A 72,089-nucleotide genomic window follows, 5' to 3' on the forward strand; every position below is an offset into this window, starting at 1 on the left:
TCTTCTCGACTGGAAGGGTCTGGTCTCTGAGAAAGAGGATAATAGGGTCCATCCATAAAGGACCTAGCTCAGCGTAGAGTACTTCTGTCTGCCCAGTTTCCTCAATGCTGCGCTGCAGAAGGAATTCAATCAGGAGAGGGTTGGGAGATGTGCTATCGACCATGGAAGCAAGGCCGGCCAATTCATCTGCTCGGCCGTTTTCTTATCGGCCAATCTGTTGGACCCTTATTGCCTGGAATCGCTTGATGTGGTCTTTGACCAGAGCCTGGTACTTCATCATTCTGTCATCCTTTGCTTCATAAATCCCAGAAACTTGGTTAACCACAAGTTGGGAATCACTGTAAACCACTAGCTCGGATGAGTGCATCTGAAGCGCGCTCTTGAGCCCACCCAAAAGCGCTTCGTACTCAGCCTCGTTGTTTGAGGCGGGGAATCCGAGGGTGATAGAATGTTCGATAGTCAGCCTGTCTGACGAAATCAGAACTATACCTAGCCCGGCACCGAGACGGTTCGAGGCTCCATCAACAAAAAGTTTTCACATTTCGCCAACAAAGAGCTTCCAACAGTCTGAGGGGTCCTGAGAGACTTGAAGGTTGATGTGATCACGGTTGTTTGGCTGTTCGGCTTCAAGTTCTATGCTGAGTGGTTCCACTTCAGCCCCCCTCGGCAATTTGGCGCCGGACTCAGCAAGTTGATCCGTAATGCCTAAGTCCGTAGGCGAATCGCCGGGTTACAGTATTATGCCAGCTGCAGGTTCTGTGTTGAGTGGTTCCATTTCTTCCCCCCTCGGTGATGCGGTACCGGACGGAGCATGTTGGTCGGTGATACCCGACTCTGTCATCGCATCGCCGGGCTGTGGTACTGTACTAACCGAAGGTTCTTCGGCGGGGCGCGCAAGTTCCGCATCGCCGTCATCGTTTAGCCATGTTATTGCAGTCTGGCCTACATTCACCTCCTCATCTGCCGTGACAATATTCACTGGGCATACCGGATGAGATCCAGGTGAGAATTCAGTAACAAAGTCTGCCAATGTCTGGGCTTTTATGGCAGTGTGCGGCTGAAACTTGACGTTAAACTGTCCCAGTTCGACCACCCACTTGAGAATTCGACTGGAAAAATTCGCCCGTTCGAACAAAGCTTTGAAGGGGAATTCAGTCAAAACGATGATGGTATGAGCATGGAAATAGTGCACCAACTTCCTAGAGGCCATCATCAATGCCAGTGCAAGTTTTTCTAGCGGCAAGTATCTCGACTCTGCCAGTAGCAAGGTTTTGCTGACATAAAAGATGGGGAGGTGCTTGATTCCTTCTGATCGAACGAGCACCGCACTGACTGCGTGCTGGGAAACGGCCAAATAAAGGTAGAGTTCTTCGCCAGGTTTCGGCGTGACCAATAGGGGCGCTGAAGAAAAATACTCCTTGAGCTCGGCCAAAGCCCGATCACATTCTTCATCCCATGAGAACTTTGATTTTAGAGCTTGAAAGAAAATGCGGCAGCGATCTGATGACCGGCTTATAAATCGGTTAAGCGCGGCGGCTATTCTGGCTAGATGCTGCATGTCCTTAGCCAAGCTAGGCTGCTGTAATTCTTGTACGGCTTTGATTTGTGTGGGGTCTGCTTCGATGCCTCGGTTTGTGACTAGAAACTTGAGAATTTTCCGGATCCCACGCCAAAGGCACACTTAGAAGCATTCAGGCGTAGCTTGTGTTGTTTGAGAATGGCGAACATCTCGGCCAAGTCGGACAAGTGGTCTGCTTGATGCAGGCTCTTAACCACCATATCATCAATATAAGCCTCCATTGTCCGACCTAGCAGAGGAGCGAACATCTTGGTCACCATCCGTTGGAAAGTTGCCCCGGCGTTCTTCAAACCAAAAGGCATGACTCGGTAGTAGAAGAGTCCCCTCAGTGTAGTGAAGGAGGTGATCTCGCGGTCGGGGCCATGCATGGCGATCTGATGATAACCGTGGTAGGCATCCAAGAAACTGAGTCTGTTATGTCCAGCCGTTAAGTCCACGAGCTGGTCTATTCTGGGCAGTGGAAAGCTTTCTTTGGGGCAAGCTCGGTTGACGGTCTTATAGTCGATGCAAACTCGCCACTTTCCATTCTTCTTGGGTATAACAACTGTGTTTGGAATCCACCGAGGGTAGTGCACTTCCTGAATAGCTCACGCCTCAAGCAAGTTCTTCACTTCCTCTACAACTACGTCGGCGTGATGCAGCGCCGATCTCCTTCTTCGCTGAATGACCAGCTTGGCTCCGGGGAAGACGTTTAGGTGATGGCAAATAAAACTCGGATCGAGGCCGGGCATGTCATAAGGCGACTATGCGAAGACTTCGATATTGGCCATCAAAAACTAAACCATCTCGGTCCTTTCGTGTGTGGTAAGGCTTGCGCTGAGCAAGAAGAACCTGTTCGGACTATCGGTATCAATTCGTACTTCGACCAATTCTTCGACGGCTTTGTCCTCAGCCTTGGTGCCCACATCGTCAAGGACTTCTCGGTCTTCCGGTCCCTCTATCATTTGGACAAAGCCTTTGGCAGTTCAGCTCCCGTTAACTGCCACGAAACATTGCTTCGACATGACTTGATCGCCCCAAATCTCCTCAATTGCCCCCATAGCCGAAGGAAATCTCATCACCTGGTGGTAGGTCGACGCTACGGCCTGCATAGCGTGAAGCCATCCCTTTCCAAGGATCAGGTTGTATGTGGACGACACTTGCAATACCCAGAACTCCACTTGCTTGACCACGGATCCCGCTTTGACCGGCAGAATAATCTTTCCCAAAGGCCACTTAGGTTGTGAGTTGAAACCAACCAGTGGCGAGGTTGCCGGAGCCAAGTCTGTATCCCGGAGCTTGAGCTGTTTGAATGCGTTGTAATACATGATCTCGACCGAGCTTCCCTGATCGATCAAGATGCGTTTGACATCGAATTCTTTGACGCGGAGTGTGACCACTAAGGCATCATTGTGTGGCGTCTGAATGCCCTCTAGGTCCCTTGTAGAGAAACTGATCACGTCTTTTTCTTCGGTCTTGCCCCTTTTGATCGCGGGCTGGACTGACAAAACTTCCCTCATGTGCTTCGCTTTCTTGATTATACCTCGGAGTTCACATATACGCGCCGGTTCCACAATTCCGTGGATAACATTAACAATGCCCTGAGGGGGGGCCTCCAAGTCATCCGGTCCACGCGGATCAACCGGAGCAGGATGCGCAGCTTTAACACCCCCATCAATGTAAAGGTTCAAGTGTCCGGCTGCAACCAGCTCCTCCAAGTGTTGCTTCAGAGGCAAACAATCCTCTGTCCAGTGTCCGCGCTCCCGGTGAAATTTGCAGCAGTACCATGGATTGAAACCCTTCTGCGCATCGCCTAACTTATCAGGAAACCGGACATAATCCTCGTCACGGATTTCACTAAGTATGCGATAAATTGGAATCTTAAAGACTGTGGTGATGCCTGTCCTGGCCTTCAATCTTCTGTTCGCATCAGCTACGTCGTCGCGGTGGTATTCATCTTGGTCATTCTGTCGACCCCTACCCCGGTTTCGACGATTTGAACCTCGGTTAGATTCCTCGGCGCGATCATTTGAACGGTTGGTCTCCTGTCCGACCGCGTGCACCTTGCTAGGCGACCTCTTGTCAGTTGCTACCGGAGTTGCCTTTGCAGTAGATGCTGCCGCATCATCTTTTACTCAGATGTGCTCGTTAATGCGCTGCATTAATTGGCCCGTGGATGTCGGCTGGTGCATAGGAAGTGAGTCCCGCAGTCTATGTCCGACCGGGAGACCACACTTATACTGAGTGATTGCCAGGTTGACCAGGCAATTCAAGATGTCATTGGAAGTTTCCCAGTATCTGGAGTTGTATGCCTTAAGTGTGTCGCTCGGCTCCATCTTGACGCTGAGAAGGTGGTCAATTTCCTTTGGTGTTTTGGTGTTGGTCTTGAAACGTGTCACGAAGGCTTCCGCCAACTGTTGCCACCCTTCGATGCTTCCCTCCGGCAACCTCTCAAACCATTTCAGGCCTAGCTCGCCCAAACTTGACGGGAAGATAAGGCACAGAAGGGCGTCATTTCGCCAATGTCCGGTCATGACTTGTCGGAAGTGGCTTACATGCATATATGGGTCGGTTTTTCCGTCATAGAGCATGAACTTTGGTTGGTGGAAGCTCGTCGGAAGCAGTGTTGTTTCTATCTCCAGGGAGAAAGGTGTGGCGCTCAGCCTCGCCAAGTCTGTGTCTAAAAGGAGAGGCGCAGCGAGGTAGGGTGGAGGCATTCCGACCTCTTCAGTGGTGTGAACCCCATAGGATAGCCGCTGGAACGCCGGCACCCTCTGAGCTTCCCGCCGGCGAGCCCGTTCCTTCAAGACTGCCTGCAAATCCTCTGAATGAGCGGAATAAGAACATCTCGACATCGTCGCCGGACGTGAGGGTTGATAGGTGCTGTCTTGCACGCTGGACTTCTCTACGTGCGCGTCGGAATCTCCAACCTTGTAACTTCTGATAATTGAGATGGACGGAGTACGCCGTTGGCTCTGACTGCCTGAATGGCGAGGTTGGGTGCGCTCACTGTGGTCTCCCACTCCAGCTACACCCTTCCCCTTGACATGCCACTTAAGATCCTCCATCTCCGCCGCCATTCGCCGGATGACGGCGTCTTGGTCCCTTAGCTTGTGTTCCAGTCATCTGGCGTGCGATTCTCTCCGCCGCCGGTGACCGTCTGGACTCTGTGAATGTCCAAAGCTTCTTCCGCGCTTATACCGCGCGTCTCTTGAATGTCCTCCTGGAGAAGTCTCCAGGTCCGCCATCGGAAGAATGATGGCGGGATGTCTTTCTCTCTGTCTGCCTGACTTCGGGGTAACTCCGTCGATGGCAGACAACGGAATCTCATCGTTGTTCGCCATGGACGGCGATCAGATGAGCTTGGAAGACAAGGTTTTGTCTGTCAAGTTTTCCACAGATGGCGCCAATTGTACAGGGAGCAAATATTCAGGCAAGCCCGTACTCCTTTCTTCCAAGCTCCTGTCTGTCCGATCTACCTGCGAGCATAACGACGGTGAGCTACTCGGCGGTGTGTGGCCGGAAAACCCTCCGACGATCAAGGATTGAGTGTTTAGTGTAAATCTCACCAAAATGTTCATCCATCCCAGCATGGGGGCGCAGACTCGCTTATATACTTTCTGTTTCCCAAATCTACTCTCATTAGTCTCTCGACACGTGGTGCTGCTATCCCATCTGTCAGCACAAATCTAGCTGAACATTACCTAACCAAACTGCCAGCCCACACTACTGGGAGCTCGGCAGCCGGGCTGCAGCATCTTGGCTGCCAAAGGCCGGGCTGCAGCATCTCGGTTGCCAAAGGCCGTGCTGTGTTGCTAGCCAGAGCGCTCCGCTTGCCAAGCTCAATGACGACCGAGCTCAGCTGCATTCCAGCATAGCCGAGCTTGGGACAGCTCATGCTGGTTAGCCATCGGCCTTCCTGCCGGGCTAACCCACAAACCGTGAAACCCAGTGAGACGGCGGACATCTCGGCCGAACCATCACTCGACTAGTCTCTGCACCCTGAAGCCAAGTAACTCGGTCCTACCATGCCTTGCCTTAACCGAGCAAAACCTTTCTGGACAGGCCCATGCTACCACGGCCCAACTATGTTCGGCCCAAATCTGCCCAGCCATTACCACGGCCCAATCCAGATCATAAATCTCCCTCTCAAGTACAATAATTGAGGGAATTAAAGTTGAGGGGCAGTTTTTATGAGCATTAAGGCCGAGCTAAGCCCAGGGGTAGTAATAGGCCATTCTATGGGCCGTGGTGAAAAAGGCTTAGCGAGTGGACCTTAGTGTTAGTTCGGTCCAAGTATGGTTACAGTCACCACGGTTGGAGTGGTGGTAATTAGCTGGGTCATAGTATTCGGAGCCGAGGTATTTGGGCTTCTTATGGTGGACCTTACTCTTGTTAACTCGGTCAAAGCTTACTGTAGTTAGCTCGGTCTCAACAGACAAAATCGAGGTACAAGTGAACAAGAGCCGAGCTATGTGTTGCATGTGAAGGCGCTAGATTAAGTATGACAAAGGGGTAGTGTTAGCTCGGTCATGCTGTCATCTAACCGAGGTAAAACCATCTCACTTGGTTTAAGCAGTGAGGGGGTATTGAAGGATGAACATTATCTTTCAAGAGTGTGATTCCTAGGAGGACTCTATATGGAGGAATAAGAGTCCTACTAGGATTGTGCCAGGCAAAAACTATAAAAGCTCACAACATAACCTATGTACAGGTAACACAACTTTGATTCTCAGAATACACAGAGCTTTTGTCTATTTATCTATTTTACTAACTTAGGCATCAGAGAGGTATCCGGCACGCACTCGCCGGCTAACTCATGTTTGTATTTTTAGGGAATAAAGCGACGACGTTTGGAGGAGCGCAAATTTGATCAATAGGATTATACGAGAACATTATTTCGTGCTCATACAAAAGTATAGTTTATCCTATAAATGAAGTGACATTTATTTTTATCATGGGTATATTTACATCCATTAAATATTTATAAAATTTAAAATTTACATAGAATCCATTACATTAATAGTTGTAGAAGACGAATTAAATATTTTCACAATATCATATCATGTTATGTTGTCCAAATAGTATTTTCAATTAATAAAAAATGGTGAACTTTAATTCATATGAGAACTTATTTTTACAATATTAAAATAAAGTTGCTCAATTAATAACACATCATAGTTCCGCTAAGTACTCACAAATCGATGAATAGACTGCAAACTTGTACTGTTAGTATAATTTAATTTAATATGAAAACTATTTATAAATGTTTGTATATTTTTTATAAATATATATATAACATCTTAAAATAAAATAATGAATTTGCTGCTAAATATATTTACAAGTGACTTTGCACATTCCAATTAACATTTAATGACATGTCACCTCTCACCTATAGTTAGGTATGTAAATTGGCTAGGGATGTAAATTGGCTCGGCCCATGGTGGGCCTTGTACGCTCCTATCAAAACTCGGGCCTGACCGGGTTGGTCTACGGATAAAAAAATTATGTCCAGGCTTAAGACCACGCCCAACCCCAAGCCCAAGTCCAAACTCAGGGGTATTCGCTTGATTATTTTTTTAAATTTTTTTCTACAAAAAATTTATTATTTTTCATTAAAAAAGACACTGGACCTCGGGCAGGCAGGACTTTGGACTGGGCCTTGAAAGAGCCAATAAGCTAGGCTAGGCGGGCAGGGCCGAGCTTCAAAATGATGGCCCAAACCTAGGCCTGGGGACTCGGGCCCAAACGAACTAGGCCTATCCCGGGCTGCGAGCCATTTTTACACTCCTATCTATAGTGACTTGTACTCTTGGCGCATACAACAAATCACTTTTTAATTACTTAGATAGAAACACTACTAATTACATTTTGGCCTCATTTGAGAATAAATTATTTTAATAATTTTTTGATTTTTTATAAAAAAAAATATGTAAAAAAAGAAAGAAAGTGATATAATAATTTATAATAACTTTTTAACTTTGTAACTAAAATACTTATTCCCCAAATAAGGTCTTAGTATCATAATTAAGTATGAAAATATGTAAAAGTGTTTTTAATATTTTATTTAACTGTAAATAATTAAAATCACTATACGTTGATAACTTTAAAATATTATCTTAACTTTGTTCGTATTTCAAAACGGAGATATTTTTTAAGATTTTTAATATTAAGATTTTATAAGATAAATAATATGTAATATTTTTATATAAGTTGGGATTTCTCAATATTTTTTTAGAGAAATTTCGATCTAAAAAATTTCAAAATACAGAAAAATTTCATACAAAATTATGTGCTTTGAAGTTTCTTTGATTTGCTCAATTTCTCTAATTTTTTTTGTGTTTTTAAATTTCTCTGATTTAAAATTTTTCTATTTTGCTCGCAATTTTTTTTATTTGCTTATAGTTTTCACTGTATTTTGATCAATTTTTTGTAATTTACTTACAATTTTTTCTATATTTTGACTAAATTAAAAAAAAATTGTCTTTTCCACTAATTCTATCCATCAAACCAACTCTCATAATCCAAACTCTTAAAATAATCATTGCTTCAAATTCATCTTGAGAAAATGTAGAGTGTATATATTTTTATAATGCATATGGGAGATGCGATTGGCCTATTTTTGGAAGATGATAAAAAGTGATTTTTTAGCTTTTAACTAAATTTTTAATTTTTTTAGAAAAATGATTTAGGAAGTTGGCAAAAAGTGACTTTTGGCTTTTTTGATTAATATTTGTTTATGATGTTAAATCATAATAAAATGACTAAACTATCCCATTTAGTTTAAATATTTACAACTTCATCCATGTAACACATTTTGACCCATGAGGGGTAAAATTATAATTTTACCATTAGCTAAAAACCAACTTCCCACATGAAAAAAAAAAATCAAAAAAGCCAACTTTTACCTTTTGCTACAAACAAAAAAAAATGGCTACAAGACAACTTCCCAAAACAAGCCTTTATATGAAGTACCTTGTGGTAGCAATAGATTGAGTTGGCGCTTTAGTTGTGCGTGGTGCGGTTCAGATAGTTTGAAAGTAAAATTATAAATTGAATGGTAGATTGGCGGATTAGCGGATTGATAAATTACGTTTTGAGTGATTTTTGACGGATTAGTGGATTGACAAATTGTGATTTCGGTGGTTTTTGGCAGATTAGTGGATTGAAGAATATTTTAACTAATTATCATACATTTACATAATATATAACACTAATTTGTATAATATATTTATATATATATATATATAACATAAAGTAATTTTATATAATGTTTCATATATATAACTATTAATTTGTAATAAATTTCATATCTTAAATCTCTTTCATACTTATTTTTACTTTGATATTTCATTAGAGGTTAAAAAATATATATGTATTAACTATAGCAGAACGGGGCGATTTGGAAGGCGAATTATAAATTTTAAAGTTTAAACCGCGGTTAGCGGCTAGAGCGGTACGTATTGATGTGAATCGGTGAAGTTTTAGTGGATTGGGGATATTTTGCACAGTCCTAGTTCTTAGGGTTTTGGCCATTCTCTCTCTCTCTCTCTCTCACTCTCTCATATGTTATGGTTGCAGTGCTTGCTCCTCTGGTCGTCGTTGTTGTTGAGACTTAGTGAATCGACGGCAACATGTGGTCGAAAATGCTGGTAACCTGCAAGAGAACGCCCTAATGCGAGAGTGCCGACTCTCCACTTTCTTCAATACATGACAGATGCTATGATTGATGTCATTGCCCCTAGCGTTGATTTGGGAGAGGACCTTGGGTTACAAAAAAAATTAAAAAAAAATATTGAGAACTTATTCTATTATTAAAAGTTGGAGAAGGATGTTAGACTCATGGTTATTTTGGAAAAATGGTTAAAAGTTGATTTTTTGATTTTTTTTTTTAAAAATATGTAAAAAATGTGAGAGATGGTGTGACTCAAAATGAGTTAAAACTTGAGAAGTGGTTACTAGCCCACTTCCCAAAAGATCCCTAAATACCCCTTCTAAAACATGATACTTTTTATATGTTGGCTTCTTTTGGGAAAAACATAAAACGCTAAAAACTAACTTTTAACCTATTTTGAGTCATATCATCATTTTTCTTTTTTTACACGTTTTTAAAAAAAAATTGAAAAAGTTAAAAATTAACTTTTAACCAACTTTTCAAAACAACCTTTTACTTCGATTTGTTTTCATAAATAAAAAAAAAGTTTTAGAAACTGAAAAATTGGACCAATTAATGTATTGAATTATATTAAAAGACTACATTAATTTCCAAATATTCTATGTTATATATAGAATATTTTTGATAATATTAGGAGCATTTATATAAAAAAAAAATTAAAAAAAAAATAAAATTGATAAAATCATACATATGATCAACTAAATCTAAAAAATAAAATAATGAATTAGTTATAATACTTGCTCCAAAAAAAAAAAAAAAAATCACTTCAAAACAATATATTAACAAACTTGAATGCACAATAATTTTAATATTACATTAAAAAAATAGGAAATAAGTTTTAAATTAAAATATTAAGATGTATAAATTATAAAATAAAATAAAAAAAGCTTCATTTAAAAAAAAATTATATAATTTTTTCATTTTAACATTTGAACAGTGCTTTACATAAACTTTTTATCCACTAGTATGAGTATGTATGGAAAATTCTATGGTAGAGTAGACGATATACACTTTTAGTTATGACTTTTGCTTTCCTAGTTATGACCCAGTGTTGTTAATTACGATATATTGTGATATTAATTATGACATTAGTTTAATTATGATTCAAAAATAAATAAGTCTATGTATACAGAAACCAAACACAAAATGAGACACAATTCTTTCACAATGGGCTGGTCCTACATATGGTTTCTGTTTAAGAATTATTTAGTTATGTCTCATATGATATTAGGTTATAACCATTTTTTTTAATAAATTATAACTCCTATAATATTGAGTTATACTATTTGTAATGATCAAATTCATAAATTACATAACTTTCACACTCCTTTAAGAGTGCATACATAATATTTTCTATATATGAAAAGTCATCCGAATATTGTCTAATTAATGCAGATTTAACAAAAAGAGTAGATTTGACAATAGATTTTCAATGCATACTATTAAATAATAGGATAAATTAAAAATATATATTTTGAGATTTATATAAAATATGAATTACTCCGATAATTTTAGAAGGGTTTAGTTTTTCTCAAGTTGTTATCTCAACTTGAGAGAGTGTATGGGCTTAATAAATTCATTTTGGAACTGATTTTGGTGATCCGAATCTTTACTTTTTGGATTCGCCGAGTAGAATATTAATACAAAAAATCAAAATGATTGAATATCAGTAGCTATATGTTTGAATCATATTTGTTTTAGAAAAATAGATGATAAATATAATTTTAAAAATAACCATCTATTTTTTAATACAAATTTGTTTCAAACATATATCTACCAATATTCGATCATTTTAATTTTTTACATGAGTATTCAATTCAATGAGTCCTAAAAAATAAATGGTTCGAATCATCGAAACAGAACTTATGGTAAGCTCTACGGGCCCCTCAAGGTCTCTCATATTGAGATCCCAACATGTGAGAAACCGAACCCAATTTAAAAATTACATCATGCCTCTTCAAATTTCTAATCACATATCTATGTACTTTTTTCATCAAAAACTAATCAAGTTTATTATTAGTGTTTAATGATGTTAAAAATATATATTTCAATTAACAATTTATGTAATTTTATTGTTCTATAAAAAAAATAGTTATTCATTTTTCGTGTTAATTCTATTAAATAAAAATTTCTGACAAATGAATATGTCCAGAACCATAAGGGACAATTCATATTTTAAATAAATCTCATGAGATGTATTTATAATTTACTCTAAATAATATTATTATTGGTTAAATACTAAAAATTAATAATAAACTATACAATTCAAACAGGAGTATGTACACTGGATTGATGGATTTGGGTGGAACCATCTGAATCCAATTTAGACCAATAACTACTCATTTGGAGTAACACTTAACTTTCTCTAGGAGTATTGAATAATTTCTCCTCATTGCTTTGTGTGCAGAGGTAAGAAATGAGATTATGTATAGTATTGCTCAAAAATAAAACAAAAATCCAATTGGATTCAACTTAGATATTCAGTATATTAATGAGTTAAGGAAGGCAACAATAAAGAACATAAGCAACATAATTTTTACATTCCAAGAGATATAATATGAATAAGTCATTTCTTCCCTTGACCATCTGTTGACACTAAAAATTGTATATTCTCTGTCGATTGTATGTAACAAATGCAGAGAATTGGTCCAGCGAATGCTAGGTTTAAAGGCCACGAGTTTCCACAAGTTTAGAAGTGAAAAGCGAGTGAATATGATGCCTAGAATACAGAGTAAGTGACAGAAAGGAAATAGTCAAAGAGACAGACGTGGCAGTTGCAGTTTTCCTGTCGATTCGTCCAGTAATGAAGTGGAATGTGGCCAAACATGGCCCAGGCATTAAGCCATAAAGTTAGCCTGCAAGGCATACAGGATATGTGTCATGTTTCCTAGAAGGAGAAAAAATTGCAACAGAGAAGCAGTTATTGGCAGTTTCAGAGATCATAGTCATTGAAGTGGAAGTAGCTGGCTATATGATGGGACACGTGGCAGCAGAGCAACAGTGGAGTTTGAAGACCAGCAATATAAAAGCTGGAAATTCGAAGTTAGAGGGATCTTCAAACAAATGTACAACCCTTATAGCATTAGGAGTAACTTAACTTAGTTAGTTCTTACTTAGGAGTAGTCTATCTGTAGTTCAGTTTTTGTAACTAAGAATTCCTTGTCGATTGTCATGTACATTGAATTGGAAGTTTAATTTTACTGATTAAATTCCAAGTTTGTTTGTACAACAATTGATTTTCAGTTTATTCTTTCTTGTTTCTTCGCATTACAGCCTCCAAAGAAGTCCTTGAATCTGTCAAGGCATAGGACGTTCAGACCACAATCGCTTAATCTATTTGTTATTTGTAAAAGTTTGGTTATTCTGTTGAATCACTTCTGTCGATTTGGCCCTAACCAGATTTTTTGCTAACATATTTTGGCACGCCCAGTGGGACCTGTCTAATTTGGAGTGATGGCTAGGAAGAAACAACATGAAGTTTTGGAAGATCCCGAGAAAAGGGTCGAAGAGTTGGACGATGGAGTTGAAGGAGTACAAGACAACTTAACTGATGGCCGTTCAGTGGCCAGGCAAGAAATAGGCCAAGGAAATGGCCAAAATATGGCCAAAACTGGCCAATCCAGTTGTCTACCAGTCGATTCAAGAAGGGCTCTTTTACTGCATACCCAGCGAGCAATTGGTTCCATGTCAACATATGAGAACCAAGTGATGATTGATGACTTAATGGCTTTGTTTGAGAAAGCCAACATCAAGCCTAGTCAATCAAGAAAGATTGGAGAGGAAGCACAAGGGAAAAGAGCACAACCTAAGCCCCAAATGGCCCCTCAACAGCATGAAAAAGTAAGTGAACCCATATTTTATAGACATCCCACACTCCAAGAGAGATATGAGGAGGGAATGAACATAATCCAATGTTTGAGAGGGAACCACCCACATATCATACAAACCCAGTGTTTAATTACAATGTAAATAATATGCGAATGAGACCTGGGGGGCAACTAAGGCCACAAGTGTATGATAATCTTGCATTTGAAGGACCTGGTTGTCAGGCTATGGCAAAACAGAGAAATAGGCCATTTAATCAAGTAAGGCCTCAAGATGCAAGGGATTTTATCATGCCTCAACCATATTTTGAACCTCACATGATGCATCCAAGGCCTAGAGGGCCTGGTCCTCCTAATCCTTACTTCCGACCGGAGGTTGAAGGAGGAGGGCATCAACAACAATACTTAGAACCTCAAGTCAACAGACAACAAATAATGAACATCATACAAGAAATGCATGGTCCAGGCTTAAGAAGGCCAGATAGACCAATGTTTAAGAGTCCTTACCCTCCATGGATGGAAACAATTCCCATTCCAAGGAATTACAGAATTCCTGAGTTTACTCTATTTATAGGGGAGGAAAGACAATCAACCATAGAACATGTGGCAGATTCATACTCCAGTGTGGACAACCTGGTTATGATGATAATTTAAAGTTAAAGTTCTTTCCTCATTCTTTGTCGAAAGTAGCATGTACTTGGTTTATTAACTTGCCAGAGAACTCTGTTCACACTTGGCAAGACATGGAAAATCAATTTCATGCTTAGTTCTTTAGAACTGAACCTGAAGTGACAATCGTGGACTTGTCAAAATTTAAACAAAGACAAGGAGAAAGTGCAGAATAGTACATCGACAGGTTTAAAAAAGCAAAAAACCGCTGTCATGTATATATGCCTGAAATAGAAATAATAAGATTAGCCCAAAAATGGTTTAGATTTTGAGCTTAGGAAAAAATTTGAAGGCATGATGTTTAGGGATTTATTTGAGTTGTCTTCAAGGGCAGCTAGTTATGAGGCCATTCTCAGAGAAGAACAACATAGAAATGCAGCTTCATTAGGCACTTATTATCAAGAAGTCGAATTTGACATGGAAGTTGACATAGATGTTGCCCAAGTAATAGGTAAAAAAGCTGTGGTTTGTGAGACATTAAGAAAGACAGACCAACCTATAAGCATGCCAGCAACACAACCAGCCAAAAAGAATGTGGCTATATCACACAGACAATATTCTTTTGATTTGTCTAAAGCAGATGCATTATTTGATGAGTTATTAACAAATAAGTTTTTAACTTTAACTCCAAGCCACAACATTCCTAAAGAAAGGGACAGAGTTGGCAAGGAATATTGCAAATAGCATAATTCTTTCAAACATTCTACTAATAATTGTGTTACATTTCACAATTGTGTGTAGGATTTAATTCAGAAAGAGATGTTGAAATATGCCGAAAAAGATAAAGGAGTAATGGCAGTTGACAGTGATCCATTTCCTAGTATGGTGGAAATCAATATGGTGGCTATTGATCAGAAGAAAAAAGGAAAAAATCCTAGAGTTCTGTTGGTGGAGTTGTAAGAACTTCACAAGGAAAGGCTAGAGAAAATGGCAAAAGAAGCAAAAGGAAAAAGAGTTCAAAAGGAACCAAGTGAGAGTTTCATCTGTTTCTGATGTGGTTCTGAGAAAGAAAAAACTAAGGCCATTGTGATTAATGGGATTCAAAAAATTGGAAAAGATGTTGGCCTGAAGTTTAATACTATGAGAAGTGGAGATTTACAAATTTTTGATAACAATTATTTGTTCTATGATGGAACAGATCTTGGAATTTTTGGACCTACAGAGAACTATGGTAAGAATGATGCGTCATTCTTATTCTGGGGAGCACCTGTTCATTCATGCTTGGTTGGAGCTAGTAATGTGAGGGCTATGCTCAATCAACGTAAGGGTTCTAAGCCTTATGGAAACCCAAAGGTTCTAACTAGGCCATATGATGGCCATCAGCAGCAATTTGGTGCATCACATAGTGGCCATCAACAATTTGGAAGGCCATATGGAGGGCATCAACAATTGGCAAGACCATCTGGAGGATATCAGCAGCAGCATCATGCCCAATAGTGAGGCCAGAAATGCAACTAGTTTAGCCAAGAATGGTGAAACCTCCAATACCATCCCATTTGGGATGGCGAGGAGTGTCACATCCAAAGTTTTCCATGAGTGGTTGGAGACCAATGAGAAAAACAAGAACTCAGAAAAGGAGAGAACAAAAAAGGTTTCATGTTATGATGTCCACTGCTGCAGGGGACAAACCATATGGAAGACAAGACTTAGTATGGACTAGGGAAGGATTGGTTCCTGCTGCTAAAGGAAAAGAAGTGAGAGGTTCAACTTCTAAGACCCATCCAGTGCAACTAGTTTAGATTTTGAAAAGGAAAATGGGACTAGAAGAGACTGAAGATAGACCCGTGGGTAAGCTTTCAGAGAAGGCTTTGTTAAGGCAAAAGCTGAAACAATTAGAAAAAGCTCTGATGTTTGATGAAGAAGATAACAATAACAAAAAAGATATGGTAATGAAAGATGATCAAGATCAGGAGATGGTCATTGATAACAAGAATGTTAATGAAATGGTTGAAGAAGATGAAGTGAAATCAGACAATTCTGGTGGTGACTTTGGAGAAAAGTTGGCTGCCATTCATTTTGGTTCTTTACCCCCTTCCAAGGAGTGCAATATGATTATGGCCATCCCACAGAGGTTTCAGGCCAAACCAAACCAGCCAGATAACTTGGCAAGTGATGTTGAAGATTTGATAGAACTAGCTGTTCAGATAGCAATAGTTGAGACACTGGCCAAGCCATTGATATCAATCGAGGTCATTAAGTCTGTCGATGGAGAGAAAGTTGTACTTAAAAAACCAGAAGATAAGCTTATTAAGCATCTGAGGCCTCTGTATGTTAAATCTTTTTTGGATGGGGTACCAGTGGAAAAGTTGTTGGTAGACAATGGAGCTATTGTCAACGTTCTCCCATTTAGGACACTGAAGGCTATTGGTAAGTCTGTCAATGACTTACTTCCTACTGAGGTAAATATAAGTAATTTTTCTAGTGGATCATCTGAGGCTAGAGGAGTAGTAGCTTTACAGCTTCAAGTTGATTCCAGATTAATGGGAACAACTTTCTTTGTAATAGACTCCACTTCTAATTACAATGTGCTTCTGGGTAGGGATTGGATTCACCTTAATTGGTGTGTGCCTTCATCTCTACACCAAGCTTTAATTTTTCTAACTGGTGGTGGTCAGAATAAAAAAAGAATGGAAATCTTCTGGGCTGATGCAAATCCTTTTGTTGTTGATGTCAACAATATAGAGGCTGTGTTGTATGATGAGGATTTGGGCCCAGTTGTGATTGATAAAGAAGAAGTCAAATTACAAGGAAAAGGCTTAACAACTGAAGGGTTCAAGGCTTTCATTGAGGAAGGTTTTAAGTAGATAGGCTAGGAATTGGCCAAACAAAGCCTGATGCAGACGCAGAAGAGACTTGTGATAGAGGAAATTGCTGAAGATAAGGGGTGATGCAAGTGCAAGTAACAGAAGAAGACAAGCCGGATGAGACAACTGATGTAATTAGATCTACTTTTTCTAGGCTTTTTTTTTATTTTTTTTTAGAAAGTAAGTTTAGCCCTAAGTGTTTGCCTAATTGTTCTTAAGCAGAATGTGTAATTGACAGTAGCCCTCTGAATTATAAAGAGGTGCAATTAAAACATTTGAAGGTAGCTCCTGCCAAACTTGATGATCTCAAGGCAGATGTACAGGACCCTTTAAAGGAATATAACTTAGGAAGTAAGGCCTGTAAGAGGCCCATCTATGTAAATGCTAATCTATTTAATGAATGTAAGAGCAAACTAGTTAGTTTGCTTTTTGAGTATGTGGATTGCTTTGCATGGACTTATGAAGAAATGCCTGGATTAGGTAGAACATTGGTAGAGCATAGACTCCCAATTAAAGGAAATTTTATTCCTCATAAACAACCCCCAAGAAGGATGACTAATGAAGTCACCTTATTGGTTAAGGAAGAAATCGAAAGGTTTCTCAATGCAGGTTTTATTAGAACAGCCAGGTATGTTGAATGACTATCGAATATTGTCCCTGTAATGAAGAGAAATGGTAAGTTAAGAGTGTGTATAGATTTTAGAAATTTGAATCTAGCAACTCCTAAAGATGAATATCCTATGCTAGTGGCTGATCTGTTAGTTGATTCAGTAGCCAAGAGTAAGGTTTTGTCCTTTATGGATGGACATGCTGGGTATAATCAGATCTTTATTAACCTAGAGGATACACATAAAACATCATTTAGATGTCCTGGTGCCTTAGGGACATTTGAATGGGTAGTCATGCCTTTTGGATTAAAGAATGCAGGAGCAACTTATCAAAGGGCAATGAATTTCATATTCCATGATTGATTGGAAAATATTTAGAAGTTTATATAGATGATGTAGCCATCAAATCTGACAGTGTTGATGAGCATCTAGAACATTTGCAGCAGACATTTCAAAGAATGAGGACATACCAACTCAAAATGAATCCTTTAAAGTGTGCATTAGGGTATCTACTGGAAATGTTTTAGGCTTTTTAGTACATCACAAAGGAATAGAAGTGGGATGCTAATAAAGCGAAAGCCATTTTAGGGGCAAGACCTCCAGCCAACAAGAAAGAGTTGCAAAGTTTTCTTGGAAAAGTAAATTTTTTGAGGAGATTCATAGCTAATTTGGCCAAGAAAACTTTAGCATTCTCTCCTTTAGTAAAAATTAAGTCAGACCATGAGTTTAAATGGGTAGTGTGCCATCAAGAAGCATTTGACTTGCTCAAAAAATACTTGACAAACCCTCCAGTGCTTATGCCACCAGTGGCAGGAAGGCCTTTGAAATTATATATATCAACTTCTGACCTGTCGATTGGTTGTTTATTGGCTTAAGAAAATTATATGGGTCATGAACAAGCCATTTACTACCTAAGTAGAAGGTTAAATGATGCTGAAACTAGATATAATTCTGTTGAGAAATTGTGTTTGGCACTTTATTTTGCAGCCATTAAATTGAGGCATTATTTGCTGCCAATAGAAGTGTTTGTGATAGCACAAACAGATGTTATTAAATATATGTTCTCTAAACCAATTTTAAGGGGGATACAGGGTAAATGGATATTAGCATTAATTGAGTATTGTCTCAAATATGTGCCACAAAAAGTAGTCAAGGGGCAAGCTTTGGCTGACTTCTTGGTGGAACACCCTGGCACTTCTGTCGATTTAGACCTATATGAAATCAATTTGGTGGAAAGTGAACCATGGAAATTGATGTTTGATGGTTCAAAAACAGATGAAGGAGTTGGAGCAGGTATTGTGTTGATTGCACCAAATAAGCAAATGTATCAGTTTGCATATCAGTTTGAAGCACAACATATACAGTCTTGTAATCAAGCTGAATATGAAGCCTTGATAATTGGTTTAGAATTGGCCATAGAATTCAAGATTAGAAGCCTCCAGGTTTTTGGAGATTCCCAGTTAGTCATTAAACAAGTTTTGGGAAAGTTCAAATGTGTCAGTGGTGCTCTAGAAGAGTATTTAACTGAGGGTAAATGGTTAACTAGTTTCTTTAACCATATCACATTCACACATAGGTTTAGACTGGAGAATAAGGAGGCTAATGCGATGGCTCAAGCAGCTTCTAGACTAAAAATACCTAAAGGAGCTCAGGATATGGTGATTCGAATTTAGAAAAGAAATTTTTCTGCACTTAGAAATAGGTGTAGGAATTTCCTACCTACTCTCACTTTGGATGTGACAGAAGAAGATTGGAGATTCCCTTTAATAAAGTACTTATCGAATCCTAGTGAAAAAAACAGTAGGCAGGTGGGGTTTCAAGCCCTAAACTATGTTATCATGGGAGATGATTTGTTTAGGAAGGCTCATGATGGTTTGACTTTGCTTTGTATTGGTAAATTAGACTAAATGAAAGCTATGGTTGAAGCACATGAAGGAATTTGTGGGGCCCATCAAGCTGGTGATAAAATGAGATGGTTGATTAACAAGTATGGTTATTTTTGGCCATCCATTAGAAAAGATTGCATAATGTATGCAAAAGGATGTTAGAGTTGCCAGAGTTGCCAGAAGCATGGCAATATTCAAAGGGTACCAGCTACCAGCCTGTATTCAGTGGTTAAACCTTGGCCTTTTAGAGGATGGGCAATGGATTTAATTGGGCAAATTTTCCCAGCATGTTCTAAAGCACATTCTTACTTATTGGTAGCCACTGACTATTTTACTAAATGGGTAGAGGCAATACCTTTAAAAGTGGTGACACAGGTCAAAGTTATTGAATTCTTGAAAAAGAATTTGATACATAGGTTTGGTTTACCCCAATCTATCACTGTCGATCAAGGTACAGTGTTCAATGGGGATGAGATTAAAGAGTTTGCCAAAGAATACGACATTCAGATATTAAACACTTCACCATACTATGCCCAATCAAATGGACAACATCAAGAATAGTAGGTGACATCATACCACATTTTAGAATGAGGGAATTACATGATGAAGACCAAAAACATGTAGCAGCACTAATGGCCCATTTGTCCATATCTAGAGAGAAAGTTGATAACTTGATGACATTGTAAATACCTAAAGCTCTCCAGAGATCAATGTCGTATATCATCATTCGTTGGACCCATCGTTTCCAGTCTGGATTAGGTCTTTGCGTGGGATAATGCAGCTGTTAAAGATGTTGTGACGCAATAGCTGCTGAAAATCGATTAGAAAGCGGTGCACAGGTGGTGACTCAGTTTGTTTCTTTCCTTTGACCTGATGTCGTTTTGGTGCCATTAGAGAGTGTGAGCAGAAGGGTTTTTTTTTCGAAGTCAGAAGGTTGAAAAAGAAAATAGCAGAGAGAGATAGAGAATGGTGAAATGGTGATTTGAATTCTGGCATTCAAATTGCTTGTAATGGGCCTTTTTAAGTTTGGGCTTTATTTGATAATTTGATCAGTTGTGCTTACTCAAAGTTCTGGAAAATTATGTTGGACTAATTTTTAGCATTTGTGCCTTATTACAAATTATAGATAAACAGTCCAAATATTTAAGTGTCCAACTTTATTTCTTTTAAATAATCATTCAAGGCAAAAACTCCTTTTTGTCTTGAATGAGGGGGGCATTGTTGACACTAAAAATTGTATATTCTCTGTCAATTGTATATAACAAATGCAGAGAATTGGTCCAGCGAATGCTAGGTTTAAAGGCCACGAGTTTCCACAAGTTTAGAAGTGAAAAACGAGTGAATATGAAGCCTATAATACAGAGTAAGTGACAGAAAGGAAATAGTCAAAGAGACAGACGTGGCAGTTGCAGTTTTCCTGTCGTTTTGTCTAGTAATGAAGTGGAATGTGGCCAAACATGGCCCAGGCGTCAAGCCATAAAGTTAGCATGCAAGGCATACAGGGTACGTGTCATGTTTCCTAGAAGGAGAAAAAACTGCAATAGAGAAGTAGTTAGTGACAGTTGCAGAGATCATGGGCAATGAAGTAGAAGTAGCTGGCTATATGATGGGACACGTGGCAGCAGAGCAGTAGTGGAGTTTGAAGACCAGCAATATAAAAGCTGGGAATTTGAAGTTAGAGGGATCTTCAAACAAATTTACAACCCTTATAGCATTAGGAGTAACTTAGTTAGTTCTTACTTAGGAGTAGTCTATCTGTAGTTCAGTTTCTGTAACTAAGAATTCCCTGTCGATTGTCATGTACATTGAACTGGAAGTTTAATTTTACTGATTAAATTCCAAGTTTGTTTGTGTAACAATTGATTTCCAGTTTATTCCTTCTTGTTTCTTCGCATTACAGCCTCTAAAGAAGTCCTTAAATCTATCAAGGCATAGAACGTTCAGACCACAATTGCTTGATCTATTTGTTATTTGTAAAAGTTTGGTTATTCTGTTGAATCACTTCTGTCGATTTGACCCTAACTAGATTTTTTGCAAACACCATCCTAACATTTCACTTGCTTTGCTCAACCACCATGAGTGGGCTAAGTAATGATCTTTTCCCATCATATTGGGTTTATATCATTAACAACCTTCCGTTCAACTCTAACCCGTTGCAAGTTCGTTGTCAATCCAAAGACAATGATCTTGGATTGCGTAAACTTCAAACTAGTCAAGAATTCAACTGGTTTTTCAGACACAACTTCATAGGAACCACTCTATTCTTTTGTCATTTTTTTTGGAATACCAAAAACACAAGTTTTGGTGTTTACGATGGCAGATTAGACCCTTATTACTCCACTGCTTTACAAGATAATTACTGCTGCTGGAGTGTCAGAAGTGACGGCTTTTATCTCAGTAATGATGAGATGACATGGACAAAAATCAATAACTAGCTCCCTTAATTGTTTTATTTATTTTTGATATAAGAGCTTATATATCTGACATCACCTTGTATTTGGCTTATTATCATCATTTTGTGTTTGGCTTATCATCAATAACTTAAATGTGAAATAATATATTTACTATCTACTACAAGCCCTTTGTTTTCTACAATTTTTTTTTTTTTTGTTAAAGGAAAATCCTTCCTACCCTCCGGCAGGTCCAAGGCAACGCCCCTTGCAGAGATTACGGGGGTGTCCTGGTAGCCGTTCCGAGCGAGAAGACGATAACCTGGGAACTTGCCCCGACCTCCCAAGACAAACTCCGCTTAAGTCAGGAATCGCATAGCGGAGGAGCATTGAATCCACACCAAGTGCTGATTAGACAACTTAAGATCCAACCTCCTTGAAAAAATCTAGAAATCCCCTAGATGTTGATTTGTGATTATGTATCAATTTTAAGCAGAGTATAACAATCCCAATCAAACAATCAAACAATCAAGACAAAGAGACACAGTGATTTAACGTGGAAAAAACCACAATTGGACACCTCCAACTGTGATAAAAAAACCACGGGCAACAGCCACAAGAACAATCCACTAAGAAGAATTAAAGGAATTACACAGGTATACTCTCAATTACCTAGCGAATCCACAACGCCCAATTGAACCAACCTTTATGTGCCTCTTCCAACCCCATCTTCACCACGGAATTGTCTTTCTGATGAGCCACTCCGGATTCCACCAAAGCTTCAGGCTCGAATTCTTCAGAATCCACAACTGAAGAATAACTCTCTCTTTTGTGTATAACAAACAAACCTTTGATGTACTCTCTTTAGATCATGAGTTGAATACTCAATAAAAACATCAAAGAAAACTCCCAAAGTATCCCCAGATATAAACCCTAGAAACCAAAAAGAAGATCTGGAGAAGTTCACCTAAAATCTGACCCAACACGCGAATTTATAGAATCTGTCCCGCGATCTCCGCTCGAGCTCAACACAGCCCGCTCGAGCGGACTGACCAAAAACTGCGTGCGAACAAACTGAGATGCGCTCGAGCGTAGGAGAATCCGCTCGAGCATAAAATCACACATTCCAGTATTTTTACAGGCGACTGCAGAGATGCTGAGAGCTTCCAATCCCCGCTCGAGCGTCACTTTCCCCGCTCGAGCGGGAAGGCCAAAACTGGAAAAACTGGAAAAAAATAACATGATCGGATAGGCAACTTTTAATGCATTTTTGCATTTTGCTTCGGGGGCGCTGCCCCTCAACCCCGCCGTGGCGCTGCCCCGGACCCGCCAAGGGGCGCTGCCCCCTGGACCCCCGCGAGCTGACCGGGCAGCTCGATCCCCGTCATAATCAGTGAAGTGGCAATCTTGAATGCTTTATCATCACAAACTTCTCTGAATGGCACAATTCGGGTTGGATTCGCATCTAAACACTCATAGCCTCACTGAAATAAAAATGCGAATAAAATTACAACTCAAAGGAGTTTTGTCAAACGGGATTGCCAAGAAATAAAACCTAACACTCCTAACCAACTATGCTTTGCGTAGGAGATGCAACTACATAAACTGATGCAGCTGATGCCAACTAAAATAATATTTCCTTCAAGAGTCCTACTACCACAAAACTAAACTGATGCAGCTTTACATTAAGGGACATACTGTTACAGGTTTTCCAACTTGTAGTACAAGCTATCTTTCAAACTTAACTGCTTTAAACTTATTAAAAGACTACATAAACAAAGCCTAGAATATAAACCATGGCTTAGGACAACTATTTTCTTTTACTCTTCCAACATAAATCCAAGAAATTGTTAAAAATTGGTTCTATTTTTTTTGTTGTTGATAATGTTATACAAAAATTTACTCACTAATGCGGCATCTATAATATTGTTGAAGGGAGTCCTATTTCATATTTCATAGTTTCTGTATTTCAAAAAATTAATTAATAAGAAAATTTATAAATTTCGTTTATTTGTTTTGATATATATATATATATATATTTTTTTTTTGGTCTTTCTTTTTAGTTTCCTTTGTCACTCCTTTGTTGAATGGTTGAGATGAGATTTTTCAAATGCACTTTATTTTATCATTTTTTCCCTGATGGAGTGAAATTTGACAATAGTTGATGTGGAAATGAGGACCTTGAAGTGAATATGGGAATTAGTGTAGGAATTATACATTCCTTGATTCGATATAAATTATGAACATACTGACTAAACTCAGTGAATTAGTAGCGGGCTACCAATAGACTTGTGAATTTGTGAATGTACTGAACAGAAAGGAATTGAATTTTATATTTTGAATACTCTTGAGAACTAGTGATGGACTTATGATTTTGGGAACTTATTAAATTGAATCTGCGGTGAAATATTAGCTATGATGCTGATTATATGAGGAATAAATGGGACTGGGATTATTTCGTCATCATATTGTGTGTTTATTAAAATATGAATTTTGGATGGGTATTGTTAATGTTCGACTGATAATTGCCAATGGAAATCTGTGATAATGTGAACGTGTTTGCTATCACTTGCTTGTATGGAATGGTTGAACTGTATGAGTTACTCATTTGTGTGACACTTGTGGATTATGTCACTTCTGAATGACCTATCTCACTTATATATTCTGGACAGCATATGAAAGAACCAAATGACTTCTTTGAAATATTGTGAAGAATTAATGACGTTTACTCCAATTTTTGCTTGTGAAACCTTTGACATAAAGTGAACATATCTCTTGTCATATGCTTATATAAAATAACGAAATGGTAAGAACACTTGCTTTTAAGATATTCGATGGACTGATAAAAACTGCTTGGGATGTAGAATATGGCTAAGAATTTGTTTGCTACAATATTGAACTGATCTTGTCAAAGACTGTTAATTATAACATTAGCTTGCTGAGACATTTCCTTGTTACACCACTGAATACCTCTCAAAGTTTTGGAATTCGGATCGATATTATTACTATCGATTGATGTTCACTTAATGGAAATTATGACATTGTGAATGAAACTATTATGAACTACTTAAGCCTAATGATTGAACCGGGACTTAAATAGATCTTTGTTGAAACATACCACGTCATGTTATTAAAATTTTGGGAAAGATTAAAAAACTTCACTTGTTTGTTTGTCAAGTTATGGTGATCGTGAGTTTTGAATACGAAAAATTTGATTGACCTCGTGTACTACAGTATAAAGGAGGAATTATTTGAGCAACGGAAAAATTGAAATGATAAACCCGACCGAAATTGATTTGTAATATAATAAGAGAAAGTGCTAATCAAGAGAGAATATTTGCGCTCACCCAAGAAAAGACCCACAATACTAGTGACTATTATTTCAGGCTATTGTGACTGATTATCTATGTGTTAATTGACTTTGGACTTATAAATATTTTTGATTGGAATGATTGACATATTACTAGTTTCCATCGACTGGACTATCAAGACCATGATTTTGTGAGCATGTGATCTGCATGGATACCCCGAATAGTGAACTTAATATCATGTATAATTATGAACCTATGCGCCCACACGTGAAACATATTTGAGAATTGCTATATTGAATATAGCATGATTCCTATTGATACGACTTTGATGACTTGAGATGAAATGAACCATTATGACATGACTTCAATATAACTACAAGAATTGGTGGACTTAGGACCATTATGAAACTGTTAATTGTTCACTTAAACGAATTGATTATGACTTTTGGAATGAAACTTTGTTTGAGAATGATGGGATAAAACCTTTATCTGATTTGATCTAATAGGACCACTATTTGATTGGATGTGCTACAACCTTTACCTGATTTGGGTTAATAAGAACCTCTATCTGATTTATTTTCATTATGAGGGAATTACGAATTGTTTTTAACAAATGACCAGATTGTACAACTAAGAGAAATTATTGCCTAAACGTTTATCTTATGATAAGAAATGCATGTGGACTGAAAGATCTAATCATGAACTCTATTGAGAACCAATCATCGACTATGAAGAATATGTGTATTAAAGATTAACTGAATTGTGCAAGTCCAATAAATGATTGTTTTAGAGAATGGTTGTTTTAGTGTTACCATGATTTAAACCCTATGCTATGAGAGTTGTTAATTGTGAACTATATTGATTATGAACACTACTTGGGATTAAAACCTTTGGCCATCTGAAAGTATATGAATTCAGTACATCTGGTGATTGATTACCTCAGTATTATATTTGTTGTTAGGGGGTTAATATATAGATTTCCTTGATATTCTTAACGATTGTCAGATAATGTTAGAAGACTGTGATGGAATACAGAATTGAGTTGAACTGAATCGAAAAATGTTAAATGATTGAGAACATTCGTATTATTCTAGAGATTGACCGTTTCAGTATTTCTGAATTTTGCCATTTCTGCTATGGGGATATCTGAATTTTGCTGTTTCTACTATGGGGATATCTGAATTGTACATGTCATGTGACAAATTTCTTTGGTGTTACCTTTGCTATTGTGGGAGTAATGTCTAAACTCGCCCTGTAATCTCGATGACTTTTGAATGATTTGAATGAATGAATTGGATCACTGAATCGAATACTGAATTGAATTGTGAAATGTTGAATGACTGAACAATGAATCGAGTTTCTGTAACAGAGTTGAATGGAGAATAATATGAACCTAAGACATTTGACCTATATTCGATACAAGGAAATATAAGTTTGGAGGACCAAACTTCCTAAATGAGGGAAGAACGTGACAACCCTATTCCAGATTAAGCTATTAAGTCATGTGTTTAATGTAATTTTGGATGCTAATTATGTGTTTCATAAGAGTTTTGAATCCACATATGTTCATCATAGGAAAATCTGTTCTGAGTTATGCTAAAATCTAAAATTGAGGGTCGTAAAGACGATAAAAATTGAAATTGATTACTTTATTGTGATCAGCGTAATTTTTAGAGTCTATTGTGAAATTAATTAAAAATTAATTCAGATCAAATTAATTAGATTAAATTCAATTAAACTAAGCTCTAATTATTTAATTTAAGCTTTGATTAACTAATCACCTTAATTGAGCCTAATTCACATTAGTACAATTAAGTTTAGCTTAATCTAAATTATAGTTTGATGATCTAATTAAGTATATGAGTAGTGGAATTTAATTCAATGGAATTTATTGCTTATAATTAATTAGAGCTTAGAGGAAATTAGAGATTAATTAAGCGCCCTAAAGCTATTCAACAATTATATAGAGAAGAAAGGGGCTTAGTGGGTTTTGTTGGAGAGACATTCAACTTGAGAGAAAGTTTTAGAAAGAGAGAGGGAGAGGGAGAGGAAGAAAAGAAGAGCAAGAAGAAGAAAAGCTTTGATCTCCGTAAATTCATCAACTCAAGATAGAAATTCTCTTCTAATTTCATGAATTTGACTTGTTATACTCATGAACCCATGGAAATTAAGCTTAATTAAGAAGGAAACAAGCTTAATTGAAAGTATTATGGAATAATTGAAGTAGAAAATATATGTATGATTAAGATAAAGAAGAAATTGGTGAATTGAGTTCATAATCATGACATGGATGATATAAATTTGTAGCAAATCATGTTTATATATTTGTTTCTTTCATGGTTCATACATGGTTCATGTAATTTCATAGAATTTATCCATAAAAGATGAGTTTAGAACTCTCAAGTATATAGTTTAATCATGTAAATTAATGTTGAGAACTCATATGAGTATAAAAGAGAATAATTGTAGAAATTAGTTCAAGATTTGAACATGCATGGCATAAATTCATGAAATCATAATCACAAACTTGTTTTCTTGCATGGCTTCTAATGATTTCTATGGAATTTCTTCGTAAGAGTTTAACTTGAAGCTCTTAAACATATGTTTGATAAGCTTACAATTTAATTAAAGAGTTTGAGCTTTCACTTGGAAAATTGGGCTTTGGTTTTAAGTTTTAATTTGTATTTGATGTTAGGAATTCAAGTTAAGTTGTTTTCAAGAAGTTTTTGAAGTTGAGATTTGAGGAGGAAAACTCCATGAATTTTGAAAATTGGAACTCAAATATGCATGTTTTATGATTTTACATTTCAATTCTAGATTTTGATCTTTAAGTAGAAATTGAGTATTGTTTATGAAGTTATAAATTTTATTTGAAGTTAGAAATGTAAAATGCAAGATGTTTGAAGAGTTTTGGAGTTGAAATGCATAGAATTGAAGTTGTGTTTTCAAAAGAATGAGTTTCAACATTAAAGCAAAATTTTGGATGGAATTTGGCCCAGAACCGCATGTGCGGCTGTGAACCCGCACGTGTGGATAATAGAACACAGCAAGGCTCAAACACTGTTTTAATTGCACGTGTGGTGGTGGTTCCGCATGTGCGGCCGAGCCTTCCGCACATGCGATTTTCAAGATGATTTTGGTTTCATTTTTCTTAGTTTGTCTAATGTTACGGACCTTCATTTGCATGGTTTTAACACAAGTTTTAAACTCATATGCATATCATGAACACGAAAGAAATTAAAGAACAAATAGAAAAAACCAAATGAACAAGTACCGAATGAACTAATAGGTTTAAGAACCGACTGAATGAATGGTATGTAATTGAGTTATTGTGCTCAAATTTGTTTGTTTAGGTCGGACGCCGCATCTTAAGCACGTGTTTCAAGGGTCCCATTGTGAGTAACAATATTGCAAAGTTATGTTCAAGTGTCAATTATTTTCTGAATGATATTGCTAAGTTCTGTTTTTGAAGTGATATTTTTTATTGAATGAATGATTGTCCTATTTTATGAATTATATTCGTGACATCCATAGCATATTGCTACTATTTATTACTAGTGTTACTGCTACTGTTACAAAGATCTCTGTCAGTTCCAATTCTCAGAACTACTATTTATTGTATTGACGGCCATCAAATGACTGTTCGGTCTTTAAGACCTACTGTATTGTTCTGCTATTAGATGTACCATATATGACTGCTATGATTTCATACGGCTCTGTAATGTATAAAATACTACTTTGTGAATTGATTCACTACTGAAACTGACTATTTTGAATTGTTATAAGGACATCATTCATAAACCCCATTACACAATTGTTATTCACTGGGCTCTACCTCATTGTTTAATATATATATATATATATATATATATGTAGGTGATCAAGCACCAGACCAGACTTGACTTAGTGGCATCGACCCAAACCCTGTTTTTGTGATGCCAATTACCGTGCCTCACTGTGAGGTTTTGAATAGTTAAGCTCCAAGTCTTAATTGGGTGGTTGAGTTCACCCTTTTATTCTTGTAACTAAGTGTTTGAATAGCACGAAGGCAAGTGTTATATATGGTTATGACTATTAATAAGATTGATTTGTGTTATTGGGATTAAATCCCTAAACTATGGTTATGTTTTACAACAAAGCTTGACTTGGACTATGTGAATATCTATATAAGTTTGTTTGCTCATGTAAGTCCTCACAGCTTATTGGACGATATATTTTATTCTTTATTGGCTTTTGCCAGCCCCGTTTACTATATTACTATAAAGCAGGTCTTTGGTAATCTCGGATTATTGGCCGGTTACGACGTTAAACCTATAGGGGCGGGTTTGGATCGTGACATTACCAGAAGAGAGGACTCCTAGGATTACTAGAAAAATGACTTGCAGAGTTGGCTTGATGGACGAACGGGGGGCAATCCTAAGCCCGTTCGAAGAAATCTCTACACGGAAGAACTAGCTTCACCATTCTCTCGAGCAATAGATAGTGTCGACCCATCGAAGAAGTTCATCCCACAAAAATTCAACCTATACGATGGTAAAGGGGATCCGACTAGCCACATTCAGCATTATACTCATGCCATGACATTATGGAACAATAATGGTCCAATCATGTGCCGAATGTTCCCCTCGAGCTTAGGTGAAATGGCACTTCGATGGTACTATAAACTAGAAATCTAATTAATCAATGACTAGAAGCAGTTGCAGCAAGCGTTCATCTCACGCTTTATCACCAACAGCCAACCACCGAAAGAAGTGGATGTACTTCTCACAATGAAAAAAAGATGACATAAAGAACCTATGAGAGTATGCCAATAGGTATTAGGCGACATATAACGAGATTGATAACTACAACGAATAGTTAGCAGTTGCCTCATTCAAGTTAGGATTACAGCCTACAAGTAAGCTCCGATAATCCTTAACGAAAAAATCACCTACTGACGTGGGTAGTTTAATAAAGCGAGTGGAACATCATTGCAAGATCGAAGATGATCTACGAAGGACTGACGAGTCAAAACATGTCTGGCTCCTACCAAGGGTTCTAAGAAATAACGAGAAGAAGCCTTCCGACATCAAAAGAAAGGAATCAAATGCCATCACCGAACAACCAAAACCAAGAAAAGAGGCTTTCCGAACTATCATCACTGTCTGGTGGCGAAAATCTAGAGTGAGCCCTACTTCTCTTGGCCTCCAAAGATGATCGGGGATCCATGTCTTTGAAATCGTAGGTTACCATGTCCCTACCACAAGGATTACAGACATCTTACAGAAGATTACAAAACATTAAAGCAATTTCTGGAAGAATTGACACAAAGCGGGCATTTACGATCGTATATTGACCACTCCCCTAATCGAAAAGATAAGGGAATGGACAAAGGTGGGGACGTGCAACCGATGACAACTATCAACACGATATATTTAGTTCCCCTTAAAAGGTAGACAAGCCAAAAAAAGGAAAGAAATAAGGAGGTCAGCATATCATGGGGAAATGATGGCTTTATCAGAAGTCCCCACCAAAAGAATGCATTGTTCCATCTCAAGGATTGCATTTTTCGACGAAGATCTGACTTGGTGCATTATCCCCACAATGATGCTCTGGTAGTAACCTTGCAGATCGAGGAATTCATTGTTAAAAGGATATTGATAGGATAATGAAGTTCTTTGGAAATCATGTACTATGATCTCTTTAAAAAGTTGGGACTATCCCCTGGAGCCCTACTTGTAATTAATTCACCACTCTATGGTTTCAATTCTAGCCCAGTTTTTCCCTTGGGGAAAATCTTTTTACCAGTAAGAGCCTGAGCAACAGTTCAACAAGTTGAATTTCAAGTGGTAAATGTGTCATCCTCATATAACGCCATAATGGGAAAGACGTGGCTCCATCATGTCACGTCCCACTTTTTATGCCAACAGATACCATTACCAAATCCTTTATTATAACACAATTTCAGAGATCATGACCGGAAATTTAATACAATAACTAGTACTATTATTGAAGGTTCTCTCTTTCGAATATGAAGTGAATGCAACATAAGTTAAAAATAAATAAATTGCCCATAGGCTTACATTTTTTAAATTAAAGGAAAGGGTTTAACCCTTTGACATCAATGGCATTCTGCCTACAAATAAAAGGCCTCGTGGCCCACACATAAAGAAGATCCTAGATCTTGAAACATTCCTCGACGTTCACCTGAAAAAGAATTAGCAACATGGGATGAACATAAAGTCCAGTAGGGATCCCAAACAATAACAATATACAGATAACTATGATCATGAATGCTTTAAATCATAACATATACATAATATGACGGTTTACATAGATACACATTATACAAGAACTGTGGGAGCCGAATAATTGGTAGAATCAGAAGCGTACACTCTGGGAGACAGATATTACACGGCTTCATCCTGCACGATCAGGAGGCCGAATACAATAGGTAGGCTGAGTATCTATTGAACTATGGAGCCGAGTAAATAAGCAGATAATGAGTGAGAAATGGGCCAGGCCCTAAGGCCCAAGAAAAGTGTATAAATAAAGGAACAATAGATGAAAGAAGGCATGTGAGAACTATTAAGCTTAACTTAGAATACAAGTAATCCTGAGTGTAGAGACTGACTTGCCCGTCGGAGTGCTAATTCCGGCACCCCCGACCGGAGCGTTTATTTCTTTTCAGGTAACTAGCAGAGGATCATGAGCGTCCCCCAGGATCAGAAGAGTATTTCCAAACCACTTTCTCCACAATTGGCGCCGTCTTTGGGAATACTCAAACATATCCATGGCGAGCGTAACAGAAGACCCTCCGATAGTCACCAATGAAACCACACAGAGAGACGACCTCACTTCAACAACCATGCTTGGACCAGAGACCATCGCCGCAAGACGTGCTTTGAACTTCGCCTCACCCTTGACTTCAGAGCATGAGACAATGCACTCGATCATGGAACAGGCAAAGCAAAATGAACAGAGGTTGGAGAATATGATCGCTGAGAACGAACCTCTTCATCAAGATCTGGCCTTGGAGGTGGCGAAGTCCAAACAAGCTATATGCCTAGATCCCGAGCGACCTCCGAGGGCAGGTGGTCGACGACCCCGAGCCCGACAAGACTACACTGAAAGTGACTTCGACTCATTATCCCCTGAGCCCAAGAAGAAGGGGCGACCTGAAACTACCAGTTCTTCTGAAGAAAGTCCCCGTATAAGGTATAAGCGAAGACGAAACAGTTCAGATGAAGAAGAGCAGCATGATCCCTTTGTACGACGAATTGCAAAGGCAGTGCTTCCCAAGAAATTCAAAACACCGTCATTCACCTTGTACGACGATAAATCAAGCCCCACCGATCACATCCGCCATTATAAGCAAGCCGTGACGTTGCATGCAGACGATGAGGCTCTCATGTGTAGAATATTTCCGAGCAGCTTGGGACCAGTAGCTGTCAGGTGGTATTATAAACTGGAGTCGGCTTCGATTAAAAGCTTCTACCAACTCAAAAAATCCTTCAAGGCAAGGTTTATCACTAATGAGGTCTAGCCAAAGCAAGCCGATTCCCTCTAGGCAATGCAGATTCAACAGGGGAAAACCCTTCGCGCATATTCGGCGCGGTACTGGGAATGTTTTAATCTGGTAGATGATGCTTGCAATGACTCCATGGCCATTACCGCCTTCAAGATGGGGCTGTATCCCGACAGTGCCCTCCGCAGCTCTTTGACTAGACGGCCCCCCAAAACAGTTTGGTCATTGATGAAGAAAGTTGAAGAATACTGTAAAGTGGAAGATGATGCCTTGCGGGTTAAAGCCGGAAATTTGCCCAACAAGACGGCTTCTGCTGAAATTGCTCAGCCGTTAAACTCTGTAGCACCTCAGAGCCCTAAACCATGGCATCGGGTAAAACAAGATAAGAGACGGGATTCTCGCCGATCAACCTACCAATGCTCCCACCGAGCAAGTGAACAGCTGCAAGTCGATAGCAGGCGCACAAGGCGCGCTAACAAGAAATATACTGAGTTGTCAGAGCCAATCAACACGGTCATGTCCAAAATCTAACATCATCCATTCTTCAAATGGGCGTAAAAAATGGTAAGACCTCCCGACACGCGAAGACTGGATATGCGGTGTGAGTATCACAAAGATCATGGTCATGATACTGAGAGTTATTATGCCTTAAAGGATCACCTGGAGGAATTGGTACAGGATGGTCGGCTACAGCAGTACGTCCGAAAAGGCAGCTCAACCAAAGCAATAGCCTTAAGACAGGATTCCCCTCCACTCGACGTGATCCGCATGACATACAGCCTGCCAATTTCATCCGCGGTGCATACCATTCAGTCGAATCTCGACCCTCAAAATCAACTCACTTCGGCTAAACGGCCCCATGCAGCTGCAAGCATTACTTTTGATGATTCAGACTTGGTCGGAGTAACACTGCCCCGCACCGATCCCTTGGTAATTCAGTTACGCATAAACCGGTTCACCGTTGAGCGCGTACTCATTGACCTAGGGAGCACATCGAAAGTCATGTATTACAAGACATTCATCAAACTCGGCCTCTCTAAATCAGACCTTTCCCCGGCACCTTATCCTCTATTCGGCTTCAACGCCAACCCAGAATACCTGTTAGGGAAAATTACACTACCTGTTCGAGCGGGCTCCCGAACAGTGGCCGTGGAGTTCTTGGTCGTCAAGCTGCCGTCCCTGTATAATGTCATCGTGGGGCAATCTTGGTTGCATACTATGCAGGCCGTGCCAAGCACCTATCATTAGCTGCTTCGCTTCCCGACAGAGGGCGGCATTGAGCAGATCCGTGGCTTCCAGAAATCAGCACAAGCATGTTACCTCCTTGCTGAAAAGGGGCCAAAGGAGCTACAGGTGAATTCCATTGAGGTATCGGATCGAGAGAGCCTCGACGATGTTGGGCGGCTCCCAAATAAAAAGGCCATAGAAGGCTTAGACCGAGTTGAAATCGATGGAAGCCTAGACAAGTTCTTCATGGTCGGCACATCCCTGAATCAAGCTGAAAGACAGCAGCTAATTTCTTTCTTACTCAGCAACCTCGATGTCTTTGCGTGGACTCCATATGAGATGCCAGGTATAGATCCGTCAGTATCACAGCACCCTTTGAATGTTGATACTAAGCGCAAGCCGATCATCTAGAAAAGTCGGCGATCAGCCACAGAGCACACCGCCGCCGTTGTCGAGGAGGTTGACAGACTGCTTGACGCCGGGGCAATCAGGGAAGTGACCTACCCTAGATGGCTCTCTAATACAGTGGTGGTGAAGAAGAAAAATGGAACTTAGCAAGTGTGGGTCGATTTCACAGACCTAAACAAAGCCTGTCCCAAGGATTGTTTTCCCTTACCTAGAATTGACCAACTTGTAGATGCGACGTCACGCCATCAACGTATGAGCTTCCTCGATGCTTACAGAGGCTACCATCAAATCGCCATGTATCCAGAGGACCAGGACAAAACTGCATTCCTCACCCCAAGTGGAACCTACTGCTACAAGGTTATGCCTTTTGGGCTGAAGAATGCAGGGGCAACCTATCAAAGACTAGTCACTGCCATGTTCAAGGAGCAACTCGGCCACACTATGGAAGTGTACATTGACAATATGGTGGTCAAGTCCAAGGAAGAGCAAAATCATATAGCCGATTTGGAAGAAACATTTGGCATTCTATGCAAATACAGGATGAAGCTGAATGCTTCCAAATGTGCATTTGGGATCGGCTCTGGCAAATTCTTGGGGTACATTGTCAACCACCGAGGAATTGAAGCCAACCCAAGGCAAATCACAGCAATCATAGAACTCGACTCCTTTCGATCGGTCAAAGAAGTTCAGAAGTTAATGGGGATGGCCGCCGCACTAAACAGGTTCATCAGTCGGTCCACAGATCGCTACCGACAATTCTTTCATACACTATGGCAGGGCAAGGCTTTTGAATGGTCCCCCGAATGTGATGCCGCTTTCAACGGCCTTAAGACTTACCTCCGCACAGTACCACTCTTGACAACACTCGCTGTTGGTGACCCACTCATTTTGTATCTGGCAGTTTTTGCCAGGGCCGTCAGCGCCGTACTGATAAAGGAAGAGCTGGGGGAGCAGCGACCAGTGTACTATGTGAGCAAGGCAATGGTTGATGCTGAAACACGCTACCTTCCGCTGGAAAAACTCATCCTAGCCCTAGTCATGGCAGCAAGAAAACTGATGCATTACTTCCAGGGACATAGCATTGGGGTGCTAACAGATTATCCCCTCCGATCAGTACTATGAAGTGCAGAAGCATCAGGACGTGTTTCAAAGTGGGCTCTTGAACTCGGCCAGTACGACATTCAGTTTCTACCTAGAATCTCGATCAAAGGACAGATGCTAGCCGACTTTGTTGCCGAATTCACTGGTGGTCTTGCCGATTTCAAGTCCGATGAAATACGATCGAAGCCAAACTGGAGAATTTATGTTAGGGACATTTGTCAGTTGTATTGTGATGGATCATCCAATCAACGGGGCAGCGGAGCCGGAGTTGTAATTATGGCTCCCGACGGCGCAATAATTGAGTAGGCCGTCAAGCTCAGCTTCGAAGCGTCAAATAACGAAGCCGAATACGAAGCCCTTCTAGCCGGTTTGCGAAATGCACATCTTCTAGGTGCTCGGTGTTTACTTGTATTTTGCAATTCAAAACTAGTGATTAATTAGCTAAAGGGGGAGTACGCGGAAAGAAACGACCGTATGGCGACTTACATGAAAACGGCCAACTCCTTGCTAGCAAAATTTGACCATCATGAATTGAACCAGATAACACGTGATCAGAACACATATGCAGATGCCCTTGCTTGCCTAGCCTCTGCCATTAGCTCAGAGATTAAACGGACCATCGAAGTAGGTTTCATCCCGGAGCCGAGCATTGGCCCTTCGGAGGAAGTCCAGGTCAATGTTATAAAATCTGGACCGAGCTGGATGGATCCCATTGCCGCATTCTTGTCTTCCAAATAGCTCCCAGGGGACAAGAAAGAAGCGCACAAGCTGCGAAACAAAGCCCTGCGATATTACTTGGATCCGAAAGAAAAACTTTATAAAAAATCCCTTTCTGGCCCATATTTGGAATGTGTGCACCCGAACAAAGTCGAGGAGCTTCTGACTGAAATACATCAGGGCAGTTGTGGCACCCATTCTGGCGGGCGGTCCTTGGCTCATCGAACCGTGACACAAGGGTATTATTGGCCGACAATGAGAGCAGATGCCGAATGTTATGTGAAAAAGTGTGAACAGTGCCAGAAGTTCTCTCCTTTGACCCACCTGTCTGTTGAAGAGCTAAGCTCCATAACCAGTTCCTGGCCGTTCGCCCAATGGGGACTTGACATTGTCAGACCACTGCCTCGTGCCTCGGGTAACAAGCGGTTTTGATTGCCGCGATAGATTATTTTACAAAATAGGTAGAAGCAGAGGCACTAACACACATCCGAGATACCGACGTGAAGCGCTTTGTTTGGAGAAATATCATCACACGATTCGACATTCCAAGAGCACTTATCTCAGACAACTGCACCCAGTTCGATTGTGGCATCTACCGAGAGTTGTGCAGCAAGTACGGTATCCGACCTTACTTTTCCACGCCGGCCTATCCATGAAGCAATGGTCAGGCTGAAGCCTCTAACAAATTCATCTTGGACAGCATCAAGAAGAGGCTGGAGAAAGCTAAAGGCAAATGGGTCGAAGAATTGCCGAGTGTCTTGTGGGCTCATTGAACTACGCCGAGGCGATCTACTGGGAAAACGCCGTTTGCTCTATGCTTTGGAACCCAGGAAATCATATCCCTGGAGATCGGCCTCCCAACCTTGAAATCGGAAGTTTCTGATATGGGCCAAAACGAGATGATGCTGGCCTTGGATTTGATTCTGATTGAAGAACGAAGAGACCGTGCCCTCGCATCCATAGGGCGATATCAACAGCAGCTTGCTAAGTCGTATAATCAACGTGTTCAGCTGCGCCTCTGCACACCAGGAGAGTTGGTCCTAAAGAAGGTACTTCCAGCTGCCAAGAAACCGGCGGATGGAAAATTGGGTCCTAACTGGGACGGCCCCCATCAGATTGATTCAATCGCAGGAGTAGGGGCATATCGGCTCAAAGACATGTCAGGAAGAAGTCTGCCACGGCCTCGGAATTCCACGCACTTACGCAAATTTTATCATTAACCCGCCTTGTGGGACATGATGCGTGGTCTGAACGGTTTGCCATGTACATCTCATTTTCTATAATGCAAAGATCCCTATTTACTCACTATAAAATCCAGTTCAAAGGTGTTCCGATAAAAGCCTCCGGATTCGAAGCGCCCTTCGTGGATATCATGATTGGCCAAATAAAAGCCTCCGGATTCGGAGCCCCATCGACGCATGACGTCTTTGGCCCGAATAAGACTCCAGATTCGGAGCGCCTTCGTGGATGTGACGATTGGCCAAGATAAGTCTCCGGATTCGGAGTCCTATCGGCGCATGACGTCTTTGGGCCGATTATGTCTTTGGATTCGGAACGCCTTTATGGATATCACGATTGGCCAAATAAAGCCTCCGGATTCAGAGCCCCATCAACGCATGACGTCTTTGGGCCGACTAAGACTCCAGATTTGGAGCGCCCTTCGTGGATGTCACAATTGGCCAAGATAAGTCTCCGGATTCGGAGCCCTATCGACGCATGATGTCTTTGGGCTAATTAAGTCTTCGGATTCGGAGCACCCTTCGTGGATATCACGATTGGGCAAATAAAGCCTCCAGATTCAGAGCCCCATCGGCGCATGACGTCTTTGGGCCGATTAAGTCTCCGGATTCGGAGCACCCTTCGTGGATGTCACGATTGGCCAAGATAAGCCTCCGGATTCGGAGCCCCATCGGCGCATGACGTCTTTGGGCAAATTAAGTCTCCCGATTCGGAGCGCCCTTCGTGGATATCATGATTGGCCAGATAAAGCCTCCGGATTCGGAGCCCCATCGGCGCATGACATCTTTGGGCCGACTAAGATTTCGAATTCAAAGCGCCCTTTGTGGATGTCACGATTGGCCAAGATAAGCCTCCAGATTCGGAGCCCCATCGGCGCACGACATCATTGGGCCGACTAAGACTCCGGATTCGGAGCGCCCTTCGTGGATGTCACGATTGGCCACGATAAGCCTCCAGATTCGGAGCCCCATCGGCGCATGACGTCTTTGGGCCGATTAAGTCTCTGAATTCGGAGCGCCCTTCGTGGATATCACGATTGGCCAAATAAAGCCTCCGAATTCGGAGCCCTATCGGCGCATGACGTCTTTGGGCCGACTAAGACTCCAAATTCGGAGTGCCTTTTGTGGATGTCACGATTGGCCAAGATAAGCCTCCAGATTCCGAGCCCCATCGGCGCATGACGTTTTTGGGCCGATTAAGTCTCCGGATTCGAAGCGCCCTTCATGGATGCCACGATTGGCCAAGTCTCCGAATTCGGAGCCCCTTTGGTGCATGACACCTTTGGGCCGATAGAGCCTCCAGATTCGGAGCCCCATTGGTGCATGACAGCGTCGAGCCTGGGCCGAATGAGGTGCCAAGTTCCTAGAGCCGTATCCATATGTTGGGGCCGAATTCGCGGCACCTTGCGCAATTTACGTTTTGGCCAACTAACTATATTTTCATGGTCATGGTCATTTTGTCAAACAAGTATAATTTCATACTATCATAATTGGAATAAAAAGATCATAATATCATGATTAAATCCACTCATAAAATAGTTGGCACAACAACAAAAACATTCTGACAAATATATGTTCTCATTAAACTACTTTCGAATACATTATTAATTAAACAATAAATAGATACAAAATGTATTTATTTTTACATGAAAGTTATACGGCGCCACCTTCATCGTCACTCTTCTCTATCTCGTACGCGTCGAAGGGAAGGTTACGACGATGACATAACGGTGAAGCCGACTGAACACCTGCTGCACGGAGGGTATCCGTGGCCTTCAGTGCCTCGATCCACCCATGCCGAAATCCCCAATTTTCGCATCGGCAGACCTCATCAGCGAGTTTTTCCCTAGTTTTTTCTATTCCGACCTTCCGGCAGTCATGGAAGCCTTTTTCGTAAGCCCTGCCCTTGGCGGACTCAATCGCAAACATGCTAGCCGTATCCCGATCGGCGATCGCATGACCTATTAGCTGTTGTGTCACCCTTTCTTCCACGATCGGGTTAGACTTTCCAGCCGACTGCTCTCCACCAGCCTTGACCTTTCTCAACTCACGCTCGGCCTTCTCTACATGAGCATATAGACTTCGAATGCGTTTGTCCCTCCCTCTGCTCTATCTCCCGTCGAGCAGCACGAAGACGCATACCGATTTCGTAGGAGGTGTACAGCCCCTTCACCGCCTTATGAATGCCCTCTCGGAACACTTCGAAGTCTCGTTGACCAACCATCGACTGCTGAACTTCTGGAAAAAAAATTTTTTGGGCAAATTCTACTGCCACATTTGGATCTTGGATGATTGAATCCGCCTCCGTCATCAGTCTGTTATCAACAAACACTACAAAGCTCAATGGGTGTGGTGGCCCACTGGCTTCGCTGCGCGAACGAGGGGAACTTCCCCATTGGCGTTTCTCCCTTCTAGGTGACCTGTTTCGTTGACGAGGAGAATGACGCCTCTCATGCTCAGCAGATGCTCTAGGCCCCATTCGGGGAAGTTCGCAACCTCGATCCATCAAGTCCAGCTCCGCCAGTGTCTTACCTTCGCCTTTGCTATTGAAAAACAATCTGCTAGACATTCACCCTTCGCTGCAGGGTTGAGTTTTGTTTAGTTCCTCACACAAGGTTGAGTTTTGTTTGGACACGACCCCCTCTCTAAATAATTCATGGGCGCACCGCGTTCCCGAGGCGACCTCATTAATGCATGCATTCCATAAGCCGAGGACTTTCGGCTTTCCAGCTTCACCCCCAACAAGGGCAAATCCCTTAATACAAACGGTCAATAGCTCTCCACCTGAGTCGGCCAAATCCCTTGGCCTTAAGCCGAAAGGATCGTGCCACAGACATTCCATGAACGAGTCCTATTCGGCTTATGAAGCTCATGCACTGGCTGGGGCATGAGCAGATTTATTAATCTAATCGGCCAAGTATTTAAGCCCAATGCCAATCGATTTACGCCACAGCCATTCCATGAACAAGTCATATTCGGCTAATGAAGCTCATGCACTGGCTGGGATAAGGGCAGATTTATTAATCTAATCGGCTAAGCCCAATGCCGATCGATTTATGCCACAGCCATTCCAGGAACGAGTCCTATTCGGCTTATGAAGCTCATGCAATGGCTGGGGCAAGGGCAGATTTATTAATCTAATCGGCCAAGTATTTAAGCCCAATGCCGATCGATTTATGCTACAACCATTCCATGAACGAGTTCTATTCGGCTTATGAAACTCATGCGCTGGCTGGGGCAAGGGTAGATGTATTAATCTAATCGGCCAACTATTTAAGCCCAATGCCGATCTATTTATGCCACAGCCATTCCATGAACGTGTCCTATTCGGCTTATGAAGCTCATGCACTGGCTGGGCAAGGGTAGATTTATGCCGAAAGGATTGTACCTCAGCCATTTCACGAACCGGACTCATTCGGCGGACAAGTTCATATCTATGGCAAGGGTAGATTCCTTAAAACTGAATCATGAATATCTCCTAACTTTTGAATCATCCATCTTTCTTTCTAATAGAATAATTGTCTATTCATTCAATTAAGTACAAGAATAACACAAAACAAGGAAAAATTCCATTAAATAACACAAAACAAGGGAAAATTTCATTGATAAACTGAATACAGATAGAGTATCACTTTATACATAAAGATCATCCTGAGTAAAAATAAAATAAAAGAAAATACATTGAAATTTATAGGCAAAAACAACCAGTGTGGCATCCTAAGGGTCTTTGGGGTCAAACTCCAGCGGCTCGATGTCCACTTGCTCATATGGAATTGGCATTGCTAATGTCACATTTGCAGTAACAAGGGCTTTGAGCCAGCTGTGCTTGAATCCCCGGTTTTCAAATTTAGGAGCTTCCTTCGCGTAGCTTTCAAGGGCGGCGTCTTGCTCGGCCTCGTACGCCTTGGAAGTCTCAGAGTCGGCTTTGTCTTTTGCCTTCTTCAATTCTTCCAATTCGTTCTCCAGCCTGGCAATCACCTCCTGGGCTGACTTCAGCGCTTCATCGCTCGTGCTTGCCCTCTGCTTAGCGACCAATCTCTGCTCCTCTGCATTTTTCGCTCTCTCCATTTCGGCCTTCGCCCTTGCACTCTCCATTGTCGCCCTTGCCGCCTCAAAGTTGGCCCTACTCCTTTCGCTCTCCACCTCCGATCTTAAACGACCTATTTCTTCGACGGCCTTGTGCTGACGTCGCCCTATCTCAGCTACCCTGCCGACTGTTTATAAAACAGAATGTTAAAACCAAGACAAATATACGCAGAAACGTAAAAGATAAGATCAACATACATACTAGAAGAGCTGTCTGAGCGGCCAACACAATTGCTAACATGTCCGGCTCCGAGCGAAAAGCCGCCTTGTTAGCCAGCAATGAGACTGACGAAGCCAAGCTCAACGCCATGGCTGGGTCTTTCACAACCGATGCGTTAGAGGAGATTGGCACATTTTTTTATCTTCGGCTGAACCATAAAAGGAACAACCACGTCTGACTCCTCCAAGCGCTACCTTTTCTCCATAGGAACTTCTTCAGAAACGGCCTCAAATCGGCGGGTCGCTTTTTCTTACCCTTATCGGCCTCTAGAGTCAGACTTTCAACTGACCGTTCCGTCTCAACAGGAACAATTTGAGTCGTTTCAACAACGACAACCTTCTCGGATGATTCAGGGAGGGCAGCTTTGGAGGTAATGGCCTCGGCCTTCAGACCGGCGGCTAAATGTTCAGCATTCTTTTTTCGTGCCAATTGAGAAAGAGATTCCTTCGCCATACCCTCGAAATAGGAGCCGGGTAGATCTTCTAAACCAGTAAAAATATCTCCAAAAGGAAATTCCCCCCGACCCGAAGTGGACGGTGAGTTAGGCTGGTTAAGACCGGCTGCTTCAAACGCCGAGTTTAAAACCTCGTCAACCTCTTCGGCCTCTGCAGCGAACTCTCTCGGATCGGCAACTACCTCGACCACCGACTCTACATCTCGCTCCGAATCAGATGCTTCAAAACCAATTTGCCTAAGGGTCTTAAAGCTAGGGAAGACAAGAGCCGTGAGATGTCGTTCGCCGGTTGGGATCGGAATGTCGTCTGTGGCCAAGAACGTAGTATAAGTAGGCTCGTATCGCAAGAGTATGTGGGTGGCTCTCTCTTGCTTCTGTACATTTGGACGACCAAAATACTTGAGTGCAGTCTTAATTTGCGCAAGGACTGCCTTGTCAGCCGAAGTCAAAATCTTCTTCAACTTATTGCCTGCACAAACAAAGAATTAGACTGGGAGAAAAAGCCGATTAAAAGAAAGATCAATAAACACGAGTTACACGGCAACGTGGTTCACCCCTCCGTCTGGGTATAGGGTCTAGGCGATCTTTGCCTTCGCCGAATTCCCAGTTGCCTCGAACATTGACCATCACATCATCAACTCGTTTGCCAGAGCTGGCAAGCATGGTTACCAAGTGGTGGTCAGTGTCCTTGGCCCTGAGAAAGTAGCGCTTGAGCAGACTGGAGGATTTAGCTAAAGCATAGCAGTGCCGAATGGTCGAAATGCCAAGGTTGACCCTAAGGCACTGGTTCAACTCAGCGATTCCCATGATGATTCAAAAAAAATTCATATTGGGTTGGGAAGGAATCAGACCCCAATGGCGGAGGACGGCCCTAAGGAATGGGTGTAGGGAAAAACGGACTCCGCCCTCCACAACGGATAGGAGAGGAAAGACGATAATTTTTTTATCTTCCCTCACCATATCAAGAGTATTGTCCGTCACTAGAGACAGACGGACATCATCAAGGATAGAAAAGTGTCGTCGGAACCTCGAAATACGACCCTCAGAAAGGAGGTCTTTCAAGTGCTTAGCCATTTTGGTGAGGACTCAGGGTTATGCCAAATCTAAAATAAGCACAGAAAATAGGATCACAAAGAGAAGAGAAGAAAACTTACAAGAGGCAAAGGAGACAAGGAGAGACGGGGAGAAGTTACAGAAGGCGCGAGTCAGAGAAGGAATACCGACTGGCAATCCAGGAGGCTCAAATATTCGAAAAGGCATGCACGAATGAGGTGGGAAAGTATAATGATGACTGAAAGGCGTGTGCATTCTGACATTCACATTGGGATAGGTGAAGCCGCCTAACTTTTGTCCATCTTGACTTTTGAAATTCGAAACCAAACACACCAATTAACCACATTGGGATAGGTGAAGCCGCCTAACTTTTGTCCATCTTGACTTTTCAAATTCGAAACCAAACACACCAATTAACCACCGTCAATGGAGAGTTTGGGGGGCAATTGTGGGAGCCGAATAATTGGCAGAATCAGAAGCGTACACTTTGGGAGACAAATATTACTCGGCTCCATCCTGCACGATCAGGAGGCCAAATACAATAGGTAGGCCGAGTATCTACTGAACTATGGAGCCGAGTAAATAAGCAGATAATCAGTGAGAAATGGGCCATGCCCCAAGGCCTAGGAAAAGAGTATAAATAAAGGAACAACAGATGAAGAAAGGCATGTGAGAACTATTAAGCTTAACTTAGAATACAAGTAATCCTGAGTGTAGAGACTGACTTGCCCGTCGAAGTGCTAATTCCGGCACCCTCGACCAGAGTGTTTATTCCTTTTTAGGTAACTAGCAGAGGATCACGAGCGTCCCCCAGAATCATAAGAGTATTTCCAAACCATTTTCTCCACAAGAACTTTTCTCAAAATCATTCATTTCGTTCAACAACATAAGCAATTTACTTTTCTTCATTCTTGTTACCTTTTTCCAAAACTCATATGACAGTAACAAATTCCTGAAAACAATTTCACAAAGCCCATTACGCTTTCTCCCACTTTCCAGACTTACACCTAATTTGCCATTTTGAAACATGTTCACAAGTATCCGATGTCCTTCACATTATTCACAATCTCAATACAGTACTTACGTCTGTTTCCAACACATTCATATTTGTACATATATACATTCAGTACAAAGGCAAAGCAACAAGCAACCAATAACTATCTACTCAATGAATGAGGTAAGTCGGCCTTCCAGAACCATAACCAGCATAACCCATAATATACACAGATACACTGAGACAATAATGATAAATAAATTCTGTTTTACCTGCCTTGAGCACGGTAAACCAAGGATACACCTTCCCATAACAAAATGCCAGGCCAGAGATACACCTCAAGCCATTTTAATCTTACTTCATTTCATGACAATTCATTTCAAGTTAATTTATTTCATCTCAATTCATGAGCCAATTCATTACATTTTAGACACCCAACTGAGGCTACAACTCAGTGGTTCTCAATCAACACAATTATTACGAAATCACTTCAATTTTCCATTTTATAGAAATTTCGTCCACGAAAATCGACATCCATGTATATATATATACGCGCTGTTTCGGGACTTTCACTTTGGACACTCCGGCCAACTTAATTTGAATGGAGTCCATCCCTTATCACCTCCCAAACATGCTACATATACAATGTATTTAAAACATGGTCATATTCAATGACAACCAACAAGAGATTAGTTTCAATTCACCTAATCCTCATGCAATTTCTACAACAATCATAGCTATCCTCCATCAATAACCCAAAACATAAATTGCTAAATAGATATACAATCTCCAAAATAGATAAACTATTCATATTTTCATAGGTGAGAGATGACAAATATCCAACTCCACCATTTACATTCATATCTATCCATTTCTATGTTTAATATGAAAGGAAAACAAAAATTCAATTCTCGTAAGACTTTCAGTCCAATAACAATGATAATATGTAAAAGTTCCAAAATTCGACCTTAAGTTCATTATCAATTTACGAAGGGTGATGATTTTATTTTCTTTCAAAAAGACCACTTTTCTTTATTTTACAATCCACACGACTCCAACCATTTTCTAAAAATTCATTCTCGTCATTTTACAAAACCAAAATCAAAACCGAATCCATCCTCTTTATTTTACAAAACCAACTCCATTGGTATCAAAACCATAACTCAACTTAACTTCACATGATTAGACTAAAACAATACCAATATCGTGGTTACTTCTCTTTTTATTTTCTTTTGATATAAACACGATTATATAACCCATATTAGCAAAATATAAAGATTATTCAACTTCCTCCCTTTTTAAATCCATTAAATCAATAATATTAAATTAGGGCTTTCCTTCCTCTCTTCACAAACATATTAAATCATTTCCCGAATTAACCCAAACAACAAACAACTCAACAATTCTAATCACACATATCAAACCTTAGATCTCCTTTCATGGCTTTCAAGAAAATCCATAATGAATATGGTTTCTATGCAATAAGATCTACCACACATGTATCTATAGACGAGGTATTAGAAACGAGTAAAGAAATTCCTACCTCTTGAAGCGAAGAGATGACAACCCAAAATTCACCGGTGATGAAACCACAAACTATTTGGACCAAAAGGAAGCCCTTGACAAGATCTACAATCTTTCTCAAAGGACCATGGTGAAAAAATCAATCTAGGTGAGTAGATCTAGAGATCTAGGTGTGAAGAGTCAAGTTTTAGAGAGAGAAGAGAGAAATCACGGTTTGAGAGGAAAAAAGGAGGAAAAAGTAATGAGAGGAAAGTGGTTTGGGTCTATTTATAGTAGTAGAAAATTGCCCTAAAGTAAAATAAAAGGACAAGTTAAAAAGCCCCAAAAAGTAGGGCCCAAACCAACCTAAAATGCTGAAAATTACACGCAGATGTTGACCATTTGGGAAGAGGTATCGACCCTTCAGACAGAAAAGCAAAGAGTGTAACAAGCAAGGTGTTAACCCTTTCCAGACTGGTGTTGACACCAAATTTTAGCAAGCAATTCTAAGATAAGGATTAACCCTTCCTAGACTGGTGTCGACCCTTAAGGCCAACAACAAAAGGCAGGTGTCAACACCACCAAGACCGGTGTCGATCCCAGAACAAGATTTCCAAGTTCCCAAACAACTTTTCAACGTAAACAAGCGTGAATGAACAATCCCAATAAGTTTAAATCGATTTGCACTCCTCTAAAACCAAGATACAACAACACCAAAGATTTCTAAAATAAAATAAAGGATTCAAATACACTTCCTAAAAGTTTTAAAAGGGTACAAGTGCTACACACCACATGGGGGCTGTCCCCTTCACATTTCACCAGGTCGTACACTTCCTAGAAAGGGACAAAATAAGGGAAATAAGGGGAGATCAGACAATGACAAAATAGTGCATGACTGTGTCTATCACAAAGCAAATAATTTAAGAAGTTCAAATACGTGAGTTAGAAGAAGAGAAGGTCGACCCCCATCCTAGTGATAAAAACACAAAAGAGCTTAAAAAAAATAATAATCGACCCCACAGATGAGGAAATATTCTTTCTCATAGGAAAGAGGCTTGTCTCGGAAGAAAAGAAGCAATTGATCCATTTCTTATTTTGCTACAAGGATATTTTTGCATGGACCCCATATGAAATGGAGGGAATCAGTCCAAAGGTGATGTGCCACAGGTTCAACGTAAACCCAGGCTCAAGGCCGGTGGTACAGAGGAGTAAAAGATTAGCACCACAGCACGTGGAAGCCATAAAGGAAGAAGTCATGAAATTGCTCGAAGCTGATGCTATTCGCGAAGTACAATACCCGGAGTGGCTGTCTAACACTATTATTGTTAAGAAAAAAGAGAAAATTGAGAGTTTGTGTGGATTTCACCGATCTGAATAAGGCAGGCCCCAAAGACAATTTTTTCTACCCAAAATTGACTAGCTGGTAGATGTAATGTCCAAACATGAGAGGATGAGTTTTCTAGATGTATACAGAGGCTACCACCAGATAGCTATGCATATGGACGACCAGGAGAAGATATCGTTCATCACCCCCATAGGATTGTTCTATTGCAAGATTAAAAAATGTAGGGGTTACATATCAATGGTTGGTTACAAAGATGTTCAGTAAATAGATAAGTTGAAACCTTGAAGTCCACATTGATGATATGGTGATCAAATCACAAGAAGCCAAGAATCATCCAGTTGATCTCCAAGAGCATTTAAGATACATTGAAAATACAAGATGAAGCTCAATGTAGCAAAATGTGCCTTTGGGGTTAGATATGGGAAGTTCCTTAGATACATCGTTACTCATCGAGGAATAGAAGCTAACCCCAACCAAATCCAAGCGCTGCTCAATTTAAATCCTCCTACATTAGTAAAAGGAATCCAAACGCTTACTAGAATGATAGTGGCACTCAACAAATTCATCAGCCAATCATCAAACTGATGCTGACCATTCTTCCAGTTAACAGAGAAGAAATTTTGGTTTAAGTGGACTCCGAAAGACAATCTTGCATTTCAAGAGTTGAAAGCCTACTTAGCCAAACCACCCCTGCTCACAAGCCCCAAGGTAGGAGAGAAATTGTATGTATACCTAGCTATATCTAATCATGTTGTAAGTTCGACACTCATTAGGAAATCTTCAAATGGGCAATCGCTGATCTTGTGCATAAGCAAAACATTGCTCGATGTAGAAACCAGGCATTTGCCTTTAGAAAATTTTTTTTTGGCACTTGTCGTAACATCTAGAAAATTGCGGCATTACTTCTTAGCCCGTCTCATCATTGTTTATTCTAAACATCCACTTAAACGGGTTCTCCATAGACCAAATTCATTAGGAAGAATTTCCAAATGGGCTATCGAGCTCAAGTAATGTGACATCTAATTCAAACCATAAATTGCAATCAAGGGACAAGTCCTAGCAGATTTTGTGGCAGAACTCTCCCAAAAAGAAAGAACCATAATAGGGAATGGGTTCTTGTCAGGAGCATCATAAACCATGCGTTGCAATGGGGCCTCTAATAATAAAGGTACTGGAATAGGGTTTATACTAACCACGCCCGATAAAGATTCAATAGCGTTTTCTTTTTGGCTAGACTTCTCAGCCACCAACAATGAGTGTGAAATAAGGCTCTTATTAATGGGCAGACTCCATAAGTGTCTAATGTGACTCACAGTTGGTTGCCAAGCAGATGAATGGGAAATATGTAGCACGCGACGAAAGAATAATGAAATATTTAGCTGTAGCCAAGAACGTAGTAGAGCAGTTTTCTTCGTTCGAGATTCAGCAAGTAAGACGAGATCAAAATAATCATGCGGACGCATTGGCTAGCCTAGCCACAATGATTGACCAAACAAAAAGCAGAACCATTGAAGTTGGAACCATCGTTTCTTCCAGCATTGCAGTGGGGGACGTGTGGCATATCTTGCAAAGTGAAAATTAGATGACTCTTCTTATCTACTATCTGTCTGAAGGAATACTACCAGCCGAAAAAAAGGAAATGCATCAGATTCAGCTCCAAGCTATGCATTTTTGGATGAATAACTCAAACTAGTTATTTAGGAGGTCATATTCTGGTTCCTACCATTGGTGTATCCACCTAAATAAGGTAGCGAGTATATTGGAAGAAATACATAAAGGGTCATGCGACGCTTATGCTGAAGGAAGAACTTTGGCACATTGAGCCCTTACCCAGGGGTATTAGTGGCCCCATATACAGAAAGATACCCAACAATTTGTACAACAATGTTCGGCATACCAGAGATATTCACCGATCGTGCAGCAACCGTCTGAGAAACTCAACCCAGTTACGAGTCCTTGGCCATTCGCACAATGGGGGTTGGATCTAGTCGGACTAATGCCTAGAGTGCCAAGGAATATGAAATGGTTGATCATAGCCATAGATTAATTCATGAAATGGATAGAGGCCAAACTACTGGCCAATATCAGGAATGTGGATATCAGGTGATTTCTATGGCACAACATAATTACCAAGTTCGGTATTCCAAGAACGCTCATATCTAACAATGGCACGCAATTTGACTGTAGATTATATAAGGAATTGTGTGACCAATATGGAATCAAAGCTTACTACTCCACACTGGCTTATCCTTAGAGCAATGAGCAAGTAGAAGCTTCAAATGAAACTATCCTGAACGAGATTAAGAAGTGGTTGGAAGCTTCCAAAGGGAGGTGGGCCGAAGAACTCCCAATAGTCCTCTGGTTTTACTAAACTTCTCCTCGACGCGCAATTGGAGAAATATCGTTCTCCCTCGCATTCTGAATGGAGGTTGTCATTCCATTAGAAATCTATTTTTCAACATGAAGAGCTTGCTTAGTGAAAAATGGCATATACGAAAGTCTGATTTTATTGGAGCTTGATCTAACGGAGGAGAAATGTGAGAGGTCGTCACTTCGGTTAGTGAAATACCAACAAGAAATAGCTTGGGCCTACAACAAGCATGTGAAACATCGGCGGTACGTGATTGGCAAACTAGTCCTAAAGAAGGTCCTCCTAAGTGAGCACAAGGTGGCTGAAGGGAAACTAGGGCCAAATTGGGATGAACCATATCAAGTCATAGATCTAGCAAGGGAAGGGGCATATGAAATCACCAACCAGCGAGGAAACGTGCTCCGAGGCCTTGGAATGCGATGTATTTGAGAAAGTATTACCATTAACCTTTTAGTTATTATGTAATAATGCTTGGACACAAAGCATAATGAATAAACACATGGTTGCGTTATTTATTTTCGAAGGATGCTCTTGTTTCATTAGTTGTCAAAAACATTACAACTAGTACAAACAACATTTTATAACAGCCAAATAACCGATCGGTCCTAAAATAACAAACAAACAACACTCAAAAACAAATAAGAGAGATGACTTAGAATTAACTAGGACCTTACAAACTATCCAGTTCGGCTGAAATAGGGCATCAAGGTTCGGTAGGGGTACTTGGAAATACAATGCAAATGATTCGACTACTCCCACCTTCTTCATCGCTGCCCTCCATCCCTTTCTAAAGAAAAAGTTTTTCAACTTGTTTATTTATTCAAGATAAGTGGTGTTCACTTCATTTCTTATGACCTCAGTATTTGCCTTCAGCTCTATGTCTCGTTGGTTTTTCATTTCTTCCATAGCAGCTTTTAGAGCCTCATAGTCTAACCTCAACTTATCAAGTTTCTAGGTCGTAGCCTCAAAGTTTTCTCCAGCTAATATCTTACCTGAATTTTCTACTACAACCTTACTATCGGGCCACGCCAATTCTTCTAAAAAACGATCATTTTCAGCCACCATCTGCTTTCTTTCATCGGCAATCTATCTTCTCTCTTCTTCGATCTTTCGTCTCTCTTCATCTTAACGATCTCTCTCTGATTAGCCTAACTTCTGCCTCCATGAATTGATTTACAGCCTATATCATCAAGTATGCTTATCGTATCATAATTACAATTATGCCCAAAATCAAAAGGATGCAAGCTGTTATCTTACCATAATTAAGTTTTAAAACCCATGACCAAGAATTTACTAGTTGGATTGTCCCTCCAAACGACGAATGTACTCTGGAATTCACATATCTCGCACTATGGCTAAGACAACCCCGGCGTCTGAAAACACAAAGTCTATTGTGTTCAGTGATCGATCTCCTATCATCGACTGAAATACATACTCGATAGGAAACTCTCCGGCATTTTCTGTCTGCTTTTAATTTGCTCAAATACGTGGGTGACTTGATGACGACGGGGCTCCCCCTAGTGGATGGTATGTCGATCTGTGTAGGCCATGCGCGCCAGTCTCCTAATTGGCTCTCTACACAGCCTCCGATTGCCTCGTCAGACAACGTCTCCCTGACATCTCTGGTGTTGAAGATTCTGAAAACTCCTTCGGCACAAGGATCATTTTTGGTTGATAACTACCTTCCTCTTATTGATTCACTGCTTCTAATAATAGGGGTAACAACGACCCTTCTTTGTGAGGCTCTTCAGGCACCTCCACAGCAAGGAATTGATCTATTAGTACTTCAGCCAATCGGGAAGCAGCGACGGTACACCTTCAAACCGTATGTAGAGTTTGAAAATGAAACCACAACTTGTTTTGTTGATCTATATTTACGGAGGGATGATCTACGGGCACACAGAAAATTTGTGATTAGTATGAGAAATATAATTTAAAAGATTAAAACTGTAAGACTCTTTGGGATAATGCTCAAGCATCATATCCCGATTTCGACGTTTGGATACAAGATAAAATGATCTCAAAAGGCTGTAATAGTATTGCAGCTCCCTCAAGTCTAAATCTGGGTTTAGCATGTTGTTTAAAGCAAGCATCGCATTCACAATTTTGAAAAAATTCATATGGAGCAGAAATTGAGGAACTCCATAGTGTGATAGGATCTCGTGAAGATGGAGATGAAAAGGAAACCTAACCCCACCATCTACAGCAGCCAAAATTAATCAAGGGACCCTATCGTCACTAGGAAACAAGAAATTATTATTTGGGTGAGGAGGTTCTATATTTACACTAGCAGGAATGTCATAAGTCATTCGAAAGTGAGCTATACACTCTGGGCTACTAAGCAAGTAGGCATATTTCGCCATCTCTACATGAATCTATGAAAGCTTTTAAAAAATAAAATAAAATAAAATAAATAAAAAATTACAATAGAAGGAAGAGGATACCTATGGAAGATGTTTTGAAGGATGGCACGAGAACAGGTGTCAGCACCAAACGATGTTTTGGTCGAAAATGCTGTCGAAGCGAATATCCCAAATATCAATACAAATGATTTATACTGCTATGTGTGTAAATGAATGAGAAATAGTGCCCTTTCTGATGCACATATCGCTTTATTTGAATAACGTGCCCCCGCATTTAATATCGAGTACTTATAGACGTTTCAAATCATTAACATGTGCCCAGGTGACATAAGCGCATTAAAAATCGAAGCCCCCAAAACCCTAAAAAATGTATCCTAGGGATAGTACATCGGTCAAAACCAATGCCGATCTCTTGCTTGAAGCAACGAATAGACCTCTGAGGGTTCTCCAAAAAACTTATACTATGGGTAGTACATCGGCCGAAAACAATGTCGATCTCTTGCTTGAGGCAAGGAACATACCTATGAGGGTTCTCCTAAAAAACCTATTCCCAGGATAGTACATCGGTCGAAAACAATGCCGATCTTTTGCTTGAAGCAAGGAATAGGCCTATGAGGGTTCTCCTAAAAAAATCTATCCTGGGGATAGTACATCGGCCAAAAACAATGTTAATCTCTTGCTTAAAGTAAGGAATAGACCTATGAGGGTTCTCCTAAAAATCTTATCCTAGGGGTAGTACATCGGCTGAAAACAATGTCGATCTTTTGCTTGAAGTAAGGAATAGACCTATGAGGGTTCTCCTAAAAAACCTATTCCAGGGATAATACATCGGTTGAAAACAATGTTGATCTCTTGCTTAAAGCAAGGAATAGACTTATGAAGGTTCTCCTAAAAAAACCTATTCTAGGGATAGTACATTGGCCGAAAACAATGCCAATCTCTTGCTTGAAGCAAGGAATAGGCCTATGAGGGTTCTCCTAAAAAACCTATTCTTGGGATAGTACATTGCCCAAAAACAATGTCAATCTCTTGCTTGATGGAAGGAATAGACCTATGAGAGTTTTAAAAAAACCTATCCTATGGATAGTACATTGGTAGAAAACAATGTCGATCTCTTGCCTGAAGCAAGAATAGGCCTATGAGGGTTCTTCTAAAAAACCTATCGTAGGGGTAGTACATCGGCCGAAAACAATGCCGATCTCTTACTTGAAGCAATGAATAGACCTATGAGGATTCTCCTAAAAAACCTATCCTAAGGATAGTACATCGGCTAAAAACAATGTCGATCCCTTGCTTGAAGCAAGGAATAGGCCTGTGAGGGTTCTCCTAAAAAACCTATCCCTGGGGTAGTGCATTGGCTGAAAATAATGACGATCTCTTACTTGAAGCAAGGAATAGACCTATAAGGATTCTTGTAAAAAACATATCCCAAGGATAGTATATCGACTGAAAACAATATTGATCTCTTGCTTGAAGCAAGAAATAGACCTATGAGGGTTCTCTTAAAAAAACCTATCCTAAGGGTAGTACATCGACCGAAAACAATGTCGATCTCTTGCTTGGAAGCAAAGGACAAGCCTCTTATGATTCTCCTAAAAATTTCAGAAATATTCCAAATTGACAATAACTAAAAATGGGGACTCCAATTAAATAGATAATCCAAAACAATTTAAAAACTACATTTATACAATCAAAAGCCGTTTATAAAACAAGCTAGAATTAATCCACGAAATCTTAAAAGAACTCCAACAAGTGTTAAAAAAAATTTTAAAAGTTAAGAAAAACTTAGTGAACTTTTTATCACTTTGCTGCATGAGGGTTTTAAGCTCTAGTCCCTTCGGCAGTCTCTGCACTTTGCTTTTCTATAGCATCTGGGCATGGATAAGGGATGTTCTTCCTCATTTCGAACTCCACTAGGACACTAGTAGCTTGAAGTGCAAACGTCCATCCGTCTTTGTAGACTCGACTTTTTCGCGCCCCCCTATTTGGAGAGCTCGGTCCTACAGTTCGGACTCCTATCATGGTTCTGAATCTAATCTCACAGAGTGCAATATGAGACTGATAAACACCAAAGAGTCGAAATCTGGCAAATCATTTTGGAAATTTGATTTTGAATAAAAAAGCGCTAAACATGGACTACTTTGCCAGATTACAGAGTCACCTCCTAAAAATTTTGTTTTTGGAAAATTTAAGAAACCTTGACTCGTGCCAAAGGCCACATGTCCGTTATCACCAAAGTTGCCTCGGCTCGGGAACTTGGGTACGAGAGGGGAAGGTCATGAAATAAGCACCCCCACTCGCCCGATCAAAGGATCGGCCTCTACTAAGCATGATATGTTGTTTTATAAACACATGTGTTCTTATTTCGGTTATTAGCTAAATTTACTATGTAACACACACAAGCAAATATAGACTAAAATTGCAAGAATTGGAACGAATTCAACTCATGTTTGCTTTCAAAAATGGTTTGAATTTACCACCCACAAGTGACCTAAAACGCGGATTTGTCATCAAACATGAGTTGTCCCAATTTGCAAAGTGGGCTTAAAACTCACAATCATCGAATTGTCCTAATTCAAGTAATCAAGCCATCATCTACAGGCATTCATGCAGTTAATCACTTAAGCAAATAGCCTCATGGCAAGCATGCTATCATGGCAACGCTCACACTCATGCAAGTATGCTAAAGCGTAAAACTTACCGAGTACTCCAAGCCAAAACCAAAGTTAGTTAGAAATATGCATGGTTCTAACTATACAAGATGCATAATGCAACACATGCAATAATGCAACTAAATAGGCTTGGCTACCTAATCATAGTATTTGAATGCAACAGTTTGATAACATGCTTTGAAACACGTATTCAAAGAAGTGTATTTGAAATTACGATGCAGTTTGAATGATGCGCCAAGCCCGGTACATGCAAGACAAATGAATGATGCAAACATGCAAGCATAAGGTATGCTAATCGAAAACGCTCCTAATCTAACCATCGAAAGCGGATAAATAAAATGGAGAAAGATGTGGGGTTGGAAGACATGCACACACGCACGCACGCTTATTACAACACCGTGCCCTCTCGAATGAGAGTCCGAATGAATAAGCTATCCAACTAGCTATGATAATTAAGCTAATCGAATTAAACTAATTAGACTAGTTATTACAAAACAAAAATAAAGAAATAGCTAAGCTAAGCTACTTAATTATTACAACACTTAACTAAATAGCAACTAGTTAATTAAAACAAATTCATGCTAACTAAACATGTAAAGCATTAAACTACACTGCCTCAGTTCTGCTTTAGGAAATGAAGGATGCATGCATTCGGTTTTCGCCCCGAAAAGCCCTCCGGTTTACTCTTGAGAGGCTTTGTTTGCAGGGTTGAGCTTAGTCCAAGAACTTTTTGCTCCAACTTGCTAATTCAATGTTGAGGATTGAACCAGTGGCCTATCGGCCATTAATGCTTGCTGCCGCCCATATGCCGACCAAAAGTATGCCAAGCCGGCCAAGGATGAAGCACCACTGGCCATCAGTGAGCCACTGACGGCCACTGGTGTGCTGAATCACCACACTGCAACAGAGCACAAACAGAGGACAAATGAGGGTTTTCCAAGGATATGTTTGTACTGTGCCGCTACTTATCATCTCAAAACATCAAAGGAGTGGCACTCTTGGATCTAAAACCACAAATCAAGCATTTTCAATGCATGATAGCCAAAGATCCAAGTTGTACACTTTCAATAAATGCACAAATATGACACAAAGGACCACCACCCTATCATGCATGATCAAGGGTGATGGAGACAAAGGACATTGACTCATTTCATCACTTTGAGTATGAAATGGACCAATCTTCCTTGTGTTCAATATAACGTCTAATTGAACACCTGCAGTGCAACACAAAATGCTCATCTTGCTCAAGTTTTACTTGTCCAATTTTGTTTAAGCATTTTACATTACCGAATCATTTTTTAACTGGTTAAGTCCAAGGTGAGTGTCCTCTAATATGAGAGGGGTCAACCAAAGGATGACTTAAGACATGAGAGAGATCATGTCATTGGTTAGTAGAAACCCTCAAAAGAGGATTAAAACCATTGAGCACAAGCTTTATCTCAAACTTAAACACAACCTTAAGGTTAACGAACCCTCAAAACAAATGGAAAAATGAAGAGATGAGGGAGGTTGTGGATATTTTAGGGTTGAAATGGCATGAAAAATGACACTAAATCATGCAAGCAACAGATGCACAACATGTTTAAGAGCCTAACTCATTAAGCTAGTGAAGATCACTACACTAAAAGCATGCAACACAAAGCTCAATTGACCAAACCAGCTCTAGATAGAGTTAAAACATGCCAAAGCAGTGGCTAAAACATGTTGAGATTGAAGCATAAAAGGCTAGAAAATCATGCTCACATGTTAGCTCGCAAACAAGACTCAAGAGCAACTCTAAAAAGCAATGAAAGAATAAAGCAAATGAGCATGTAGCAGAGCTATGAGCACTGAAATTACATGAAAAAAGACACTTCAACATGCAAACATCTCAAGCAAATCAGGTTTAGAGCCTAAAACAATGAGCTAGTGAAGGCCATTTACACTACAACCATGCAAGACAAGGCTCATATGACCAAGACAGCCCAAAACAGAGTTAAATCATGCCAAGTCAATAGCTAAAACATGCTAAGATCAAGTTACAAAAAGGTAGAAAAACATGCTCACGTGTTAGGCTATCTACACTTGCAAACAAGACACAAGGAGGGGAGGCCACCCCCTCCTATTTTGGACTTCAAAACAAAGTTTTTACGATTGAAAATTCCCTGGAATTCAATGGTTAAAAGGCCAAAAAAAAGTTGTTTTAAAAACTTTGAAAGATGGCACAACACTTAACCAAACAAGCTACAAAAAGGGTGGACCACCTCTAACTCCAAAACAGACCTCAAACCACCATTTTAAATCATAAAAACAGAGATTTTAGAGGTCAAAACCAGCCTCAAAACAGCATGCAATGATGGCCAAACAAGTATTTAAATTTGACTTAAAATACAAGTATTCTACCTCCTTGAAGACAAGATGCTATTTAGGCAACAAAGGCAAGTCAAACCAAGCAAAAAATCCTCTTCTAGAGGTCAAATAGGACCTCAAGCAACCTCAACACAATGGTGATCAAGTTTGATCAAGAGCTCACAAGCAAGAGTGTAGAGAATTCAAGCTTTAAGGCAAAATATTTAGAGAGAGAGGATTCTAGAGAGAGAGAGAGAGAGAGAGAGAGAGAGAGAGAGAGAGAGAAATTTTTGTCTTCAAAATTTCCAACCTTTAGCATGCAAGAGGAAGGCTTCTATACATAGAAGATACAAAATCCACTCAAAGAGATCCAGCCATACACGTGCAAGCAGATGGCTCAACCTGTGCTAACAGCTGGCACAAAATATTAGAAAATATCTACTGATACACTGGTGGCCGTCCGGCCGGTAGGGCCTCATTGATGGCCGGCAAGGCACATTAATGGCCGGTAGGCCAAAATCCATGGTCGGCAGTGCATCAAGAAAAACATGTTGGAAGGACCAAAACATGGTCCAAAAAATGAGATAGAATTGATGCAGGGTTTGGAAAGCTCAAACCTATGGCGTTCCGCTGTGAAGTTCGAGCGCTCGACAAGCAATCAAACTTGTCACTGGATGTGCCTGCAAGAACATCCAAGTCTTGAGGATAGTAAAAAATGGGGTGTCTACAATTGCCCCTCTTTGACAGAACTCAGAGTCACGAAGATGACGTGAATAAATGTCAAAGTCCAGAGACGACCCATTTTGACAAGGTCGCAAGACTTAGACAGACATTCAAGATAAATATATAGATGAACCCACAAGGTAGGGCAAGATGCAAATGGTATGCACGATGCAAGAGCATAACTTATGATCATGCAATGAGGCGGTAATGAAGCATTTAAATGCAAATGTTATGCACAGAAAATGCCACATTTTAAGCAAACCAACGAGGTATAGTAATCTCACACATGAGAAGAAGTAAGAAAATAAACACGCCACACGTGGGAATCACAAGTTGAACCGCATTTCATGTAGAAAGGATGTCAGAAAATTATGCAATCTTAACTGTGCCTTGAGCAGGAAAGGCTAAGAGTGACTGTCGGACACATCTGAAGGCTCAAACAAAACACATCCTAGCGCGTCACACGCGAGAGGAGAAAAAGAAGTAGTGTAAACACCGAAGGGTGGTATAAACATCGGAACACGTCCCAATGTTTCTAACGAAGACAAGATAGTATAAGCATCAGACACACATCCAAATGCTTCTTACCGAGGAGTGGTATAACGTCAGGCACAAGTCCTAATGTTTCTAACCAAAGAAAGGTGGTATAAGCGTCCGACACACGTCCCAAACGCTTCTAACCAAGGAGTGGTATAAACATCAGGCGCACATCCCAATGTTTCTAACCAAGACAAGATAGAATAAGCGTCGGACCCACATCCAAACACTTCTAACCGAGGAGTGGTATAAACGTCGGGCACAAGTCCCAATGTTTCTAACCAAAGCAAGGTGGAATAAGCGTCGGACACATGCCCCAAATGCTTCTAACCGAGGAGTGGTATAAACATCGGGCGCACGTCCTAATGTTTCTAACCAACAAGGGAGTGGTATAAACACCAGGTGTACCTGAGTGTTTCTAACCAACAAGGGAGCGGTATAACACTAGGCGTACCCGAGTGTTTCTAACCAAAAGGGGGCTCCAAGGACAGGAATGATCTTACCTGGAGTTCCTCTGAACCGTACATATAATATTGTGCCTCCATAAGAATGAAACTTTGACAGGTACAATACAATAGGAATACATATTCTATACGAGACGAAAGACTGTAACACAATCCTTAGAGACATGCTTCATGCACAACATGCAAGAAACAAAACAGAAGCATATTCTATGCAAAATAATCATCGATGCATATTCAATGCAATATGCATATTCTATGCAAACATGGTGATACATGTTCTATGCAACAATTCAAAACGCATGTTCCATGCAACAACAAAGAAATGCACATTCTATGCAATGACAAAACACGTTTGATAAAGACGACTCAAAGGCAACTTCCGATTTACCTCTCTGAAGAGTTGCAATATGTCAAAAAGGATACACCTTGTTCAAGCTGATGAGCGATGACCACCACGCACTGGAAACACAATTATGAGCTTCCGCGAAGGCATTTTGAATCAAACTGTTGTAGACACCCCATTTTTGACCGTCCTCAAGACTTGGACGTCATCATTTGAACACTCGGTGATTATCCATGTTTGTGTTCGTTTGGAGTTCCCGGAGGCCTCGGTTCACGCGCCTTGCCTCAGAATCTCCGAACCCGACCGTTTAGTGTCTGGTTTTGCACCAAACACTGACATCTTGCCTTTGAGAGGCAGGGTAGGGCTTTTAGACCATCCCCACCCACCACCGGTAGTGGCTAGAGGCCACCGGCTGGTGTTTGCTGCCACCGGCCGGCACTATTTGTTGCCGGTCAGCACTATTTAGTGCCGGTCGGCACTCTTTTTTGCCAAGATGGCATTTTTGGCCGGCCGACTACTGTGCATCTGCTTTTGTAGATATTTTAAGACAGCTGTCTTGCTTTTTGCTCCCCTCCATACACGTGTATGGAGGGATCTCCCTCTTATGAAGCTTGTCTTGTAAGCTTTACAAGACAAGAAGTTCCATAAAGGGAGGGGTGGGTCTCTTGTCTTGTAGGGTTAGAGACTTGAGATATTTTGAGAGCTTAGACAGCCATTGTTAGGGTTTGAGTTCTAGGGTTAGGGTTAGATACACATCCTATCTCTCTTTCCCTCTCTTTTGTGCTCTTGTGTGTGTTTTAGTCCATACTATTGCACACAAGCACCTAGTGTTTCACCTTCCTCTTGGAACTGGGGTTCTAAGGGACTGATTTTGAAGTTTTTGTGTTGGATTCAAGCCAAGGAAGGCCATTGGAGCATCATTGTTGAAGAAGGCTTCAAGGGTAAGAATCTCACCCCTTTATTCCCCATTTTTGCACCTTATTTCTACCTGTCTTAAATTCGTTTTTGAGCTTGGTGTATAATACAAAAACGTTCTATTTTTAGACCCTCTTGATTGTTTATTAACGGTGTTTTGTGATTTGAGGGTGTTTGACCCCTCTTAGGCCTTGAAAGGCCTCATTTTGTGCTATTTTGTGCTAGTTTCGGGACTTTGGTGTTTGGGCCTCTTCACCACTGAAATCTTGAGGGATTTCAGTGGTGGAGATGATTCCTTAAAGTCTTTAAATGGAGAGGGCCACCCCCTCTCCTTGTTGTCCTTGAAAAGGGCATGTTTTGGCCTCTTGAGAGAGCATCATGTTTGAGTGTGTGTTGAGCAGGTATAGACTGTTTTTCATGCTTATTTGTCCATAATATAACATGATTTTAAATTGGTTTTGGTACTCCATGCATGCTTAGCATAGTTGCCATGTAATGCCTTGTGATTCCTTAACATGTCTTAGGTCGTGTGCCTTTGTTTCTAGCATGTTTTAGGCTTACATTTGTGAAGATTTTGTGCTTATCTTGCCATGTTTTAGCTCTGTCTATAGTCGTTTGGGTTGATTTTGGCATGCATCATATAGCCTCTTTGCATTTTGGTTTGTTGGCCTTAGGTATGTGCATGCATAGCATGACATCGTTACATTGATTTGGTGATTTGGGGTCACCTTACATGTTATTTCAGTCCCATTTTCATGCTTGCGTGACTGCCTTGCATGCCTCTTTAATGCTTTGGAAGCATGTGTTGCATGCTCCATGTTTTGACCATCATGCATGCCTCTAAATTTGAGCCACTTAGACGCCATCTAAGTAGTCCTTTAGCCTTGTTTTAACATGCTAAAAACCTGTTTTTAGTTGCTTAATGCATGCCATGATTGTTGTGATAAATGTGCTTCAAAGCTTCATGACTTGCCACAAGTACTTGGACCATGCTTGCATGCATTTGCTTGTCTTGTTTAACATGATTTGGCATCATTTTATGACATGATTTTCAATGCTTATGTTGCATGCTAATTAGTCCATGATTGTCCCTTTCAAGTGTGCTTGAGGGTTGTCTAATTTGTGCCTAAGTGTTGGGCCTTAACATGTGCATGTGTGTATATGTGTTTTGGTCTCTTCTTTTGGTCGTTTTAGCCACTGTTTTGGGCCTTATTAGAGCCGCCCAAATCATGCTTTGGACCACCTTTTCATTGGCTAGCATTGCCTCATGTTTGCTTCCATGCTTGCATAAGTGTATCACCATGCCATGTTGCATCCTTAGCTTGCATGCATAGGTTGCATTGCATCGACATGCATTCCTTGCCCCTTGATTTGGTGATAGGGATTAGGACTTTGGTTTGATTTGGTTTGCATGCATTTGAAATCAAAGTTGCATACTGGGTTCTTTGGGCCATCATGCATGGAAATGCGTGATTGGTGGTTCGAGAATCGAGGCACATACCCCTTTGAGTCATTATCATAATAAGGGACATGGTTGGTGCATATATGCCTTGAATTGTGCTACCATGCTTTGCCTTTCCCTCTGTTGCTGTCATTTGCAGATTCTGCAGGAACACTCTGCTGACCGGCAGTGTAAGGCGCCGACCGGCAATCATTTCTCTGCCGACAGCTTCACTTTGTGCCGGTGGCCACACCACACTGCCGGTGGAAATTCCATTCAGCCGGTGGTGATCCCCATTGCCCAAGGAAGCAGTCCTGAGGTTTTGGCAGCCTCCAGAGGAGTAAAAGAATGAAAACAGAGGCAGCCTATGCATGGCGGCGCATTTCCGAGCGGGACCGGGCATGCATTGCATTGAGCCCTCCTCCCGAGGCGGTTTACTGTTTTTCTAGCTTTAGTTAGTTGCTTAGTTGATTAGGCAATTTGTAATATTAATTAGCTTGCGTAGTTAATTAATTTGTAATATTTATTTGGTCCCTCCGAGCGAGGGCAAACCTGAAATAAGTGTGTGTGGGTGGTGTGTATGTCTTCCAATCCCCACTTCTTTCTTCCCTTTTATTTACCTGCTTATGATGGTAGATTAGGGCACGTTTACTTTAGCATACCTTATGCTATGCATGTGTGCATTCATACATTTGTATTACATACATTAGGCTCGGTACATCACGCTAACTGCATCTGTACTTCAATTCCCAAATTGAATATGTGGTAGTTGATCGCATTTCACATGCCATGTTTAGGGTTAGCCGAGCCTGTCTAGATTGCATTTTTGCATGTGATGCATTAGCCATTTTTAACATGAACTAGGACATGCATGTTTTCTAACTAGTTTACTGTTTTGGCACGGAGTACGATGTAAGTATTTATGCTTTAGCATCCCGCATGCGTGTGAGTGTTGCCATGACAGTATGCCTGCCATGCGGCTAAGTGCTTATGTGTTAAATTGTTTGAATGGCTGTGGGTGAAGGTTGGATTGTTTGAGTTGGAAAGACTCGTTGAAATCCGCATTTTAGCCTACTTGCGAGTAGCAAATCCAAAACATTTTCCAAAACAAACGGATATGCAATGCTTATTTCCAAGTTAGGCAATCTAGTCTATACTTGTTTGCTGCGCGCATAACATAGTAATTCTAGGCTAATAAATGGAATAAGAACATGTAATGTTTTCAAAATCGGATATCACGGTTAGTAGAGGCCGGTCTTCGGACCGGGCGAAAGGGGGTGCTCATAGCTGACCTTCCCCGATCGTACCCAAGCTCCCGAGCCGAGACAACTCCGATGATGACGGACATGTGGCCTTCGGCACCGAGTCAGGGTTTCCTAAATTTCCCCATTTTAAAAATATTTAGGTGGCGACTCTGTATCTGGCAAAGCAGTCCATGTTTGGCACTACTTTTTTAAAAAAATCTGTTTCTCAAAACGATTTGCCAGATTTGGACTCTTTGGTTCAGATTAAGAACCGCGACAACAAAATCGAGTCCGAACTGTAGTAGCATGAGCCCCCCCTCCACGGGCGCGTCTACAGTTTCTGGTGACTCTGCTGGGGACTTTAGAGAGCTTGACTCGAACTCGTGATATCCTGTTTTGATCTCATTTATGTGTTTCTTTGCATTGCATGTGCATTGGTGCGCCTAGGAACACAGTGTTTGCCATCTGCCATTCCTGAACGGTTTGCCGGAGGCTTGTCTTGTCAAGGCATGACCATAAGGCTGACCGGCTATGGGCTCTGACAATATGGGAATACAAACCCCGATTTTCACCGAGGCACCCTTTTCGACCATTCGACCTAGTGCATATTCGGATCCATAGTGACCATTCCAAGTTAGGACATGTTGCTTACCCGATGTTAGGTTGTTTGAGAACCGATGTGTGCGTAGTGAAACCCTAGCTCCTGACAAAATAGGACAGGGAAACCCTACCCCAACATAGGGGTGTTTTTGTTCTCTTTACTTGCTATGTGCTTCTAGAATGTATTTCTACAGGGAAGGTACATGTCAGTTTGCAAGTTTGAGTATCAGACCTGAGGACACCAGTATCAGTATCAGTTATGAGAATCAGTTATCCGCGGGTATCAGGGTTCAGTTTTCGGGAACAGTGATTTCTGGGAACAGTGATCAGCAGTAGGGTACAGTTGTTTGGCTACACCCGTGTTTGATCAGTTTGGGCTGAAATGCTGTCTGTTTTTCCTTTTAGTTCAGAGAGTTGTAGAGTTGATACAGAATAGCCAGTGTCTCCCCTTGCTGCGGCAGGATTTATGGCGGCACAAAATTTAGAAGAAATTGTGGTTATGACAACTGCATTGGAGCAGGGAACCGCTCCGCAGAGTGAGGCCAGCATCAATATGTCACATCCACCCAGGTCGCCCGTTGTGCACCCGGTCTGGGCTCCCCAGTTATATCAGGCTCGTGAGCCCATCACCTTTGAATTGATGGGGATGATAGGTGACCTCCAGAGGTCCGTGGCCGATCTGGCCTATGGAATGTCAGCTTCACCGCCAGCGGCGCCATATGCCGGGAATTTCATACCACAGGAACCCCCGCTACTGGGGCGGATTGTGATAGAGCTCAGCCAGCCAGAGGTGGCTTCCAGCTACTGCCACGACATGTCAACAACAACCGGGCTTCGCTCTGAAGTAGCAACCCAAACCCTTGACCAGGCTGAGGCCGGAGGAAAATACAAAATGAAGGCAGATGCCGATCCTATCGAACAACTGCTGTGGGCAGTCGAGGCTCTGAAAGTCAGAGGGATGAACAAGCAACAAACATCTGCGATCGTGATCAAAGCTGTGGATGATGCTTTCCCCACTCCAATCAAAGGCAGTTCAAGCCAGGCAGAAAATCGGGATGGGCCTCGTCATGCCCAGACAATTCCTGTCGTTCCCAACCCTGCACCGGGAAAGGGTCAAAAAGCCAAGGCAGTGCCAGCCGACCCTTTCGCTAGCGCATCTGGCAAGAATCCTCAAACTTCAAAGTACCTGCCCCGAGGGCGCAGGGTCTTTCACGACCTCTACATGCCTTTGTCTAGGGCATTACTAATATTGGCGAAGAATGGGCATCTTAAACCTTTGGAGCCTCGGCCACTCCCGAAGAATCTCCCCGCCACGCATGATGCTACCTTGTACTGCGCGTACCACCAACAGTCCGGCCACAGTACCGATGGTTGTTTCTGCCTTCGTTATGAAGTGCAAGATTTGATCGACAACAAGGTTATCCTCCCACCCACCTCAACCAAGTCCGTTACCATCCAGTTGTTGGATTTCGAGGGCTCAGATACTGCAAGTATGTAAAGTGAACCGCCTGCGGGTGACATTTGGTATATTTTGGATGTAGCGTCTGGCACGCATTTTTGAGCATCGGTGAAACCGAGTTTTGTAAATCCTGGCTTGGATATCGAGTCAGCCTTTTGTTTTGAGTTTGTCTCTTTGTCTTGAGTCAGTCTTTTTGCTTAAGGGTCTGTCTTGTTGTATCGAGTCAGTCCCCTTTGTATATAATACCAGTTGATTCTGGGGTTGTTGTCCCGAACACCGTTTTGTCTTGTAATTATCTATTTTTGTTTTGAGTCTGTTTCTGCCGAGGGGCCAGTTGCACCAACAAATCCGAATGAAACAGCTGTTGCTATCTCAACTTCATGCTTGCTTTCAGCATAAGTGCCAGAGAATTTGATTGGGCTGACAGTACATCTCGCCTGCTCTCCTACGCGCCAAACTCATTGCATTAACCTAAGTTTTTCAAAAAATAAACCTTTTGAACACTGCGGTGATGAAAACGAAGAGGAAGGAATTCCTCGGATTTTGCAAAATTTTGATCATTTTGAGAGAAAGAGAGGCGTGCTAAGCCTTTTAATGAGTGAAATCATGCTTGTCGGCGTGAGTACTGAGGAGGATCCTGGCTAGATCCAGATTGGTTCCACACTATCTTCGGCACGAGCGATTCGTCGCTTTCTTAAAAACTTTCAAAAACGAATATTTTACACGGCCCTGTGAAGACCTGTGTGGAACCACTATTGAGATTGCGCAGCCTAGGATCGCTCTTAGCCTCAAAATTCGACCCATCCGTTTCAAACCTTGAATCCGTTCAGAAAGTTCAACGGACAAACGCCATGAAAGGTCTGTATGGCCAGTTTCGAAACAGCCCTCGAGCAAGAGACACTAAAGCCGAATCGGAGGGAGTAGATCTCGCCGGAAGAAGCTCGTGGAGCAGCCATGATGGATTCTCCTATAAATCATTGCAACAGCCGTTCTCCTAGACACAGAGGGGCTTCAATTTCAGGAACCATTTGGCATGGACTTGCTACACTTTTACCCTTTGAGAGGCTCGCTGGGCCGAAAACCCGGAAGGGCGACCCAGGCAAAAATTAGAGCAAGAGAAAAATACAAAAAAAGCAAAAAATACAAAAAAGAAGAAAAGAAAAGAAAAAGACAAAAAATGTAAAAAAGAAAAGAAAAAAGAAAAAAATGAAAAAAAGAAAGAGAAAAAGAAATAGAAAATGAAAAGAAGCTCGCAAGGCCGAAAACCCGCATCGGGCACCTTGGCAAAAGTGAGAGCCTAAAAAAGTGAAGGTTAAAATACCCGAGTGTACCTTAACCGGAACTACGTGAGGCTTGATTCCCATGTTTGGGATACGTAGGCAACTTCATCATGAAGTCCAGCCCTCAACGCTTTCATAGCATCTCAGTCCATGTAATGGTTTCGATTTCATCCCAAAGTCCAGTTGCCAACACCCTTCAAGGTGATTGTGTTCATATATGTGTTGTGACCGTCTTCGTCATCTTTGTGTCCGAGAGTTCGACCACCGCCAATGAAGACTGTCTGCGGATTGCTGCGACACCATCCCAAACAAGGGGCAACTTTCCGTTGCCATGAGACGCCATTCAAACCAGGGGCAACTTTCCGTTGCCTCCCACCCCCTTCAAACCAGGGGCAATTTTCCATTGCCTCCGATCCGAGGTTGCGCATCTCAAAGAGTAAGTTCCATGCCCGTTGAGCATTGACTGTTTGAAAAATAGTTTTTGAAAATTTTCACTGAGGTTGACTATTTTCTCGAAAATTGTTCCACTTTCCAAAACTGGACCATTGTCTTGGACCCAAAAGGAAAATTTTCAGTGCTTGCAGCCTGACTCGCATACTTTTCAAATCAAAAATCGAACAAGTACGTTAATCTGACTCTCATTTTGATCAAACTTGTTTTAGTAGAAAGCAAAAACAAAAGAATGGTTAAAATGATGAACTAGGGGCACAGTTGAGCCAGGCGTTCTGTCCCCCCCCGTCATCGACGTACTTGCCAGAAGAGCGCTCTACCCGCCAGAAGAAATAGCCGTGAGCTAACGGCATTGGGCATGAACCCGCAACTTCCTATTTATCCATCAATCACCCCGGGGAGGGATGAAAAATGAGAGAATGAAGAATAGAGAGGTGTAAGTTGAGAGAAAAGTGAGGAAAAGGGTTTTGAGAGAAAATCCGAGCTCGAGAGCCGAGTGATGTGAGAATCACAAATCAGAAAGGGTGGGAAACAATGCCTAGAGAAACTGGCCCCTCGTGATCCGAGGTCCCCCGTATTCGTTCAACGCGTCTGTGTGTCGTGTCTTCGGTTTTGTTTACCTCAACCTTTGTTTTAGGTCTTTTTCGAGCGTGTCTCGTTGTGTTTAGGTCGTGTACCTATATTTGAGTCCTCCCCGCTGTGTTCAGTTGTAGGCTCGATATCCCGGTTTGAAAAACCCTCATTCGATTTCAAAAATCATTTACACTCGGAATGCTGTGCCATTCTCTACATTTGAACGTGTTTCGACTCCAACCGGTTCCATCTTTGAGCTCCGTCTTGTCAGATTGGGCTGTTTGTTCGGGGTGTGCTATGTGCAGAATGAACCGAATGCTGTGTTATGGGCTGTATGCAGATTAATCCCCAACAGAGTAAGGGCTGTGTGTCCAAGAATCAGGCAGTGGATTGCTTAGGGTTATTTTGCTGTTGGCTGTTTAGTTATCTGATTATTACAAGTGCAAGTGTTCAATTTTCAGATAACCAATCAATTTCATTTACATTGAGGTGTAACATGATGGAATGCGATGCAATGCATGAGATATGTAAATGTAACACTTTTTAAGCATAAATCTGTTCATTTCATAATCTTTTTCAAGTACAAAGTTTTGAAGAAAACAAAATCTGCCTGCGGCAGTACAAGGTAATCTAACTACCAAGGAAAAAAGGAAAAGTACAAGAAAGAAGAAAAATAACAAAAGTCCGCATCTGTGTCGAGCACTCCAAGGGCTGTCAGTCTGTCTTGGTCCTCTTTCTGGACGAGGGTCCAGGAGCATCATCAGCATCGTCGTCAGAGCCCGAGCTAGAACCGCCTCCGGTCTCCTCCTCCGATGACTCGGACTCCGCCTCTACCTCTGCCTCTGACTCCTCGTCATCATCATCATCCGGGACTGGAGCTCGCGAGCTGCTCCCGACATGAACGTGCCCCGCCTTGGAGCGGGGGAATACTCGGCCCTTCTCATCTCTCCCCCGGGCAGGGACGAAAGGTCCAGCTGGAGCACCTCCTGCCATGGGAATCTGGAAAGGAGGCTGAAAAAGTACATAAAAGGGAAATGCATCAGTATACTATAGACAGTTTATCAGTGCAGAATGCAATGCAGAGTACAGTGTATGAATGCCGTGAGCAGTTTATCAATGCAGAATACAATGCAGAGTACAGTGTATGAATGCCGTGAGCAGTTTATCAGTGCAGAATGCAGTGTATGAGTACAGTATGAGAATGCCGTGAGCAGTTCATCATCGCAGAGTACGATGTAGAATGCAGTGTATGCAGTGTATCAGATGCTGTGAGATCAGTGTATCAGGTGTTGTGCCGTGCATTAGATTATGTGAAGCAGTGTATGAATGGTTGAGGCCAGTGTCAGAAGAACATACTGGTATGCTGTAGAGGGCTAGGAGGTCAAATGTCCGCTGAAGCATCCCCATCATCGAGGCATTCATCGCCAACGACTGACGGGTGTACTCAGAAGAAGCCTGCAAAAGTATTAGATGCATCAGTATTCTGTGGAATATCAAATAAACTAAAATGAAATGGCTGTACAGAAATACAGTAATACATACCGGAGGTAAGTCGTGGACACCGACGAACTCGTGATCAGCTGGCGGAGGGGCGAAGGGGATCTGATAGGTCGCCCCACCCTGTCCCTGGAAAGTCAGTACAGCAGGCAAGGCAGGCCAGCCAGCCCCCCGTCCTCCCTGAGCTCCGCCCCTGCCACGGACTCGGGCCCTCCTCGCAGCCTCTACTCCAACTCCCGCTCCGGCCCCAGCCGCCGATGCCACAGGCCTGGCCCCTCTGCTCGACGGCCGCCACTTAGAGGTCGCATCAGGTACGTCTGCACGTACTCCCGATAGTCTCCGGTGCCTCTGAAGCCAGCCTCCTCCCGGCCAATGGTGTAGTCGTCCATCTGCTCGCTGGTGAGCCTCTCGGTCTCCCTCATATCCGCAGGAGGGTGAACCGGGACTATCTGCTCAGGTAACCCCAGGGTCTGGCGTAGGAAATGCTCACCCAGGTACCAAGCCCGACAGACCGGGCCCTCTAGCAAAATCCGAAAACGTGAGGTCTCATCGACACCGGCAAACCGATCTCGAGTCACAGCTGGCAACGGAGCCCACGGCCGCCAAGTGATCTGAAAGTGACAGACAGTTTGTTATCTACTGTTATTGAAATATGCAGTGGGAAAGCGAAGCTTAAATGAACTACAAGTAAAACATACCTCGGTCGGGGTAATGGTGTCGAAGTATCGGCGGAAAAAGTCGAAAGTCTCTCGCGGCCGCTGTAACATGCCCGGGGGGTACCCGCGCGCGTTAAACAGTTCGGACCCCCAAGATCTCTTTGATCTATTCTCACGAGTGCAATGTGAAACGTATATGAGAGTCCAGATTTGGCAACTTTTATTGAAAATCCATTTTTATTGCAATTTTGTCAAAAATGGACTGCGTCATCAGATCTCAGAGTCGCCACCTAATATTTTGGGAAATTAGGAAACCCATGACTCGGTGCCAAGGCCACTGTTCGTCGTAACCAAGGATGCTTGGCTCGGAACCTTAGGTATGAGAGGGGAAGGTCAATAATGAGCACCCCCGCCCACCCGATCAAAGATCGGCCTTTACTAACCACGATATGAATTTTATTTTATTTATATGTTCATGTTCTGATTAGTTAATAAATCCTAAAATTTACTATGTGAAGCATACAAGTATAGACTATGTCACCCATTTTGGAACAACTTGATTTCATGTAGTTTTGAAAGAGTTTTGAAAATGTATAACCCAAATAAATTGAGTTTACAAACATGAAAATCAACATCATTCCAAATTAAGCGACACAACCTCCATCCACTGGCATTCATACAATTATATCACATAAGCAAATAGCCACATGATAGAATTCTTAAACATAGTAAGAAAAACATACACAAACGGGATGCTAAAGCATAAAAACTTACATGTTTGACGACCCGCGAACAAGCTACAAAACAAAGTTAGTAAAACATGCATGATCTTATATACAAAATCCTAATGCAATTCACTCATGAGATGCAACTAAAGATTCAGCCTCTAAAATATGATATGTGAATCATCTCAAGAACATGAGGTAGCGCACATAATCACATAGGAATTGATTAAATCCACAAATGCAAACTTAGCCGAATCAAGATGCATGAAACATGGATGCAAAGCATAACTATGATGAAAAATAAATATGATGTTTATGTACAAATAAAGAAAGCAAGTAAAAGAACGGGATAGAAAGAAGCGGGGCGGGAAATTATTACAACGCTCTAAATAAATTATTACAAACCAGATAAGAGAGAGAGAAAGGAATATTACAACAAAATAAAAAACCTCACAAACTCTCAAAATAAAAATAAAATAAAATAAAATAAAATAAAGAAACTTCATGTGCGCCGGAAAATATTTTGCTTGACGTAGGAAGACTGCTCCGTTCTGTTCGGGGAAACTTATTTTTGCGGGAGCACTATTCATCCCGAGATACTATTCACTGCCGGAAGTTACTATTCATCATGACAATTACTATTCACCTTTCTTGATCGTTATTCATCTTACCGGGCATTTTTCATCCGCTGTTACTATTCATCGCCGGAGGTACTATTCATCGATGGGGCTATTATTCATCGTCGGGGTTACTATTCACCGCCGGAAGTTACTATTCACCACCGATCACTATTCATTTGGCGAGGTCACATCTTTTAACAAATTAGGTGGTTCGACCAACCATTTAAAGTGATAAAATTACAACAATTTATAAATAGTAAACTACAACATTTTATGTAAATTACAACGGTTTATATACAACAGTAAATTACAGCAGATAAAGTAGTAAAATTAGGTGGTTCAACCGACCATTTAAAGCGATAAAAAAAATTATGAAAAACAATAAATAAAGTACTTAAACAAATTATATCACATTTTGAAATTAAATGAAAGTTTGTGAAAACTCACCTTTCGGGGACATGATGAATTTTCTGATTCACAAACTTTCTTTTGATCACCCTCAAGTCTGTGGAATGTGTTCTCAATTCTCAGTCAAAATTTGGAATTACAACTTTAGCGGTTCCTTCTTTCTGATTCTTTTTCTCTCAAAATTCCCTCGTACCAATTCCCTTTTTTTTTATTCTCTCTCCTAATTTTTTTTTTTTGACTCTTCTAATCTCTCCCCTGCCAAAATCCTCTTCTTCCTTCTCTGATCTTCCCCCTTTTATAGAAAATAATTGTAAGAAAAAGACAAAAGAAGAAACGGTGGTGGAAGGAGTTGATTTCAAAAGATGCACAGTAAAATTACTATGCACTTTACAATATAATAATATATAAAAGAGATTATTAGCATAAATACATGTACAAATATCCAGAAAAATATATAAAAACACACAAATACGTAAAATTAAAATACATGGACTAATAAAATATATTTTAGTAGGCCAAATATGCAACATAATTTGACCAAAGCGGGTCTAAAGGCACAGAAAACAAAAAGACGCACGATGGGAGTGTAGTGATTTTTTTTTTTTCAAATGAGGAATAATACCCTTATATAATATAATATTATATATATACAAAAGTATGGTGCGTGGGTGAAACCAGGGTACTGAATAAATTTAATAAAATATTATATAATAATATAACGTAATATATATATATATATATATATATAAAATACATAATAAAGGGAAAGAAAATGAAAAAGGAGTCTAAAATAATTTGGCAAAAACAGGTGTAAGACTAGGATTAAAGTTTATATTCCATCTTTTTACTGAGAATTTTGTGAGATAGCATATTCCTGTTTTCATCATTGAGTAATCAAAAGAAAGCGCCCAAGTCTTAGGGCCGGTCAAAATGAGGTGTCTACAGCCGCCGAGTGCATCTCCCGTCAAAGCGCCGTGAGAAGGGGACGACCAGGGGAGTCTCTGTGACTGGTACGGGGGCAAGCCTAGGAAAGTAGGCGTAAACCCACAGCTGCAAGGTAAATACCAGTGCATTTATCAGAAAAAGCAGAATATACAGAATAAAGCAGAAATGGCAAAGCCGTGTGTTGTGCAGTGTATTGTGTGCAGTGTACAGTGTGAGCAATCAATGTGAAGCAAAATGTATGTGTGTGCCGTGTGTACAGTATACAGCAAGTATAGAGCAGACTACCGTGTGTGCAGTGTACAGAGTACAAAAAATATCGGACAGAAGTGAAAAGCGGAGAAGAAGTGTACCTCCCAAGCCCTCCAGTAGCCTCCGAGCAACTGGCCGCTGCCGCGCGAAGCCGAGCTCATATATCCATAAAGGGTGGCCAGAGCAGCGCCACCCCAATCATAATGCAGGATGTCCCGGACGTCCACCAGTGCGCTGAGAAGACAGAGAGGCACAGTGTTCGCCCGATCGGCGAAGATGGTAGTCCCGAACAGGAACATGAGGAAGCCGCGAGCATACCTCTCCACGTCCTCCTGGGTCATCTGCGCCTCCTCCTCCAACACGGGCTGAACCTGAAACTGTACCTCGAACCAAGAGTACCGCACGAAGCCTGGACGAGCAAGAGGTGGAGCCTCCCCCAGTAGATGGACCTGAGCGGCGGTCCACTCATCCATGTCGATATCGAATGGGATCGGATCACCCCCTACCCCGATGCCAGTGAGCATCGAGAAATCGTAAGGGGTCATCGTCATGTCACCTGCAGCGGAAAAGTGAAAAGAATCCGTAGTGTCCCACCACCTCTCCGCCAGAGCGGCAAGGAGAGGTCTGCATGTGGAGAGCCTGGAGAGT

The 72,089-nt window shown here is 41.1% G+C and overlaps 1 protein-coding gene across 1 annotated transcript; it reads left to right on the top strand.

The window, feature by feature from the left end:
- Positions 1–18,022: 18,022 nt before the first annotated feature.
- Positions 18,023–18,811, top strand: LOC145800016 (uncharacterized). Its single transcript, XM_082889673.1, has one exon. The coding sequence runs from the start codon at positions 18,023–18,025 to the stop codon at positions 18,809–18,811; it is 789 nt and encodes a 262-aa protein (XP_082745799.1).
- The last annotated feature ends 53,278 nt before the right edge of the window (positions 18,812–72,089 follow it).

This window comes from Camellia sinensis, chromosome 9, assembly GCF_055761805.1.
Source record: "Camellia sinensis isolate YWXY chromosome 9, ASM5576180v1, whole genome shotgun sequence".
Lineage (NCBI taxonomy): Eukaryota > Viridiplantae > Streptophyta > Magnoliopsida > Ericales > Theaceae > Camellia > Camellia sinensis.

Coding starts and splice junctions, on each gene's coding strand:
- LOC145800016 (XM_082889673.1), top strand. CDS start 18,023: ATGGGTCATGAACAAGCCATTTACTACCTAAGTAGAAGGTTAAATGAT.